Source organism: Miscanthus floridulus, chromosome 7, assembly GCF_019320115.1.
Source record: "Miscanthus floridulus cultivar M001 chromosome 7, ASM1932011v1, whole genome shotgun sequence".
NCBI classification, from domain to species: domain Eukaryota; kingdom Viridiplantae; phylum Streptophyta; class Magnoliopsida; order Poales; family Poaceae; genus Miscanthus; species Miscanthus floridulus.
The window spans coordinates 96,041,750-96,113,526 of record NC_089586.1 but is presented as its reverse complement, the minus strand read 5'-3'; the positions used below and the strand labels follow the sequence as shown (position 1 = coordinate 96,113,526).

The 71,777-nt window shown below is 46.8% G+C and overlaps 3 protein-coding genes and 1 pseudogene across 7 annotated transcripts; 2 read left to right on the top strand and 2 right to left on the bottom strand.

The window, feature by feature from the left end:
* Window positions 1-4,747: 4,747 nt before the first annotated feature.
* LOC136465904 (uncharacterized) lies at window positions 4,748-6,222 on the bottom strand. Its single transcript, XM_066464460.1, has 3 exons — window positions 5,991-6,222; window positions 4,905-5,907; window positions 4,748-4,823 (listed from the first exon to the last, which is right to left on the bottom strand). Exons 1-3 carry the CDS (start codon window positions 6,220-6,222, stop codon window positions 4,748-4,750), a joined length of 1,311 nt encoding a protein of 436 aa, XP_066320557.1.
* A 5,774-nt stretch (window positions 6,223-11,996) lies between these two features.
* On the top strand, window positions 11,997-14,817 carry LOC136467363 (uncharacterized; annotated as a pseudogene).
* Window positions 14,818-43,891: 29,074 nt separating this feature from the next.
* LOC136463882 (filament-like plant protein 7) lies at window positions 43,892-48,097 on the top strand. 5 transcript variants are annotated; one of them, XM_066462856.1, is made up of 5 exons: window positions 43,892-44,137; window positions 45,108-46,100; window positions 46,185-46,977; window positions 47,077-47,137; window positions 47,240-48,097. In XM_066462856.1, exons 2-5 carry the CDS (start codon window positions 45,155-45,157, stop codon window positions 47,738-47,740), a joined length of 2,301 nt encoding a protein of 766 aa, XP_066318953.1. In that variant the 5' UTR covers window positions 43,892-44,137; window positions 45,108-45,154; the 3' UTR covers window positions 47,741-48,097. The 5 variants fall into 5 exon arrangements, with proteins under 5 accessions (XP_066318953.1, XP_066318951.1, XP_066318949.1 ...); XM_066462854.1 differs by having other exon boundaries at window positions 43,893-44,137; window positions 45,122-46,977; XM_066462852.1 differs by having other exon boundaries at window positions 43,893-44,137; window positions 45,108-46,977.
* A 17,586-nt stretch (window positions 48,098-65,683) lies between these two features.
* On the bottom strand, window positions 65,684-66,016 carry LOC136465903 (uncharacterized mitochondrial protein AtMg00810-like). Its single transcript, XM_066464459.1, has one exon. It carries the CDS (start codon window positions 66,014-66,016, stop codon window positions 65,684-65,686), a length of 333 nt encoding a protein of 110 aa, XP_066320556.1.
* Between the last annotated feature and the right edge of the window lie 5,761 nt (window positions 66,017-71,777).

Below are 71,777 nucleotides of genomic sequence, written 5' to 3'. Positions count from 1 at the left end.
AAGCAACACGTCTATATTCTAGCAGTATGATATGTAAAATACTTCTCTCACATCAAACATTTAAGTCAATGCAATTTATTGTTTCCTTAAGGTTGCTGAAGCTGATACAACATGCTACTATAGCACTATTAATTCTTGATCATACTCTTAGATTTCAATGGTAAGTGGAGACTACTAACTACAGATTATTCCTATTCCATAAATAATGACCAATTACTGTAGATAGTATACAACTTCTGGGCCCAAAACTATAACACAAATCTAGTGAATCTAGCACTTTAGAAAGCAAGCCACAGATAACAAGGCATTTCAGCTTCCTGTATAACAAAATACCCCAGTGCACATGCATTTAGCTACAAATTTCTAATGTAAGGGGCCACTTCCCAGTTCCCACGCATCGCCACCCAATTGAAACCCCACGAAATTTCCAAACCTGATAAGATCGGATGCACCAAAAGTTCACAAGTGAAAAAACATAAATGCTGTGAGGTCAGGCTGTAGTGTAGGTGACGCACAGTCGCACACCCAAGATTATGTTAAAAAGGATGTACAAGTACAAGCAAAAAGAATGAGAATGGTAAACTTATATTTATATTCGGGTTTTGAAGGCAGAATCACAACCATGATTAGGTTTTAGGCATCGCAGCCACAACGCCTGACTCAATACTTCTAGATTCTAGGAACCGTGATGTTTAGCGGAATAGGAAGCAACGATATATAACCAATCACATGCAATGGCGCACACACACCATGTTAACACTTAACATTCAACACTAAGTTTTAATAAATCCGCTGCACATTAATCCCATTTATTTATACTTGGAATTTGCTTTTAAGTAAATAAATAACCTTATGCTGCATAATATGTACGAGATCAAAGTACCACTAATCCAAAAAAAGGAAGTTGCCGTTAGCTTGAAAATATGGGGCGACAAGCAGGCATATTCTTAAAGGTTATATTGATGTATCACAACTCAGTGACATAAGACTAGTAAGGAAATCCGAGAGCACTGAAACATACTTCCTCTGACCCACTAATAATATGTACAACTCCAAATCTAGAAAGTACGGAAATCACAGAGAGTACTATGATGTAGATACTAGACCATAAGAATGAATGATCCTCCATCAGAGACACCAGAATTCAGACCACGAGCATAACCAAAGCATATAAGCAAAGGTCTGGCTGCAAAATCCATGAACTAGCAGATAGCAAGCTGTTCAGTGAATGGGATGCAAAGGTGGTAGCCACCTAATTGTCCCCAATTGGCACATAAACTAGATTTGGGTCATCGCTGAATTCTTTGTGCTTCTCATCGAACCTTTGCCACTAACTACAATCAGCCAGGTGTGCAATCTTATCATCATCCACCTTGCGCTCATATCCCACCATATCATGAGTGCGGCTTCTTTAGGGTTTGGGAAGATACGTCTCAAACGGTTGGTCACTGGCAGGTACCACATTACCAAGGTAGGAATTATTCTCTGCTTTGCATCGTTGCCTAATGGAGTGTCCTCTGGGGGCTGAGATTCTTGTACCACCTTTTTTATACCCTTCCTATTCCTCTTTTTCCCCGTGGAGGCTTCATCCCCACCGTAAAGGTCATTGTTCTTGTACGGGCTGGCCCCACACCGGGGACATTTATCCAGTGACTTAAATGTTTCGCCATGAAAAAGTATACAGTGGTTGGGACATGTATGGATTTTTTTCAACCCCCATTGTCAATGGACTTATGGCCTTCTTCGCTTGGTATGTGTTGGCAGGAACTGAGTTTGGTTGTGGTAGCACCCATGACAGGAGATGCAACAGATAATTAAAACTACAGTCTGACCAGCCGTACTTAGCCTTTAGGATGAGTAGCTCAAGCACAAAACGTAGCGATGTCCAATGTATCGGACAGTCCTTTTCAACACCATACACAGTCTCCTTCAATGCTTTTGTCACCCTTTCCAAATTTTCTAGACCTTTCAGGCTATTTAGTAAAATCTCTGGTCCAAGGGCTCGAATCATGTCCTCCAAATCATCTTCATCCCTGACACGTGCTCCACCATCATTATTGGTACCACCTTCGTCATTACCATCCCAACCACCAGCATCACCATCTTGTTCATTGCCAAACTCTGAATCCATTCATGCATCAAGCTCTGCTGAATACTATGATCGGGATTCTAGGGTTTCGTCGTCGTATTCCTCCCCATCCTTGTCATTAACAATAACCGTTTCACCATGATGAATCCACACTGTGTAGTCCTCAACAAATCCTCGCATAATCAAATGTTATCTGATGATAGTCACATCTATCCATGCCATATGGTTCTTGCAATCTTTACAGGGACAAATAATTATATCCTTATTCTCTAGTAATATCGTTGCATGCTTCTTTGCGGCCTCAATAAATTTATCCACCACTTCACAGAAACCTGTCTTGAACCTTAACGAACCATACATCCAAGAGTTCCTGTACTCCATCTTTTACAACAACAAAACAAACATAAAGGACTACTTATTCAGATATATATAAAAATAAATCAAATTAATAATTACTTGAGAATAATTGTATATACTTCATATATATATGAATATAAATCAAATATAATTACATGAAGCATACAAACACACCATGGTAGAGGAAAATTAATTAATGGCCCATTTATCCATAAATAATTAAAATACATATTTGTTGATTACCATAAACAATTTCAAAGACAATAATTAGCAACAATTATATTTTACCCAATATCTTTCATGCAAACCCTAGTCTAATTTCATCAAACATAAATTTACAAAACCGAAATTAATAAAAAAACCAAACCCTAGATCTAGATCTACATGCACATGAAACATCCATAAAACTAACTAAGTTTTCACTAAAATCAAGAAACATGGACCAAATAAGGGTATGATCTTGTCCCCCTCCCTAATTTATCCTAGTACATTCAAAACTTGGGTCTAATTTGCTTCATAAGTAGCTCAAGCACCATAGAAGAGAGAGAAAAACAAAACTCTAATTACTCACTAACCAACCATTAAAACTTCAAAAAAGTGTGGAATAGCATTTTCTTACCGTCTACAACCTCTCCACCAAAGGATTTGAGACCAAAACTTTCCCCCCTTAGTAGAGCAATTTTTTGGAGGTGCCCAAGGCCTCCAAACCTTTCTTTCACAGGTTGGAATGAGTGACCCGAGGAGGAAGAAGGTCCTGCATATTGCTTTATATGTGGATCATTTGTAGGGGTGGCTAGTGATTGAGCCGCCCCTACAAATCACAGCTATTTATACGCGGCATTTGTAGGGGCGGCTCAATCACCAGCCGCCTCTACAAATAGCAATACCGGGGGCGGCTAGTGAGTGAGTCGCCCCTACAAATCTGATCCATTTGTAGGGGCAACTCGTATCACCAGCCACCCCTGCTGTTCCATTTGTAGGGGCGGCTGGTCTCATGGCTCCCAAGCACGCCACTATAGGGGCGGCTCTATCACCAGCTGCCCCTACAAAAAATTTGTTCCATTGCTACAAACCATTTTTCACGTAGTGGGTTTTTCTCTTTATTTTGTGTTCATAGGAGCAGTTTTCTGGCTCCATGCTACAGCCAATGTGAGAGATGGTGGAGTCGGTGGAGCTGAAAAATCTGGCTCCCCCGTAAGTTTTGGTAAACAATGCGCTACAGTTCACCGAAACAGAGCCTAGCTAAACTAGCCTTAGGACTCATTTGTTTTGGGGTAGTTTGACACCAGGATTCATTCCTGCCGATGAAATCTTATACAAATAAACTAACGATTCAGACCGGGAATAATTTCTGGCGGTGATTCAGGGGGAAACGAACGGACCCTTAAGGGTGTTTGGTTTCTCCTCTAAACTTTAGTCACTGTCCTATTGGATGTTTGACACATACATAGAGTATTAAATATAGACTAATTATAAAACTAATTGTACGACTTGTGACTAATTTATGAGATGGATCTTTTAGGGGCTCCTGCGTTTTTACCCTTGTTTTGTATCGAAATTGTGATTTTGCCCCTGTTTTTTTTTTGACTTTGTGCATTTACCCCTATGATTTCAAAATGAAGCACCAGTTTGCCCCTGCTCTGTCATCCACCCCTAACGGTGTTAAACTTTGTACAAAAGGACATGAATGCCCATGCGATTTTGCCTCTGTTTGTTATGCCTAATTGTGATTTTACCCTGATTTGGAATTAGACTTTTTTATTGTATTCTGACAATTGATTAAATTTGGTCAAACAAATTTGGCACAACTTGCAATTATTTGAACTCAGATTTAATAGTGATAAATATTCAAAATTTTGGCAGCACCTTTGCTATATTTTGCTAGCATCATGACAACAATACGAAGCACATATAAACACATAAGAAAAATCATGGAGAACCACAACATTTCAAAGTCTACCATACAACATGTCAACATGTCCACAAAAGTTGTGAAAAAAACATGTCCACAAAAGCTGCAGGTCTACACCATGTCACATGTCCACAAAAGCAACTGCACCATGTCAACATATCCACAAAAGAAACAAGTCTGCACCATGTAAACATGTGCACAAAAGCTACATCCATCTCATTTAAGGACCACCTAGAGACCTAACAAACTAGCTAGCCTTCCTCCTGTTCACCCTCCTCTCCCCCTCCCTCTGAAAAGCATTGAACATGTTGGTTACTAATGATTACATCAACAAATAAGTACACTAATAAAACTATGACTTACATTGGCTCACTACTGCCCTCTCCTGATTATCTTCCTTTTCCCCTTCCCCTTCCCCTTCCTCTTCCTCTTCCCCTTTCCCTTCCCCTCCCAGTAGCACTTGCACTAAAAAGAGAGAAAACATGATTTCAATATTATCAGATTATGCCACGAGTAGAAGTGAACACCAATAGAACCATGACTTACATTGGGTCATTGTTGTCCTCTTGTGATCCATGTTGTGAAGAATTGAACCTTCTCTTTTGACTAGCAGTGAGACCTTCTTGGCAAGTCTTGGCTAAATGCCCTGGTTCATGGCACTTAGAACACAATCTTCTTTTCTTGCTACTGCTAACCTCATCATATGCCTTAAACCTAGACTTTTTAGGTCTCCTAGGTTTCCTTCTCAATTTAGGCTTATGGATTTTGTAGCCTAAGTCAACATGTGGCCAAAGATCTTTGGATGTCATTGGAATGAAAGTACCTGCATATGCCTTTCTCAACCTTTCAATAGAGAAGTATTCATGGACAAAGTCATCCATTTGAACCTCTCTACTAAGCTTTGCAATGAAAGCTAGAGCATGACTGCAAGGCTTTTCAGTCACTTGCCAAGCCCTACAGGTACATGTCTTTAATTCCAAGTTATCTGCATGCCTAAATCTGTTGACTGTCACTTGTGCTTTTCTAGGCCCACAAATTAAGACATCATGGTCCTTAATGGCCTTTGATTTAGCATTCAGATCTTTGATGATATCTGGGATTATTTTTCTAGATATCTTTCTAGCATTCTTTGATCTCAAGACAAATTTCTCAATGATCATTTGTCTTATCTTGTCATGCATTTCCATAATTTGATGTTCCTTTGTTTTTGACACCCAACTATTGAAACTCTCAGAAAGGTTATTGTTGATGTAATCTACCTTGCAATCTTCTAAGAATTTGCTTCTACTCCATATATATGGATGGTTCTCATCCAACCATTCAAGTGCCTTGGGATCCTTCTCTTCTATATTCCTCATGAAGAAGTTGAACTTGTCAGTTGTGAAGCTTTTGGCAGCTGCCCACATATTCTTCCTATAAAGAGTGCCACTATAACTTTTCTTCATGTTCTTCCAAAAATGCCTCATACACTCTCTATGCTCAATTCCTAGATAGACATCTTCAACAACAGCTTCAATTCCCTTGCCTGCATCTGTAATGATGACCAAACCTGTGTGACATAATTGACATATGTTAGGTAACAACAATTTAAACTTGAAGGAAAACAGGCAAATAGCAGTCATATGTACACACCTGGAGGAGTACCAATTGCTTTTTTCAAGTTTTGGATGAACCAAGTCCAACTTTCCTTAGACTCGACCTCAATCACCCCATATGCCACTAGGAATAACTGATTGTGACCATCTACTGCAACAGCTGTTGCTAACTGACCACTTGACCTGCCTATCAAGTGAGTTGCATCCATGGCAATATATGGTCTGCATCCTTGTAAGGATTTAGAGCAACAAAGAATCTCATGAAACATACATGGCTATTATGCTCCTTAGTCTCCATTTCAACCACACTGCCAGGCACTGACCTCAGAAGCTCAGCTTGATAAGTAGGAATCAAGTCATAACAATCTTCCCACTTCCCATATATGATATCAAGTGCTCTCATCTTTCCTCTATAGACTCTATCATATGGAACATCCACTGAGTACTTCTTCTTTAACTCATCTTGCAATTCCTTTGGACCCATTTCAGGGTCTTCCCGCAGTAAGTCCATAACTCTATCACAAACCCATCTATTTGAGGCCATGGATTGACCACACTTGTTGAAAGAACCACAAGTGTGCTTTGGTCCACTTGTCTTCACCTACAACATAATAATCACAATCCAACATTTTGTTAGCAAATTACATCTCAAGTCAATACACTACATTATGGAAAGAGGACCAAATTACATTGCATCCAACATACTTCTTGCTTGTAGACATGAAAAAGTCCACTTACAACCCTTATCAGCTCTCTTGCATATGGCTCTGAATCTTTCTTGATCTTTTTTTACAATCTTAAAAGCATGGTCATGCAAGATAGCATGATGTGTAACTGTAGACTTGCACTGATCAATATCTAGAAACACCACATTTACATCAATGCATGGATCATTAGGATCATATGAAAACATGGGAGCATCATACTCATCTACATCATCAAGTATTTCACCATCAGGATCAAAATCTAGATCAGAGCAACCATCATGAGAGTCGAAAGATGCAGCTAAATCAGTGTCGTAGTTGCTGTCAGAGAATATGCCCTCATCATCATCTCCAACCTCCTCATCTCCTACCCCCAAATCATCATCTCCTACCCCCTCATCATCATCATCATCATCATCATTTGTTGCTCCCTCATTTGTGGTGGCTCCCTCATTTGTGCTCCTCTCAATTAGGTGTATTCTACTCCTCACATTAGGATGACACCTTCGTTTGGTTGGTGAAAACTACCATCGAGTTCATAAACCCGGGGTCCCTCATGGACCTACTTCCCAACAAAGGCTCAACCCAGTAGACAACGTTACGAACAACGCGTAACTCATGGGCCGGCCCAAATACCTAAACGACAGGCCAGAAGGGCAATCCAATCTCTGACCGGAAGGCCTGGCCGAGGAGGAACGACGCCCACTTTTGACTCTAGCCCGCCTCTCCGACCGGAAGGCCTAGCCAAGGAGGAACGACACTCGCTTTCAATTTTGGCTCACCTCCGAACGGCCTCTCTGACCGAAAGGCTTAGCCAAAACACCACTTCTGACTCCGACCCGTGTCTCCAACCAGGGATGCGCCGAACCCCTACTTATAGCTCTTCTCCGACTGGCACAATCAGAGCCGACTAGGGCCAACCGACTGGGGACACCCGCTCGGTGAGGACCAGGAAATGGATGGAGAAAGTAAGACAGGGCACTCAAGTCAACCGCAATCCGAGGACCGTACCCTGTACACCTGTAGGACAGTACCGATAGGGCATGTTAGAAGGGTACCCTGCAACTTTCCTAGCATGTTAGAACCTAAGCAGTGTTATGGGCACCGACATTTGCCCTACAATATTGTGGGCGTCATCAACTCTTATACCAGACAAACACAGTAAGGCTCCCCCACGTGCCTCTAGGCATCAACAATATGGCAGGCACCGACATCTACCATATCAGAAGAAGACAACGCAACCTCCCACATACATCTGACAATAACAGTGTTATGGTCGCCTACCATCATCTTGTACCCGACAACATGGGCAACAAGACTTAATAGCATACGTACTCTCTCTCTTGCTTGTAAGGCCGTCCCCATCATCTATAAAAGGGATGCGCTCTCTCACAACAAGGGAGAATCAATCCACAACAACTCGAACAACACACACCACAGAACCACTAGGTTCAAACCTTGAGCACACGCTCGAACACTTAGCACATAGCGGAGCTCCCGTCACTCTCGGCCCTTTAGACCAGAGTCTGACCAGACGTCTTGTACCCTCCATCTTTCTCCCTTCTGTTTGTAACCCCACAACAAACTTTGAGCACCTGGGCTTAGGAATAAAGTCACCGACTGACTCAAATCAGACATAGGGCATGTTGCCTGAACCAGTATAAACTCTGTGTCATTGAGTGTTAGGCCACATCCGATCACAACGTACTGCAAAACTATAAATATTTACATGTTGGTCACTTTCTACATCGACAACTGCTGTGGCCCTTCAGAATCATTTATCTAGGCATTGATGCAAGCTACCCCCTTGTCTACATTGAGTACAAACCACTCTAAAAGATATTCATCAGTTTTCATCTCAAATGAATTATTTTCCAAATCACGCCATAAGGTTATGTATTGCTTAGACCCCCCCCCCATGAAATGCTCAGCTACGAAATCAATCAACTAGAGCAGCCCAAAGCTATGTATGTCATCAACAACTTTAGTTGGCAAAGTTTTACCCTGCTGCCATGACTTTGGAGCATTGTCTGGCAAGCTGAAAAAGATCGAATTCTAACTACAAGTTGTATACCCCTGTGATTTGGCCTACAAACCATAGAAGTAGTATGCGGTTAGTTTATCCAACTCAAACCATCAACAATGCACTCACTCTGGCAAAAAAAACCAACAGTAGATAATGGTTAGGATTTGCTGAAACCACCTTTGCTCTTCCATGTTGGTCGATTTGACAGACCCCGTGCGTTAAGCTGTCGTCGGCGCCATCCACGTAGCAGAACTGAGCCACGTGGCTATCTCGCACCTTGACGCCCCTCCCGTGCCCAGAAGAACCAGAGGTGGGGGAGAAGAACCAGAGGCGGGTGCCCCGAGCCACGCTAAGAAGAGACCCGCCGGGAGCCGCAGACGGGCGCCGCGGAGACCCGCTGCCAAGCGCCACCGGGAGCCACGGCCAGGCGCCGCTGGGAGCCACGTCCAGGCACCGGAGCCGCCCGCTCCGCCCGCCCCTCCGCCCCGGCCCGCTCTGCGTCCACGTCGCCAAGCGCCATTGACAGCCGCGGCCAGGCACCGCTGCCGCCGCCCTGATGCCGTGACGCCCGCCCCCACATCCTGGGCCGCTCCACGCCCATGTCGCCCCGATGCTGCACCTGCTTCGCCCGCCTTGATGCCGACGCTGCTTCGAGCCGCCGCACCCACGCCACACGCTCCGTCGCCTAGAACCGCGCTGCCCGCTCCCTCCCTCTCCGATGCGGTCGGTGTCTTGGTGGAGTCGAGAAACAGCCAAAAAGGGATAAGGGGCAGTGTGGGCATTTGGACTTTTCTTTTCAGGTTTGGAATTTTTTAATTCATCTATTCAATGGGCATCTGACGGACATCCAAAACAGGGGTAGACGGACAGTTTAGGTCAAAATAACAACGACAAAAACACAGTAAAAAAAATAGGGGCAAAATCACAATTGGAGTACTGGAAGGGCAAGAACACAATTTTCTCGATCTTTTAAGCCTAATTAGTCTATGATTTGACAATGTAGTGCTACAGTAACATGTGCTAATGACGGGTTAATTAGGCTTAATAAATTCGTCTCGTGAAGTACTAACGGATTCTGTAATTTTTTTTTATTAATATCCAAACACCCTATACGATACCCTCATCCTAAATTTTAGATACCGGATCCGAACAACCCTTGGTCCAGCGAGTTCACGTTATGATAGTGGCCGGTACCACACTGATCAAAAGTTACGGTGATAGCGACTTGGTGATGGAGGATTGCAGCTTATTTGCAGCAGCAGTGGCTGTATTTTCTCTCTACTGTTACTGTACAGCTGCTGTTTTTGGCTGCAAAAGAGTTGAAGCGAACAGTTTAGCCGAAGTCTGGTAGCTCCACACAACGATTGTGACCTTTTGTCGTTAGCCTGGAGAGGGAGCCATCACAGGCGAAATATCCGTATATCGTGCAACTGCTAATCGCACTGGTGGCGCAATAGCATCGTCAGACGTGTTAACCGCTGCAAATACTAGGATACTAGGATTATCTGGCACATCATTTATCTAAACATCCAGATACATGAGAAGCGTGACTACGTTCTTATTCTTCTTGGTACACACTGATTAGGCACAAGTTATATATTAACCCGTTAGGTCGCTTGTCACTGTTATTACATTAAATATATATCCAGATGCATGGGAAGCGTGAGTGCATTCTTATATTCTGGAAAATCACGGAGTTAAGTCTTGGTGAAAAGGATGAGAGGTTTGTTATGATGCTTGAGGAACCTCCGTGGATTTTTTTTTTCCAACCATCTGATGTTAGAAGCATAAATTAAGAACAATTAAAGGTAACTAAGGGTAGTTCAATCAATTCAGTGGATATTAAGTTTGACGAACATCTGCTTTCTTTTCCCTCTCGCGCGAATTGAATGCCGGCTATGCCGCACGGATCTCTCGGAAGGTCTCTCGCCGGCGCCGTCACTCTGTAGGGGGCTCACCGGCGCCAGCTGCCTATTTGGGATCACCTCCGTTGAGCTCGCCACCACGCGTATGTAGGGGCCACCACTCGCCTGAATGGGGATCACGGGCGGCCGCCTACAGGAGCTCTCCACGAACTGTCTGCTGGCATCTGTGCTTCGTACATCGCCGCGCTTCATAGTTCTTTGACCTGTCAAATTTGTTTGCGAGACCTTTTCGTTTTCCTTTTCCTTACCACCACTGTATCTTCATGTTTCAACGGGTTACTGCTTTAAAATCGAATGATGTTCCAATAAGGCTCTCTGTGCCATTCGGCTGTTATTATGGATCTAGTTTCTGTCCACTAATTTTTGGTTCAGACCTATAACTTACGTTCCTTTGAAATAGTTCCTCCTATTTTTTTTTTTTGACCATTCGATCCACTCGAACGGAGGGCTCTCAATATTTCCAAGCACCGGCCCCAGGTCACCGTAAAATTTCTCAAAGTATTTGTAACGCCCCAGCCCACCGTAAAATTTCTCAAAGTATTTGTAACGCCCCAGCCTGGGAAGACAGCTAAGATCCACTTTACACGTTGAATGGATTACACGTTGAATGGACCACACCTGCTAATTAACTCTCTTGCGCTTTCGTCCTTGCTTCGCGCAAAAGGTTCAAACCGAAGTTCGTTAGCTTCCTAGGACTCAGGGTTTTAAGTTGGTTTGGCCCCCCCTCCAGGTTGCAATGCGGGACTAAACTCGTGCAGCTACAGCGCCCGTGTGCTACAGTAACCAGAACCCCGAGGTACAGTTCCTCGCATCACCGGCCCTATTTGGCTTACCCCATATTCGGCCCTGTTCGGCTTACCCCATATTCAGCTTGTTTGACTTCTTTTTTTCAGCCGGAATAGTGTTTTCTCTCACAACAATTCAGCCAGAACAGTGTTTCAGCCAAGTTTCAGACCATGTCTACAGCCTCGGTCATTCGGCCCAGCCCACCATCAGACCGGCCCAAGGCCCATTAGTGGGGTCTCACAGTATTAAGCACGTTATTAAAGTCAATTTATTGCCACCAGTGAACTGATGGCTACTCATTCCTTTCAAGTACGATATTTTGACAAAATCTGGTTAAACTTTTGAATCTTTAGCTGTTATAATGGCTTTTACAATATTTAGTTTGAAAATAGCATCTCAAAAGAAAATGCTTTTGTAATCATAGACAGTTACTAGATTGTAAAAATATATTCTAATGTAAAATAGTGGTAAAAATAACAATCTCAAAAGAAAATCAAACGTCATACATTTTTGACAGGAGAGAGTAGCTCTATAAATTAAGCAGTTGGACGAGCACTAGCACAAGCTAAGCGTGCATCTGAAGCTCAGTGAGCTAGCCAATAATGGCTGGCGACAAGTCGGACAAGCCATGGGAGTACACCCTGCGGAAGTACGTGCTGCTGCTGGTCACCGTGGTGGCCACGCTGACTTACTCCTCGGCGTTCAGCCCGCCCGGCGGAGTGTGGCAGGACACCGACGCCGGCCACCTCGCCGGAGACCCATTATCCGGGACACGCACTACCGCCGGTACCTGGTGTTCTTCTACTGCAACACCACCGGGTTCGCCTCGTCGCTGGTGGTCATCATCCTCATCCTCCTCCTGTCCGTCCAGCACGAGGACATAAGCGCGCGAACATCTGGACGTGGCGGCACACCCTCGTGCCCCTGCGGTGGTCATGGCGCTGGACCTGCTCAGCATCTTGGGCGCCTACGCCGCCGCCACCTGCCGGGACGCGGTCACCACCAAGTACAGCACGCTGCTGGTGGTTGGGGTTTTCGCCTACCTCATGGTCCAGGTGGCGCTGTCGTCATCGGTGCGGCACAGGGGCGACCAGCAGATCGCCGCTGGCAGCGGCGACGCCGACGCCGACCGCGAGGTGCTCGGCGAGCGGCCGCGCAAGGTCCTGATGCTGCTCGCGACGTTCGCGGTCAGCGTCACGTACGTGTCCGGGCTGAGCACGCCCGGCGGCTTCTCGGACGGCTCCCAGGCGGGCCACGCCGCTGGTGACGCCGTCCTGCAGGACTACAACCGCGCCCGCCTGGTCACCTTCTTCCTCTGCAACACCACGGCGTTCGTCGCGTCCCTGCTCATCATCCTGTTGCTCCTGGACAAGAAGCTGCGCGCCAACGCCGGCCTGCGCTCCCACGAGCTCTACGGGTGCATCGTCGTCGCGCTGGCCGGCCTCGTCGCCGCGTACGCCGCGGGGAGCTGCCGGGACGCCGAGACCACCGCCTACGTCGTCGTCCTGGTCGCCGTTATTCTGGGATACATGTTGTTCCAGGTCTATTTTGCTGTAAAAGTCGTGGAAGCCACACGGAAGTCCAACTTGTGGCAATGGCTAGCATGCGTCTATGCTGCAGCATCAGGGTGGTTGCGAGCAATAGCAGCAAGTACCTGTTTCAGGCGACAAGCTCCCGAAAGGCATCCTGCTGAAATTGCCAGGTACGACAGCCAAGCTTTGGAATCCACTCTTAATTACTATTTCATTCATGTTAATCAAGCAGCATTTCAATTCTGTTTCTTTGCTTGCAATTATCAGGGAGGAAGTTATCAATGAATCGATGGACAAGGCTCACTCTCTCGTTCTACTGCTCGCCAGTCTCGCAACCAGCGTGACCTACCAAGCAGGGCTGGTCCCACCCGGCGACGTCTGGCCGGCGACCCGATACTCCTAACGACGCACCCTAGGCGGTACAAGACATTCTACTACTGCAACTCGACCGCTTTCATGGCGTCCCTGGCCGCCATCGTCCTGGTCCAGCGGAGGTCCGCGCTCATCAAGCGCCACACGCTGGAGGCCGCCATGATCCTCGACCTCTTCGGCCTCATGGGCGCGTACGCCGCTGGGAGCTGCCGGGACGTGAGCACCTCCAATCTCCATCTACGTCGTGGCCCTGGCCGGCGGCGTCATGGTCTACGTGGTGATCCACGTCATCTTCTTCACGCTCGACCACGGGGAGAGGATCGCCGGGCGGCAGCAGGACGACGACGTCTCGGTCGAGAAGCGAATCACCTACCAGGCCGGGCTGACCCCGCCGAGCGGCTTCTGGCCCAAGGACGACGACCAGGGCCACCGCGCCGGCGAGCCGGTGCTCCTCTCCAACTACCCGCGCCGCTACAAGGCCTTCTTCTACAGCAACTCGCTGAGCTTCATGTCGGCCATCGCCCACATCATACTGCTCGTGAACCCGAACCTGTACCGGCCGGCGATACGGAGCTACGCGCTCTCCGTCTGCACGGCGGTCGGCCTGCTTGGTCTCGTCGGCGCCTACGCCGCCGGGAGCACGCAGCATCTCAAGACGTCGATATATATATTCGTGTTGGCGTTTCTGGTGATCCTGCTCATGGCCGTGCTTTTCGTAGTAGCAGGAAGGAAGAAAGGGAAGAACAAGGGGAAGACCACCAGCAACGTCGCTGACGAGTCGTCCGCCGTTGAAGCGGGCGGTGGCGGCACCGGAGGAGGGAACCCGGTGGCCGGAGACATCGCAGAGTCGGTGGCGCCTAGGGCTGGAGGAGCAGAGGTCGACGAAGTTAGGGCGAAGGAGAGACACGACAAGTGCAAATACCTTATGCTGCTGGGCATCCTGATGGCGAGCGTGACCTACCAAGCGGGGCTCGATCCGCCGGGCGGCGTGTGGCAGAGCGACGGCGACGGGCACGCTGCCGGCGACCCGGTACTCCGCACCAACCGGAGGCTCCGGTACCTCTTCTTCTTCCACTGCAACTCCACCTCCTTCGTGGCGTCCGTCGTCGTCGTCGTCCTGCTGCTGCCCCGGCAGCTGATGGACATCGGCTGGCTCACGGTGACCAACGTGACCATCGTGCTCAATCTCTTCGGCCTCCTCGGCGCGCACGCCGCAGGCTCGAGCAGGGGGTGGGAGACGTCCGGGTACATCGTCGCCATGATCGTCGCCGCGCTGGCCTTCGTCTTCGTGCACGCGCTTACGTCGTGCTTCGGCAGGACGCGAGGACCAAGGAGCTCGAGCCATCTGCCGGCTGGGGACGTGCCTCCTCAGCTCAAGGAACCCGGAAGCATTGGGCGTCGTCAGCCACTTGAAGTTTCGGTGTGACCATGATATGCTCGCTGCCAGAGTGGTCAGTCTATCTCAGAGTGATGTATATAATCGCTACCGGAAACAGAGACTTTGCCGAGTGCAAAATTCTTTGCCGAGTGTCAAAAATCAGGTACTCAGTAAAAATCTTCTTTGCCGAGTGCTGCACTCGGCAAAGAATTGCACTCGGCAAACACGGGCACTTGGCAAAGGAGGCTGCCCGCGAAACGGCGTTCGGTCACGGCCTTCTTTGCCGAGCGCCTGCTGTTAGGCACTCGGCAAAGATTTGATTTTTTTTTTTAAATTTTTTGTCGAGTGCCTCAGATCTGGCACTCGGCAAAGATTTAAATTTTTTTTAAAATTCTTTGCCGAGCATCTCAGATCTGGCGCTCGGTAAAGAATTTTTTTTTTCAAAAAAAAATACTTTGCCGAGTGCCCCTGGCACGACACTCGGCAAAGATTTAATTTTTTTTATAATTTCTTTGCCGAGTGCTCCTGTGGATGCACTCGGCAAAAAGGAATTTTTTTTAAAAAAAAATTAAAACACCCTTTACCGAGTGCCTTATGCCTGGCACCCCGGCACTCGATAAAGTTTTTTTATTTTTTTGTTTTTTGGCCTCCAATTTTTGTGTGCAGCTCTTTTAAAGCACCAGGAACACCTAGTTACAATTTGGGAATTTTTTGTGGTTTTTTGATATATTTAGTTACTTTATTCCATTTACTTGAATTTTTCCGAAAAATAGAAATTTGAACTGCACGTGGTACGAATAATGGAGTTTAATGATTCAAAAATTGATAGTCATGTTAGTGAGTGTTGTGAGAGGCCGTATCCAGGAACAGACCCGAAATTTCAGACATCTTGTTCATGAAACATGTTCGTGAAATTGCGTGTGAAGTATTTTTAAATTCTATAAAAAGCAAACGAAGATATCACATGTAGAGATGTCCTGGTTTGTAAGCATCGTACGTGACAACGTGCACGAAATCTTCTAAAATTTTTATCATAGCCTCCACATATGATATCACGACATCTCAACAAGTTTCATGATTTTTGGACTTCGTTTGCTTTTTATAGAATTTAAAAACACTTCACACGCAATTTCGCGGACATGTTTCGTGAACAAGATGTTCGAAATTTCGGGTCCGTTCCTGGATACGGCCTCTCACAACATTCACTAACATGACTATCAATTTTCAAATCATTAAACTCCATTATTCGTACCAGGTGCAGTTCAAATTTCTATTTTTCGAAAAAATTCAAGTAAACAAAATAAAGTAACTAAATATATCAAAAAGTCACAAAAAATCCCTAAATTGTAACTAGGAGTTCCTGATGCTTTAAAAGGGCTGCACAAAAAAATTGGAGGCCAAAAATGAAAAAACAAAAAAAAATTTGCCGAGTGCCGGGGCATGGCACTCGACAAAGGGTGTCTTTGCTGAGTGCGAGGCATAAGGCACTCGGCAAAGAGTGTTTTAATTTTTTTTTAAAAAAATTCCTCTTTGCTGAGTGCATCCGTAGGAGCACTCGGCAAAGAAATTATAAAAAAAATTAAATCTTTGCCGAGTGTCGTGCCAGGAGCACTCGGCAAAGTATTTTTTTAAAAAAAATTTCTTTGCTGAGCGCCAGATCTAAGACGCTCGGCAAAGAATTTAAAAAAAATAAATCTTTGCCGAGGGCCAGATCTGGGGCACTCGGCAAAGAATTTTTAAAAAAAAATCAAATCTTTGCCGAGTGCCTCCCTGATCCGGCACTCGGCAAAGCCACGGGGACTTAGGCATTTTGGGCCGGCCAGGCAGACAGAGCCAGCCAGCCCCGCGCCCACAGCCTTGCCCGCCTCCCGCGCCGCGCACCGCGCCCACATCGGCCCGCTCGCCCGCAAAGCCACCGGCGGCCCACGATGGACGACGACCGGCCACCCGCGCGACCGTGCCCTCGGCCGGCCCTGTGCCCCCGGTCGGACCTCCCTGTCAGCGCCGCCGCTACCCGCTGAGTTTTCCCTGCCCACCGGCCGCGCAGTTGCCCCTAGTCGGCACTTCCCCGGCAGCGCGGCCCGCTGCCCGCTTGCCCTGCCGCCAAGGGCCGCGCCGTTGCCCCGGCCCCGCCGCCCTGTGCACGGCCGGCCCTGCCGCCCCGGTCGCGCCCTTTATCGGCCGCGCCCTGCCCTCGGCCGGACCCTTGCCCCGGTCGCGCCCGGCCCGGCCGCGGCCCCGTGGACCGCCCGCCCTGACGTCGTCCGTGCCCGACCCCGTCCCTGACTCCGCCTGATCCTGACGCCGCCCGCCCCTACCCCGACGCCCGTCAGGTGTGCCTTCTCACTTATTATTGTTGTGGTAGTGGTAGTTGTAGTAGTATTAGTTGTACTAGTGGTAGTAGTACAACTTGTGGTAGTATTAGTAGTATAATTAATGGTAGTAGTAGTAGAAGTAGTGGTAGTAGTAGTAGTACAACTAATGGTAGTAGTTGTAGCAATAGTGGTAGTAGTAGTAGAACCAATGGTAGTAGTAGTAGCAATAGTGAAAGTAGTAGTACAAGTAGTGGTACTACTTGGATATATTCTTCTGCATGGATTGATATCCAAACTACATGGCTTCTCTTAAGCCATATGTGCTTGTCAGCCATCGTGCCATTGTTTTTTTGCAGGTTTTCGAAACCTCACCGTGCAGGGGAGGTTCTACCGAAATTTTTTGTAAATAATAGTATTTTGTTCCATTTTTGTAGAGAAGAGCCCGTCGGAGTTGAGTCAGAGTTCTCACCACTGTGCCGGTCTGCCTGCACCGCGTCGTCTTGCCACTGCACCGACCCGCCATGGCCCCGCTAGGCTGACTCCGCCGCCACCCTAGGTATAACCCCTCTTTTCGTATCATGGTCGTAGATCGCGTAACCTAGTTAGGCGTCTCCCGTTCGAAAGAGATACGGTTGGAGATATGCAGATCTTTGCATATCTTTGACCGTATCTATTTCGGATTGTCCACGCTTTTTGGACAGCCCGCGGATGCGTAGATGGGTTAGTTCCCATGTTCTGCTCTGGTCCGAGACAGAGTTTCGGCATCACCTCCCTGTTGTTCTCCGGATACACACTCTTCTTTGGCAGGACATGTATCTGGAGAACAGCGGGCAGGTGCTGCCGAAATTCTGTCTCGGATAGGAGTAGAGCATAGAAACTAACTTTATCTACGCATCTGCGGGTGGGATTAGGACCTATCCTCACCTATTAGACAGTAGGAACACCATGTAGATGCAATTGATGGTTACATTACTCGCTGATACATATGTTAGAGGATGGATGACCGTCAGTGGATGTACACGGGCTGGAGAAGTCAGAGTGATTACACCACAGAATGGATGAACAAGACCGATGCTTTCTTGAACAATGCATTTGGCAACGCTGCTAAAGGACATTGCCTAGTTTTGTGTCCCTACAGCAAATGTGGAAACAGGAGAAGGGTAAACAAGGTGGAAATGGGTAAACATCTTATGAAGAATGGATTTACGCCGGACTACACCCAGTGGGTCCACCATGGTGAAGCCCATCATTTGAGAGAGGAGGTGGTGAGACCACGGGTGGAGGCTTTTGATGCTGATGCCGGGGTAGCAGACATGTTAGATGACTTTCACCAAGGATAGTTCGATGAGGGACATGAGGAGGCAGCCGCACAGGCGTTCTACAACATGATGGACTTGGCACAGAAATCCCTTCACGATCGATCAATGGTGTCTCAACTAGATGCCATTGGACGCTTAATGGGGTTGAAGTCCAAGTTAAACTTGAGTCGACCTGGCTTCGATAAGATGTTGGCCGTGATTGGCACCCTGCTTTTGGAGGGCCACATTCTGCCAAAGAGCATGTACGAGTCACAGAAACTCCTTCGAGCACTTAAGATGCCGTATGAGTAGATACATGCTTGTCCGAAAGGGTGCATCCTATTTAGGAAAGAACACGAGCATGCAAAGTTCTGTCCAAAGTGTAAATCCTCTAGGTACCTGGAGGTAGACTCTGATGATGGCCAAAAGAGGCAACTTATGATCCCCATGAAAATCCTACGGTACCTTCCGTTCCTACCGAGGATCCAACGGCTATACATGACCGAGGAATCCATGAAACAGATGACATGGCACAAAAATGGCAAATAGTACAATCCTGACAAGATGGTACATCCATCCGATGGTGAAGCTTGGATCTGCTTTAATGATAAACATCATGACAAAGCAGATGAGGCTCGTAATGTATGTGTTGCGTTGACAACAGATGGGTTCAATCCTTATGGAATGATGGCTGCCCCATACACATGTTGGCCCATCTTTGTTATCCCCCTTAATCTCTCCCCAGTGTCTCCTTTCAATGATATAACATATTCTTGTCGTTGATAATTCCTGGACACCTAGGGAGTAATATGGGTGTGTTCATAGAGCCCGTGTTTGATGAATTGGTCCGTGCTTGGGATGAAGGGGTATGGACATACGATCGAGCTACAAAGACAACCTTCAAAATGCACGTTTGGTACCACTACTCCCTGCATGACTTTCTGGCATATGGGATATTCTACGCCTGGTGTGTTCACGGGAAGTTCCCATGCCCAATATGCAAGGAAGGTGTGAGGTTTATTTAGTTGTAGAAGGGTGGCAAGTATTCGTCGTTAGGTGTGAGGTTTATTTAGTTGTAGAAGGGTGGCAAGTATTCGTCGTTCGATAGACATCGTTAATTCCTACCTCTTGACCATCCATTTAGACAAGACATCAAGAACTTTACGAAAGGTGTCAAAGTGACAAACCCTGCACCATGGATGATGACTGGTGTCGAGGTTCATGCTCAGATAGGTGCTCTCGTGCCCAATGAAGAAGGTGGTTTTGTGGGATATGGTGAGCAGCATATGTGGACTCATATCTCGGGCATGATAAGGCTCCCCTATTTCGATGACCTTCTTCTACCATATAACATTGATGTAATGCACACTGAAAAGAATGTTGCCGAGGCACTTTGGGCAACACTCATGGACACTGAAAAGTCTAAGGACAACCCAAAGGCTAGAGTAGACCTGGCAACGTTGTGCGATAGACCAAATCAAGAGATGCAACCTCCTAGTCGTGGCAAGACCTGGAGAAGGCCTAAGGCTGATTTTGTCTTTAAAAAGGACCAACGGAGGGAAGTACTTAAATGGATCAAGAAGCTAATGTTCCTTGATGGGTATGCAGCGAATCTAAAGAGGGGAGTTAACTTAGGCACTCTACAAGTCAATAGGATGAAGAGTCATGACTACCACATATGGATTGAGCGGCTTCTTCCGGCGATGGTTCAAGGCTATGTCTCAGAGCATGTCTAGCAAGTGCTGGCAGAGTTGAGCTACTTATTCCGCCAGCTTTGTGCCAAAGAGCTCTCTCGGACCGTCATTGATGACTTGGAAAAAGCGGCACCCGTGTTGCTCTATAAGTTGGAGAAGATCTTTCCACCCGCCTGCTTCTTGTCGATGCAGCATTTGATTATGCATCTCCCGTATGAGGCACAGATGGGGGGGGGGCATGCAGAACCGTTGGTGCTGTCTAATCGAGAGATGTCTGAAGACTCTTCGCAAAAAATGTAGAAATAAAGCCAGAATTGAGGCTTCCATTGCAGAGGCATACATTCTAGAGGAGGTGTCGAACTTCACAGAGAAATACTACACTGAGAAACTTCCTAACGTTTATAATCCACCCCCTCGTTACAATGCTGGCAAAAATGAATCGAACCTCAGCCTTTTCCAAGGGCAACTCAGAAGCGCAAGTGCATCGACCACTAAGCAATTGAAAAACGAAGAGTGGCGTAGTATCATGCTATATGTGTTGACCAACCTTGTCGAGGTGCAACCGTTCATTCGGTAAGTTCTGAACGAACTTGTTTCATTTCGCCGTATGTCCTTGTTTCTTCGTCCAACCCCATTGTTTCTCGTTGGTACAGGGAATTTCTTCATCAATCCTGGCATGGATCAAGGCAACCTACCCCACAAGAAAATGATACCCTTCTTTCATGGGGTGCGGGACCACGGAGCACTGATTTCATTTGTTGGTTCAAACAGAAAGCCCAAACTGATGTGCCTATAAGTGATGAGTTGAGACAGGTTGCAAATGGCTGTGACATTAGGGTCAAGTCATTTACTGGTTATGACGTGAATGGATATCGTTTTCACACAGCAAGCTACGAGCAGAGTCGGCCCAATCGACAAACCACAAACAACGGAGTTGTTACGCCCGGCACTGATGGACTCGACTATTATGGAAGAATTGAAGAAATGTACGAACTATCATTTTATGGTTCCAAACCTCTTACTCCTGTTATATTCAAATGCCACTGGTTTCATCCTGGTGTAACGAGACGGACCCCTAAGCTTGGGCTAGTCGAGATTCGATAGGATTCCATCTATCCAGGAAAAGATGTCTACATTGTGGCTTAACAGGCTGTCCAGGTTTATTATATGTCATACGCGTGCAAAGACGCCGAGCATCTTAAGGGTTGGTCTATTGTGCACAAGGTATCGCCACATGGTAAACTACCTGTCCCAAACGATGAAGATTACAACTTCAACCCAAACACATATGATGGAGAGTTCTATCAAGAAGAGGGGCTACAAGGGAGGTTTGACATAGACTTAACCGAAGAGATAGGAATGGAAGTAGACAATGAAAGGGATGATGACGAGGACGCTGGAGACGAGGTGCAAAATCTGAAAGACATACAAATGCTTGAGCGATTACATTTGGGCAATGACAATGAAGACAACATTCATCCTTCGGATAGTGTTGATGAGTTGGACAATGTTGATAGTGATGACGAGACCTATGATCCAGCTAATCTCAATCATGAAGATTATTTCTAATACATGTAATACTATGTTTTTTGTAATTATGTTTTGTTCATTTTTGCATATATTTCTAATACATGTATTACTATGTTTTTTGTAATTATGTTTTGTTCATTTTTACACCTATTTCTAATTACGTTTTGTTTTTCTTTTTTATTGCAGGTGATTGAACAAAGATGGCGGGCGACCATCATAGGTCTGTGAACTCGATTTAAAAGACCACGCTGGCCGTAGGAGGGGGTGGTAGAGGGATCGAACAGGAGGAGGAGGACCGCTAGCTGTAGGAGGGGGCTGTCTCCTCCCACGCCACGTGAGGAGGACCACCAGCCGTAGGAGGAGGTGGCGCCCGTGGACGAGTTAGATGAGTAGCTGGTTTGGCAGACGAAGGAGGAGGAGGAGGAGGGGGGGGGGAGGCGGTAGGCATGGGTTCCGCTTCCTCCAACTCATCTTCGAGTGTCTACTTGCGAGGTCCCGCTGTAACATCCCGCCTCTCCGAGGTTGGGCCCGCTTACATCTGACAGCTTCTCTAGGATATAGACTGCCCTCATAGACCAACACAGGTCTTTTCTGCGCACTTTGTCCTCACTCGTGCGCACCCAGGAAGAACTTTCTGGTCGGTCACCCTTCGCTCCAAGCCAAGTACGCTTAACCTCGGAGTTATTTGCAGATGGGCTTCCAGAAAAGAAGTTGCAACTTATTGGTATGAGTATCCTATTAATCCTGTTAAGCCCTGGGCCAAGATGTTACATCCTCACCCCCTTAAGAGATCGACGTCCTCGTCGATCAATCCCAAGCCAGGAGCGTCCTCTCTTGGCCACGTCCATGTGTCCAGAGCCAGCGCATATGCCATGCTGTGTGACCACGCCGGATCCACACCAACCATGCGCACCATGCCTGCACAACTGCGACACATGTGCCTGTAAAACCGGGTGAGTCAGCTCTGATACCATTCTGTAACGTCCCGCCTCTCCGAGGCCGGGCCCACTTACATCTGACAGCTTCTTTAGGATATAGACTGCCCTCATAGACCAACACAGGTCTTTTCTACGCACTTTGTCCTCACTCGTGTGCACCTAGGAAAAACTTCCCGGTCGGTCACCCATCGCTCCAAGCCAAGCACGCTTAACCTCGGAGTTATTTGCAGATGGGCTTCTAAAAAAGAAGTTGCAACTTATTGGTATGAGTATCCTATTAATCCTGTTAAGCCCTGGGCTAGGATGTTACACCCGCGAGCCTCCCATAGGTTCCGCTTCCTCACCAACGCCCAGTGATTCGCCCTGAAGGACAAAAGTAAGTAACTGTATATGTTATCCCCACTACTTCATATGATATGATGAAAAAAACTAATAATTTTTCTTAATCACTTGTGCAGGAACTAGGTGGTTGTGTTGGGTGGTAGCGCACGGCTAGTCAACGGCATCCTGGGTCTTCTGTGCAGGCAACACTTCCCAGCATTGTCACGTACGCATCGAAGACGGAGCCGGCCTACTCGTTTGACCACTATGTCGTCGCCTCCGATGCGGAGTACCCCAACAAGGCGGCGTGGGTGAAGGCAGAGTTTTGGGTAAGTCTCCCTCGCACAACATTACTCAATATGTCGCATTCATTGGACTTTTCTTAAAATAATGAATGGATACATCGCTTTTGTATGCAGACTTATTACAGATGCGAGGAGGGATTTGAGGCCAGGGTGGAGCAGGCGACTACCAAAGCCTGTAAAAAACTCATCACCGACATGCATCACGAGGTGCGAATCCAGGCCATCGTAACCTACTACGGGTCGAAGCTTGGAGAGAGGAAAACCAAGAAAGACGCAAGAGAGATGCAGCTAACCCAGGAGCAGTACCTTGAGGTAAATGAAGAACATCAATATTGATTCGTTTTGAGATTAAGTTGGTTTAATTTGATCTTCTTATATGTCCAATACTTGATGATGTGTAGATGATTCCCTGGTGGTGCCAAGCGTATCCCGAGTGCTGGGCGATGATGGTGGATAGGTGGTTTACGGAGGAGTACCTCAAGATGCACAGGGATGCCCAAGACCATCGTTTGCTGATGCAAGGTCCAGCACACCATCAAGACAGCCGCAACCTTGCCGGATACAAACAAGCATGGGTACGCGAATTGATTTATCTATTGTCACGCTCAGTTCTGCCTGATTTCTAATCATCGTGCTGTCTTTCTCGTAGTCGGCGTCACATAGTGGCCAGGCTTGCTCGGACTTCCAGGCATGGTGTATGGCCCACAAGGGCAAGGCGACGTTCGAAGTATCCTTCAACCTGGAGGACCCGCCCGAGGCATACATGAACCCAAGCGTCCACTCCCACATCAATGAGTACACTAAGGTGGCAAGGTCGCTCCATGGGTCAGACCATGATCTGAGCACCCAGAACTTCGATGGAGAGGCCGTCATGAGGGCAGGGCAAGGCAAGAAGCATGGGCGGTTCTGGCTTGGCGACGGCATCATCGACACGGCCTCTACTCCCTCTCTCTCCCAGATCCAAGCACGGAGCACGAGCGAGAGCCCGGCCATTCGCACATGGCCGACCGCTGCACAGCACCGGGTCAACGCACTCGAGGTTATTCCTATTTTACTCGTCATACATTGATCTTTACACACCTTAATTAGCTTTGCATTACTGAAACATTGGAGTGAAATATTGTAGGCCCGGCTGGAACAAAAAATGAAGGAACGTCAGGAGCTGGGGGCCCAGCTGGAGGCCGAGTGGGCCGAGCGGCAGGCCTAGGCACAGAGGCTGATGGACATTACGGATTTCCTACAAGGGCTTGGGCAACGCATGGGCTTGTCTCTGTCACCTGGGCTGTTGGTTCCACCTCCGCCTCCACGTCCTACAGCTGCAGCTACTCCTGTGAGTATCAAAGTTTTTTTTACTTTTGCTTGTGCTTTGCTTGTATGGCCTCTATCGTCCTAGATTAGCTATCAAAATAATCTTGTCTTACATGCAATCTTTTCTCCTTTGTGCAGTCTCCATCTGACGGTGGTTCGAATAATCCACCTCATGCACCTCCGAATGATGCATCTGGGCCTTCACCACAGTCGTAGTGGCCGAGATGAGTGCATGTTGTATTTTTTACATTTGTTGTTCACTTGGTGATGGACTTGTGATATACTTGTGATGCACTTGTGGACTTTGATGGACTTGTGGACTTGTTTGGATGGACTTGAGCACTTATTATTATATATTGTGATAGATGTGATTTGGGCGGATGGATGTGTTGATGGATGAGATATATATGTGATGGATGGGATATATATGTGATATATGTTTGTATGAATGTATTTGTCATGATGGAATGCAATTTTTTTTTGTTTTGGGTCACTTTGCCGAGTGTTGCACTCGGCAAAGGACCCCTTTGTCGAGTGCAATGGTCACAGCACTCGACAAAGCTAAAAAAATGGGCGATCAGAAAACAGATTTTCTAGCTTTGCCGAGTGATGTGACCATAACACCCGGCAAAGAAATTTAAAAAAAAATAAACTTTGCCGAGTGCCGACCATAGCGCACTCGGCAAAGAATTTTTTTAAAAAAATTCAAAACTTTGCCGAGTGCCATCCATAGGGTACTCGGCAAAGAATTTTTTTAAAAAAAATAAAAAATCTTTGCCGAGTGCCTTCCGGGTTAACACTCGGCAAAGAATTTTTTTTAAAAAAAATGAAAAACGTTTGCCGAGTGCCCGATGGCTGGCACTCGGCAAAGATTTTTTTTTTAAAAAAATAAAAACACTTTGCCGAGTGCCTGTAGGGTTGGCACTCGGCAAAGAAAATTTTCAAAAAAATTAAAGCTCTTTGCCGAGTGCCTTCCGGGTTGGCACTCGGCCAAGAATTTTTTTAAAAAAATTAAAAAATATTTGCCGAGTGCCTGATGGTAGGTACTCGGCAAAGAAAATTTTCAAAAAAAAAAGCTCTTTGCCGAGTGCCTCACGGGTTGGCACTCGGCAAAGAAATTTTTTAAAAAAAATTAAAAAAATCTTTGCCGAGTGCCTGCAGGGTTGGCACTTGGTAAAGTGACCGTCAACGGGACCGACGCCATGACGGTCGCTTTTCTTTGCCAAGTGTCCCCGGGGTTGCCGAGTGCCTGATAAAAGACACTCGACAAAGAAAACTTTGCCGATCAATTTTTTGCCGTGTGTTCTTTGCCGAGTGCCGCACTCAGCAAAGGCTTTGTCGAGTGCAATTTAGCCTTTGCCAAGTGCCTCGGGCACTCGACAAAGAACCTAAATCCAGTTGTGAATTTGGATGGATTTCCAGCGGCGCGCAGTGTATCTATATTTGCTTTTGCCTAGTCTTTTCGAAGCTCTGTTTCCTGCTTATCTGTATAATTTTTAATTTATGTACCTAGTATTCTTATTGTATTTGGATTGCAACCAATATTTTAATACTAGTATTTTGGATTGCACTTTAATTTGCGGTGTCATGCGATGGACGGACATCGGAAAGATATTTTTGTCTTTCTCCCACGATAAATCAGTGAATAGTATTTTTAACCATGACTTTTCAGCCAAGCGAACGAGACCATAAACATGCGTCTCCGCTAGTAAAAAGACCGTCCAACCTCCCCCACGTGTCCCCTCGGCTTGCATCTGCTCAGGTTCTTTGTTAGAGAACCCCCTATACTTTTGTGCGTATAAAGAACCTTTTCAGCATATAAAACAGCTCCTCCCCTTCTTAATCTTTTGCATTATTTAGACCCTGTCCATATAGGATAATTACGAATTCCTGCACATGTATCTGCTATCTTTTTTTTTCATGTTATTACTCTGGTCTGTTTCTGTGTGGAAATCGAGCCGGTTATGTTTATGAATCAATATTATGTATACAAAATGTATTGAATCACCAAGACACATGAAGCAAAGACCTACTTGCCATGTATGATATGCGATTCGGCTGCACTAGCGCCTATACGTCTGGAGGCCTGCATCCGTTCGGACGCACGTGGCTGCTCCGCCCCCTCGGATTCACGCATTGCCCGCGCCAGCTCCTTTTCCTGCACTAGCATCTGAACCGTCCGCTTTAGATCTGTTGCCCACGCTGCTCGAATGACTCGCCCTCCGCCTCTTCCACAATAGCACCACACGGCCTCTGCCTCCTCCCCACACCGTCGCCAGCGGCCTACGCCTCTTCCACGCATCGATGGTCGTGGCTTCGCCCTGCCCGCCCTCATGGACACCAATGTCGGCGGTTTGCACTTGTAACATGAAACACTTGAATGCAACATACATTTGAAACATATGAGACATTTGGGATATACGCTTGCAACATGTGTGTGAAACATATGCAACATTCAGATAAAAAACTCGCAACATGAAAAAACACTTACTACAACATAAGATTGAAACATCTAAAATATTTGGAACATACTGTTGCAACATATGTGTGAAAACATATACAACATCTAGACAAAAAAATAATTACAACATACGTCTAGAAACAGATGAAATATTTTGAACAAACGCTTGCAACATGCTTCTAAAATACTTGCAACATGTGTAACATCCCTCGATCTACTTTTACAACATCCATAAGAAACAACTGCAACATACCTTTGAAACGACTGAAACACCTGAAACATATATTTGCAATATAGGGGAGGGGAAGTGTAACACCTCTGGTGTTACACACTTGTTTCGCACCGAGATTTAGGCCTAAGAAAAATTTCCGGAACGAGTTTCTCAGATTTTAAAAATTTGGAATATTTGAGCTTATGTTTACAATGCCATTTTTGACAAACTATATTGAGCAAAGTAATTAAATAGTGCTTAAATATTTTGTTTCTATGGGTTACTACGGAGTATGAACTTTTTCGTGAAATAATTATTGGTGGAAGTTAATTGGGTTAAAACTTAAAATAAAATAAATAGGAATGAGAGTGATCTGTGGAGGAAATATTTTTGTACGTGAGGTGGGGCCCACTTATTGGCTTTTTGCTCGGCACATGAACGCCCGGCAGCCCACGCCCTGCTACTGTCCTTGCCTCACTGTCTTCTGGCCGCTTAAATACGGTGGTGCGCCCCCCTGCTCTGAATCCATCAGTCATCCAATTTATTTGCGTCGCGCCGTGTTGTCGAGTCGTTGTTTGCTCTTTCTTTTTCTCTTGCCTGCGTCGGCTTGTCTCTTCTCTGTGTACTGGACGAGTGTAGCAGCTTCATTTACTTTTTCTGGTGCGGCGTGCAGCGTACTCGCATGGCATTGCTATTGATCACTGTCTCATTCTTGTCGTGGCTATGCATTTCTCTGCATTGCAAAGCCTTCCCCATCCACTGCGCCGTGCGTCTGAAATTGGAGAACGTGGTTCTGCCCCTGCCCTCGCCATGTCCTTTAACGTTCTATGTGCACGCAGGCGCGCAGCTGACGGTCATGCTGTGCCATCCTTCCCTGTCCCCGCGTCCGTGCTCTAGCATGCGTGCTGCTTCCTCATTCCTTCCTTTTTCTGCTCTCGTGCTGGATGCGCCAAAGCATGTCCTCACACTCCGTTGTTGCTCCCGTTCATCCGCGTAGCACCGGCGCCACTCCACCTGCATGCTCGGCCACCGTGCTATCATGCACCGTAGCATCCCCATCATCATTGTGCCATGCCAGCACCCACCATGGCGAGCACCCATAGCGCCCGGCCACCGCGTGCGCGCGCGCCCTCGTCCCCGCGCTGGACCATAGCTTTCAGCGCCGCTCCCCCGTGCCCACACGTCGGCGCCCCTGCCGTCGCCACGGCGTACCACAAGCATGCGCAAGCACACAGCGCTGCCTCTCTGCTCCTCCGTAGCTCCACAGCGTGCCCATCATCGCCTTCCCCTGTGAGCAGCCACCGTCGATGTTCCGCTGCTTGCATCAACCTCGCAACAAGCCAGTATCTGCACCAGCCGCCATTTTGCCCCTTGCCTCTGCGCGTCTCTTTGCCGGGCCTACCGTGGTTAGAGCCTCGCCACGCTCTCCTGCCGGTGCAGCCCTAGCCGGGCGTCACCGACGTCGCCATGGCCATCGCCTGGCCATGGACACCACCGTCCTGGCCCGCGCCCTCCTCCCCATGTGCCCGCAGCACCTTGCCACCCCTCTCACGCCGTCTGCGTCGGAGCCGCCGATGCCCCACGCCGTTCCGCCGTCTTCGCCTCCATGGCACCGCCCTGGTCGACTACGTGCCTTGTCCGCCGATGCTGAGGGGCCCGCCTCGCCAGCCGGTTCGTCGGTGCCGTGGCCGCGCACCTCCCCGCGCCCTCACCACGATAGCACTGGCCGGCAGAGGACCTTCCCTGCCTGTGCTCTATTTTGAGGAAGGAGAAAAGGGTGAGATGGTGAGAATAGAATCTTTTCAGGGTTCTCGATGCGAAATCAGTGACTCGCATGAATAGTGACTAACGTACTACGGGTTGATTTAAGGAAAGTACAGGGGCCTCATCGCTTAAATACCACCGCCGGCTTGCTGGGCTGCTTGCGTATGCGCGTTGGGCTGGCCGATCGCCGTCGTCCGCACGCTAGGCCGGCTTGTGCCGCCCGCCTGGGCCGCATGGCCCGCCTAGGCCTTTGGCCGGTCTGCTCTCACGGGCTGGACTCCCCCGCCTAGGCCGCCGTGTCCTTTACCATGCCCATGGGCCACGCCTGGCTAGCAGGCCGCTCATGCGGCTGCTGGGCCAGTTTAGTTACCGCCTGTCCTTTCAGTTATGTAAATGCTTTTCTAATATAGGTTCCTTGTTTAACTTGTAAAATCAATATAAAATTATATAGTTGTCCAAAAATAGTGAAATCAGTTTTGTTGAGTTTCTAAAACCATGATCTATCTAATAGTGTATTTTGTTCCCATAGGTTCGGTATTTTTTTATGGTTGCTCTAATTATTTTAACATGCTTAATATTGTTGAAAGGTGAACTTGTAGGAACTTCCGTGATAAATCAGTGACAATGTTGACTTTGAGAATTTTACAGTAAATTACTAATATTATTAGCTACTCACTGTAATTTTTGTAGCTCCAGAATAATTAGCTTGCTAGATAGATAATGATGCTCTATTTTGAATAATGATTAAATTGATAGAATGAAATAAAGAAACAACTTGGGTTTATATAATTAAAATAATTGTTGGAAAATAACGTCTCATTCGACAACATGGATACGTAGCCTAAGTACAATTGTCGTTGGAACTAGCTCGTTAACTTAAGAGGCGTAAATCGTATTTTACGAGTCATAGTTGTAGTTGATTAATTATGTCTTTGCATTGCATCACATTGCATATCATAATAGGGACGTCGATGGATCGCAGAGTCATCAGGAGTTGCTAGAGAAATGGTGCTTTTGGAGATCATGTCGCCATGATAGAAAGCTAACTTCTGATTATATTTTACCCAGGCAAGCCCCGGTGCATAACCCTTACTTTTCTGCACTTTAAATTATACTTGTGCATTAAGTCTTAAGGAGTTGAATGAAACCCACTTGCATATATATATATATATATATATATATATATATATATATATATATATTTATCCTATAAGTCTTACTAGTATTACAGGATCGTGTAGATTGCTATGCTATAGGACTCCGATAGAAGTCGAGTGATTACCTATCACTCGCGAGAGATAGGAAATATGTTACTGTATTATTATTACTTGGAAAATATAAATGGTGGAAATGACAAATGGTGACCGGGCAGGGATATGGTTTGGGTATTAGTGGGTGTAAAAGGTTGTGTCCTGTGGCCAACGGGGCATAGCTTGGTTACACTATTTTCCCTATTTGTGTCGGTTAAGAATCGTCTATTGCATTGGACGCTAGGCAAGTCACAGACTTATTATCCCGAGCACATACTTGGGTATGGATGCTTGGAAGACTTGTTACTCTCTTGTCATGGGTTCTGGCTCTTTCTAGACCGAATGTCATGGTGGTTTTTGGGTTAGGAGGTCCTTGCACCACACTGAGTCCGGGACTCAGGGGCGGAGGCTTGGAGTCCCAGTTTGGACAGGGACCTGGACCCCACGACAGGAGGGTAGTGGTTTGGTCCCGCTTGTGCCTGGGGTACAAGCGGGGCGTGTGTTTTTGGGGTACCTAGCTAGGGACATTGATTCGCGAATTGCCGCCATGTCGGTACGACTTGTCTAAACTCTAGCACTATAGTAAGAACTAGAAGATAAAAGATGGAAAAAGGAAATCTAATTGCTTGCCACCTGCTTGAAAGTAGCACAAGTGCTTACATAGAATGGTTAGTTAATGAACTAATGCATTGCTAATAAAAATTGAATATAAGGACGCAATTTTAGTAATGCTCCTGCAGATGCAATAAACCCACAAGTCAGAAAGTCATGCATATCCTTGGAGTCTTTTCTTTCCTCCTGTCGGGTAAGTCTTGCTGAGTACAATTGAGTATTCAGGGTTTTATTTCTCCCTGTTGCAGGTGACAGGTGGATGCTAGAGCTGACTCTTGTGTGTGGATTCCTCCTGGTGGGCTTAGAGAGGATTTTCTTTACGCTGTGATCATAGTTTTTATTTATAACTCTCACCAAATGTTTTTATAAATAGAAGTTCTATAATCTGTTGTCATAGTTTATTTATCAATGCTTCATGCCATGAATAGCTATTTATTTCCGCTGTAATTCTGATTACATGTTTATATTCCGTTGTTATAATAATAAATATTATACTCTGATATTGTATTAAAAGTGATGTAAGAAATGGTTAATAAGCACGTAAGCTTTATTCTCTCGTTTGTGATCCTGATGAAAAAATGTGGATTTTCGGGTTCTCCCTTGGGGTGGGCCCGATGGGACCGCGTGATTTGGTGTCCTCCCTTGAGTGCTTAGTGTCTAATAGAAGATGAGCACTCCTAGGAGCCATTGTTTTAGGTGGTTCTACCACAGATGGTATCAGAGCATAAATGAGGAAATAAAGCTTCGAAAACCTTTTTTAAAATAAAATTTGGCAACAAATTCTTTTCAAAAGAATAGGACATCTTTGTGCGAGGTGATATAAGTTGCCCTATTACTATGGTTATGTATCTAGGATAGATGGCACTCTGCTGACTTATGTAGACTTAATCAAGTTTTCTGTAGGTACACTGACCCCGAGCATAGTCCGATAGTATCGACTAGCTACAAAAAGAGAACGATGTGCCAAAAATCTGAGAATGGTTGCCCTATATGTTGGCAACAGTGGAAGGACGTATAGGATGTGCATTCATGCATATCTTTTTTATGCATTGTAGCACTCGTATTACTTGCAGATACGCCATCCATAGATGTCACGCGTGTCGTATTATGCACGACTGACTCGTCCTGTTCTAGAGTTACCGCTGAACTGTGGCTTCATGTTCCGCGTTCGCCTGTGGTTCACATCGGTTGTGACCCACATCTCCCCGTACCCCTTTTCTGCACTCTTGTCGGACCCTTGTCCTACAGTCGTACTAGTCAGTATTGGCCTCAGACAACGCTCGCCTCGCACGCGTGGAATTTTGGTTGATTCATTCATAGTGATCCTGTGCAGGAACCCTGGTGGACCGCGTCAAGACCACTGAACGCTCCGCCTTTATAAGTAGAGCCTGGCTTAGCCATTGGTACCACCACTCGGTGCACTTTAGCTCGCTTAGCTTTTCCTTTTGAGCAAGCTTTTCGCTCAATCTTTCCTCACCACCATCACCAGAGATGGCAGGAGCCTGGGTTAGTAGTTACTGCCTAAATATTGAGGGTTTTCCTAGAATCTTGCATGCCACGCTGCAAAAGCTCGGAGTTAAAGATCATCCTGAGTATGAGGGCCGTGAGTATGAAAAGCATGGCACTGAGCGGTGTGAGGTTACCATCTACATTGGGAAGAGTGAAGAGTTCCCTAACCTCACTGAAGCCTGGAATGTGATCGCAACCGGGTTTCGCTTCGTGGAAACCTACCAGGTTGTGGCCCGCAAAGCCTTGCGGTACCTTTGTCAGATCTATGAAGAGCCCATTGCTTGTACCCCCATGAGGTTCTTTCTACCTTTGGACAAGAATAGGTGGGCATGGAGGGCTCACATGGAGGCTTTGCAAGGGCAAGATGCGCAAGAAGATAGTCCTACCATAGTGCACTTGACCACGTACCTGCTTGCTCTAGATGAGCAGTATGATCGGTAAGCCTTGGAGCTGAGGACGTGCCTCCGTCGAGCCAAGGAAGCCAAGATCTTCTCTAGGATGCTCCAGATGCAGCTTGTCGAGGCGCATGCTAGTGCGGCAACTGCAGAGAGCCGGGAGGCTGCCATGTCAAAAACCATAAAGAAGGCTAAAGATCGGTATGTCCATTAGCTGGGTGAGGCCTATCTTGTCACCAGAGCCAAGCGAAGGACGCTGGTTGCGGAACGGCATGATTCCTCGATCTTGGAGGGGATCCCTATCCACTCGCCTAAAAGAAGGAGAACCGGTGTTGTAGTGACGCTAGCACCTCCACCCTAGGAAGTGTCAGAAGTAGAGCCCTTAGTTCCTCTCACTCAGCCATTGCCAAGAGAAGAGGTAGATCCATAGCCAGGGCAGTGGAAGAATCTACCGAGCCGGGAATGAAGATGCGTGGTCCTAAGTAGATTAGTTGCCTTGGGATGCTGTACCTGTAGTAGTAGTGCTTTTCGTCGCTGTCCTTCGGTATTGTACTCTAGCCATTGTTCTTTGTCCGTAGTTGTTGAGATCGTCCACCAGTAGGGAAGGTGAATGATGTGCCGTGAATGGGAGACTGAATGCCTATACGTTGTACTCGTATAAGACCGTTCGGAATATGCATTTTGTTTATTTCATTATGTTTATTGCGTCCATCTACTTTAAGTCCTGTTAGACGTGCTTAGGGTTTTCAAGGGTGATGTTAAGTGGGTTACAAGAGAAGTTACCATTCAGATACCAGTAGACCAGTCATGATTGGATAACATAGAACATTGTATCGACTAATTGTGAATGTCCCAGCAGAATACTTGAATCTCTTTAAATCAAATCCATCATTGGATTTGAATTCCTTGTCCCTTGTTGTGAAGGGAACCCTTGTTGTTTGAATCTTCTCTTGCAATACTCCTCTTACTCTATGGACTATGACCTCACCGCCTTCATGGCGTGTAAGTTGGTAATAATTGCCTAGTTAGTAGCTTATGGTGCCGCGACAAAACCGAGGGCCCCTTGTGGAACAGCTGCCATAGGGTGACGCTGCTCAGCACGTGCTGGTATCGAGGTTGTTGACCAAGTACCTTTACCAAGTTACACTGTCATACCGCTTTTGCTACAAAATATTCTCCTTGGAAATATTCAGGTGTTCAAACGGGAAATCCACAACGGGTTGATGAAAATAGTGTTCTCTCAAAGTAAACAAGAGGAGGTGGTTTTGGAGGAAGAACGTATGACATTGTCTTAGTTTCCATGAAAGACGGATGTGGTCAAGGAAGGGAAAGAAAAAGAAGAGTAGCAAGGAAAGTTTGTCGTGGATAGTCAGGAGTAATTGTAAAAGCCGGCGTGGACGCCATGTCCCAAGCCCTGTGTTTAGTTGAGCATGCTACGCATGCTGGGGTATATTGCTGTGTGTCCTGCGGACGCCGTCTGTGTCGGGTCCATTAGCACCCTATTTTCACGTGGCCATGGCATCGTGCCGTACTCTCCGTCCTTGTGTACTGTGCGCTTTTCCTTTTCCCTAGCATCTGGTCGGCTCTCAACCCCCACACTCTCGTCCCCATACCGGACCCCCCCTTTCCCCTCCCTTCTCTCTTCTTTTGGAAACATGGCCGCCCGCACGCCTGCCTCATCGAGCAGACCCCCTCTCCATTCCTCCCCTTATCCTCTGACCGCTTGCGCAGGGAGCGCACCATGGTCAAGTTTATCTCCATAGCAAGACTCATCGGTGTATCCCATTCATGTCGCCTCCACTTCTAGTGTGTTGCACCCCACCTCCGTTTGCCACTATAAGATACCCTTGGTCTTTGCTCTTCTTGTTCATCCCCATTCCCCTCGCATTCGGAGTAGAGCTACGAGATCCAGTCATCATTCATGGAGCTAGGCTCGTCAGTCTGAGGTGATGGTAATCTAAGAAGAAGAAAGGATCTAGTTTTTGAAGAAGTTCAAGTCTACCGTTGGTTAGTTCGGTCTTAGGGTTCATGATGTTTGAGTTCTCATACTCATGTTTCTAGATCTGTTGGTCATACGCTATGTTTTGGATAATCATTATCTTATTGTTTCTCCATTGCCCTCGTCTATCTTAACTTCTGGATTAAGTCTCGGTTGTACCAGGTTGCTCTTAACCATGTATCCCTAGATCCCCATGTGGTTTAGTATTCGAAGTCATAAAATATTTCGTGTAATTCCTGATCTACGAAATATAATCGCGTTTCCCTCTTTTGGTTCTTGCTTCAAATCTTGGGATGAGATTTTTTTTAAGGGAGCATTGGTTGTAACACCTCTAGTGTTACAAACTCGTTTAGCACCGAGATTTAGGCCTAAGAAAAATTTCCGAAACGAGTTTCTCGGGTTTTAAAATTTTGAAATATTTGAGCTTATGTTTAAAATGCCATTTTTGACAAACTATATTGAGCAAAGTAATTAAATAGTGCTTAAATATTTTGTTTCTATGGGTTAGTGCAGAGTATGAACTTTTGCGTGAAATAATTATTGGTGAAAGTTAATCGGGTTAAAACTTAAAATAAAATAAATACGAATGAGAGTGATATGTGGAGGAAATATTTTTGTACGTGAGGTGGGGCCCGCTTATTGGCTTTTTGCTTGGCACAGGAACGCCCAGCAGCTGTCCTTACCTCATTGTCTTCTGGCTGCTTGAATACGGTGGTCTGCCCCCTGCTCTGAATCCGTCAGTAATCCAATTTATTTGCATCGCGCCGCGTTATCGAGTTGTTGTTTGCTCTTTCTTTTTCTCTTGCCTATGTCGGCTTGTCTCTTCTCTATGTACTGGACGAGCGTAGCAGCTTCATTTACTTTTCCTGGCGCGGCGTGCAGCGTACTCGCCTGGCATTGCTATTGATCATTGTCTCATTCTCATCGTGGCTCTGCATTTCTCTGCATTGCAAAGCCTTCCCCATCCACCCGCATCCGAACTGGTCCACTACGTCGGGCGTCTGAAATTGGAGCATGTGGTTCTGCCCCTGCCCTCGCCATGTCCTTTCACGTTCTGTGCGCACGTAGGCACGCAACTAATGGTCACGTTGTGCTGTCCTTCCCTGTCCCCGCGTCCATGCTCTGGCGTGCGTGCTGCTTCCTCATTCCTTCCTTTTTCTGCTCTCGTGCTGGATGCGCCAAAGTACCTCCTCGCACTCCACTGCTGCTTCCGTTCCTTCGCGTAGCACCGGAGCCGCTCCACCTCCGTGCTTGGCCACCGTGCTACCGTTTACCGCAGCATCCCCGCCGTCATCGTGCCATGCCAACACCCACCATGGCGACCACCAACAGCACCCGACCACCATGCGCACGCGTGCCCTCGGCCCCACGCTGGATCGTAGCTTTTAGCGCCGCTCCCCCCGTGCTTGCGCGCCGGTGCCCCTGTCGCCGCCACGGCATACCACGAGCGTGCGCAAGCCCACAGCGCTGCCTCTCTACTCCTCCATAGCTCCACAGCGCGCTAGTCATCGCCTTCCCCTACGAGCAGCCACCGCCGATGTTCCACTGCTCGCATCCACCTCACGACGGGCCAGTATCTCCACCAGCTGCCGTTTTCCCCCTCACCTCTGCACGTCTCTTCGCTGGGCCTACCATGGCCGGAGCCCCGCCACGCTCTCCCATCGGCGCAGCCCTGGCCGGGCATCACCGACGTCGCCGTGGCCATCGCCTGGCCATGGACGCCATCGTCCCGGCCCGCGCCCTCCTCCCCGTGTGCCCGCAGCACCTTGCCGCCCCTCCCACGCCGTCTGCGTTGGAGCCATCGATGCCTCGTGCCATTCCGCCGTCTCTGCCTCCACGGCACCACCCCGGCCAGGTGCGTGCCTTGTCCGCCGGTGCCAAGGGGCCCGCCTCGCCTGCCGGTTCGTCCGTGCCATGGCCAGGCGAGCTCGGTCGTGGCCGCGCACCTCCCCGTGCCCCCACCGCGATAGCACCAGCCGACAGAGGACCTTCCCTGCCCGTGCTCTGTTTTGAGGAAGGAGAAAAAGGTGAGATGGTGAGAATAGAATCTTTCTAGGGTTTTCGATGTGAAATTAGTGACTCGCATAAATAGTGACTAACGTACTGCGGGTTGATTTAAGGAAAGTATAGGGGCCTCATCGCTTAAATACCATCGTCGACTTGCTGGGCTGCTTGCGTCCACGCGTTGGGCCGACTGGTCACCGTCGTCCGCGCGCTAGGCTGGCTTGTGCCGCCCGCCTAGGCCGCTGGTCGCGCGGCCTGCCTAGGCCTCTAACCGGTATGCTCTCACGGCCTGGACTCACCCCGCCTGGGCCACCGCGTCCTTTACCGTGCCGCTGGGCCACGCCTGGCTAGCAGGCCATGCGCGCGGCTGCTAGGCCAGTTTAGTTACCGCCGGTCCTTTCAGTTATCTAAATGCTTTTCTAATATAGGTTTCTAGTTTAACTTATAAAATCAATATAAAATTGTGTAGTTGTCCAAAAATGGTGAAACCAGTTTTATTGAGTTCCTAAAATAATGATCTATCTAATAGTGAATTTTGTTCCCATAGGTTTGGTATGTTTTTAGGGTTGCTCTAATTATTTTAACATGCTTAATATTGTTAAAAGGTGAACTTGTATGAATTTCCGTGATAAATCAGTGATAGTGTTGACTTTGAGAATTTTATAGTAAATTACTAATATTATTAGCTGCTCACTGTAATTTTTGTAGCTCTAGAATAATTAGCTTGCTAGATAGATAATGATGCTCTATTTCGAATAATGATTAAATTGATAGAATGAAATAAAGAAATAACTTGGGTTTATATAACTAAAATAATTGTTGGTAAATAACGTCTTATTCGACAACATGGATACGTAGCCTAAGTACGGTCGTTGTTGGAACTAGCTTGTTAACTTGAGAGGCGTAAATCGTATTTTATGAGTCACGGTTGCAGTCGATTAATTATGTCTTTACATTGCATCACATTGCATATCATAATAGGGACGCCGATGAATCACAGAGTCATCGGGAGTTGCTGGAGAAATGATGCTTTTGGAGATCGTGTCGGCATGATGGAAAGCTAACTTCTGATTATATTTTACCTAGGCAAGCCTCGGTGCATAACCCCTAATTTTCTACACTTTAAATTATACTTGTGCATTAAGTTTTAAAGAGTTGAATGAAACCCACTTGCATATATATATATATATATATATATATATATATATATATATATATATATATATCCTATGAGTCTTACTAGTATTACAGGATCGTGTAGATTGCTATGCTACAGGACTCCGATAGAAGTCAAGTGATTGTCTGTCACTCGCGAGAGATAGGAAATATATTACTTTTTTATTATCACTTGAAAAATATAAATGGTGGAAATGATAAATGATGACCGGGCAGGGATATGGTTTGGGTATTGGTGGGTGTAAGAGGTTGTGTTCTGCGGCCAACGGGGCATATCTTGGTTACACTGTTTTTCCTGTCTGTGTCGGTTAAGGACCGGCCATTGCATTGGACGCTAGGCAAGTCACAGACTTATTATCCCGAGTACATACTTGGGTATGGATGCTTGGAAGACTTGTTACTCTCTTGTCACGGGTTTCGGCTCTTTTCGGACCGACGGTCATGGTGGTTTTTGGGCTATGAGGTCCTTGCACCGCACTGAGTCCGGGACTCAGGAGCGGGGGCTTGGAGTCCCAGTTTGGACGGGGACCTGGACCACGTGACAGGAGGGTAGTGAGTTGGTCCTGCTTGTGCCCGGGGTACAAGCGAGGCGTATGTTTTCGGGGTACCCAGCTGGGGATATTGATTCACGAATCGCCGACGTGTCGGTACGACTTGTCTAAACTCTAGCACCGTAGTAAGCACTGGAAGATGAAAGATGGAAAAAGGAAATCTGATTGCTTACCACCTGCTTGAAAGTAGCACAGATGCTTACATAGAATGGTTAGTTAATGAACTAATGCACTGCTAATAAAAATCAAATATAAGGACACAATTTTAGTAATGCTCCTTCAGATGCAATAAACCCACAAGCCATAAAGTCTTGCGTATCCTTGGAGTCTTTTCTTTCCTCCTGTCGGGTAAGTCTTGTTGAGTACAATTGAGTACTCAAGGTTTTATTTTCCCCTGTTGCAGGTGACAGGTGGATGCTAGAGCTGACTCTTGTGTGTGGATTCCTCCTGGTGGGCTCAGAGAGGATTTCCTTTATGCTGCGATCATAGTTTTTATTTATAACTCTCACCAAATGTTTTTATAAACAGAAGTTCTATAATCTGTTGTCATAGTTTATTTATCAATGCTTCATCATGCCATGAATAGCTATTTATTTCTGCTGTAATTCTGATTACATGTTTATATTCCGCTGTTATAACAATAAATATTATACTCTGACGTTGTATTAAAAGTGATGTAAGAAATGGTTAATAAGGACGTAAGCTTTATTCTCTCGTTTGTGATCCTGATGGAAAAATATGGATTTTCGAGTTCCCCTTGGGGTGTGCCCGACGGGACCGTGTGATTTGGTGTCCTCCCTTGAGTGTTTATTGTCTAATGGAACACGAGCACTCCTGAGAGACATTGGATTAAGCGGTTCTGCCACAGGAAGCCTGGGCCAGTCGATTCCAGCCGGCGGCGATCGGTGGCGCACGAGCACCACCAGCATCCCCTGTGCTCGTGGGTGCCCTTGGCTCGGCCGAGGAAGACCTGAGGCACCACGACACATGCGCCCCAATGGGCATGGCGGGGTCAGCGGCGTGCACGATGGCAATGGGAGATGGACGGACAGAGACGAGGGAGCGAGTGACACAAGTGTCTGGGATGGACGCGCGGGTTGGCCGGTGGTAGGGCATGGTGCGGCAACCGACGAGTGCGCGGTGAGGGAAGGGCCGCGGACAACGAGCGGCCACACTACTTCAGGGCCGGGCGGATAAGCATAAAGGAGTGGGGGTGTGGAGCGGGCAGATAAGCACGAGGGAGTGGGAGATTTTTTTTGTTGGGGCCCGCTCCTCAGGAGCCGCGTCCAGACGGGAGTCACGGACGAACGCCTGAGTTGGATCATTGTTGTATGCGATTGCTAATAAATTTCTATTTTATGGCTAATATTTTTGTTTTATTGCTAATATTTTTCCCCACAGCAGCACATGGGCACCCATCTAGTTGAATGATAAAGCAAACATACAGTAGGCGCTGGAACTCTTTCTTATAAGCGTCACCAAACACTTCCTATATATGTACTGCTAACAAATAAGCATTGCTTAACACCTACGCGTAAATGGCGGACCCAGGGTTTACACAATGAGTATTCAAACACTGAGCCTAATAAAATTTATGAAAATTGGCTACGTATCACTGTATTTAGATGAGCTTTGCAAACAATATCGTCGGACTCTCACTCCTCCAAAATACAATACTATGTCTCACGTCTTACTTCACGAGTCATTCATTACTTGCTTATGAGCTACTTCTCCTTCCCTTTGGCTGAAGCTACCATCACCTCATGTGCTCCAGACCATGTTTATTGTTGTTGTTTTGTGTTGGTCTAGATGGTCCACAAAACAGGAGAAAGGAAGAGAGATAATAGAAGAATATGACAGAAAACCTAATAGAAGTAGTTGGTTGGAATTTTATTTAATGTTGAACTATGTGGCAATTGAGTGTTGTGTTGATGAGGATGGATGTTTGGGCCGCGAGATATTAGAGTGTTGAACTAGGCAAGTTATTTATTTTAGGCCATGATTCATGATTATTATATGCAGTTTGATTCAATGTCATAATATATGTACGTAGCATACATACTATATTATTGTAGTTTTTTCCATGAACTGCATGGGGCCCGCCCCTGCTACGCATGGTAGTCATCCAACATTATTATTACCACTAACACGTTACTTGTTTGTTTTGCTTCCTTTTCTGCAAGAATGGTCCAGTCATCTCATAGGGGCCGGGCTCTCTCAAACATCTGCCAAATTGTTCAGTCTCCTCAAGCATATGGGCAAAGCTAGGAAGGGTAACACAATGCTAGCTTTATAGAAAAACTGGCATATATACTTTTTTTTGAGGGAAACTGGCATACGTACATAACTCAGGCTCTATCCCTCCTCACATCTCTTTTCTGAGTTGTCAACGCTGTTTGAACCTTATTGCTGAGCTTAATTCCTCTCTGTGTCATCTAAACAGACTCTTGTATAGTAGGAGGCTTGTAGAACTTCTCAATAGGGCCACCACCTGTCGTACATCTAGAGCTACTAGATCCTTTGATTGGCTTTGGCTTTGGCTCCACTACAAGAACCTCATTCCCATAATCAGAAAATTCTTCACTACCACTTTCACCATCGAGTGATCTAGGTCAATTTCTCCCCTCTCTCCCTTTCCTTTTCCTCGGCTTTCTGTCCCCTTTCACCGGCCTTCTTTGTATAAGCAAAGCAAACATCTCTTTTTTCACTGTAGGTGGAACTTTCCTGCACTTTGTCACATTAAACCCTTTAATGCCAGCAAGATATGGTACTTTATTCTTGTAACCCCAGAGGTGCAGGGCTTGCCACAATACTTGCACATAGGCAATGCTTCTTGGTTGTGTTTGTGCAAAAACAATGAGCCCATGCAGGGTTATCGAGTTGATAGCAGCTTGTGATGATAGTGCATTTATTACTGAGGCAGAGGCGGAGTTTGACGGGTTACCTATGCAAAGGGCAAACACAAAATGCAACACAACTAATATGACAACCAACTGTGAGCAGCAAGAAATTGCATCCATTAGCAATTAACAGTTCATAATAGTTGCATAACATTATGCACAATCAGAGAAAATAATCTCCGATAGGGCTAATTGCACAAACATATCCCGTGCTGCGTGCGGTTAAAAGGAACGCAGGAGTTACTTCATTTTTGTGATTCCCGAGCCGTGTGGCGGTCAAAAGAATTATCGTGGCTGCAGGGCGTCTGGCGCGATTGTTTGATTGTTTCCACCGTCACCGCCGAATACGCGGTCCCAAACATGCCCAAACTACTCATGGTCTCAGAAGAGTTGTGTCACAACTCACAAGGTGGAAACAATCACGATCCAGCGAGAGGCGAGACGGGAACCTCAACAGATGAACGATGATTTGCTAACCATGACAAATCATTTCCCGTGGAGAAACGCAACATGATCTGGTATCCCTGACAGCCTTCATTCATCCCTTGGCTAGTCACTCCATTTCTGTTGCAAGCAAAGCACGGAACGCCAACCGATCGACGGGAACAAGTGCTGGCCCAATCCTTTTCACCACCTCACTTGCAGAGCACCCCGCACCTCATCTCAGTGTCAGTGGGATGTCGCCGTGCAACCAACCGGTTGACCGCTCATCAGCCGGCCAATGGCCCGTGAGTCCGTGACCGTGACCGTGACCGTGACCGAGCGAGAACGAAGTGCTCGCTGAAAACCCACTGCAAAACGCCGCTAGTGGTTCGGTGCCGAGCTCATCTCACGCGCCTGCCCCACGGCACCGGCAGCCGGGCGACGCGGACGTGTCTCTGCCTGCGCTAGTGACAACAAGTGCGTCCTGTTCCTGTCCTGGTATTCCATTCCTATCCGTCGTCGGAGCCGGAGACGTTGCTACGCACTCCCCAACCGCTGCAATTCTAGCACTAGCTGATGACAAGTGCAGAGGAGCTGCCGCTTGCGCTTGGCCTGTTGGCTCGGAGGAATTCTAGAGGAATTTAGATAGTTTGGAGAAATGCTAAAGGAATTTGTGTGAGAAAAACACTGTTTCGAATGAAAAAAGAAATGAATAAGCTGGGTCTAAGGACACGCGAACAGGGCTAAGGATCTTGTACGTTAGTGTCCAAATCCAAGTATGCAATAAGATACTGTACGAATAAATCTTACTGTTCATCCGGTCAGTCCTTCCAAAAAACGCAATGTGATTGTAAAGTCATGTCTCACAGTTGCTTCAAAAATTAATTGCTTCAAAAAAAAAGTCATGTCTCACAGATTGGTGCACTGGATGATGGCTTTGATTCAGCACCAAAAGTGACGACCTTTTTCTTTCACTTGAGTTGAGTAAGATTCACACATGTGCTGCCGATCGACCTAATTCGTGGAGAGCATGCCCGATATCGTGCTCCACATTTCTCCTGTGTCCGGACGACGATTTCACGAGTTTCTCCTGTGACCAGACTGGTGGCATGGACGGGCAAGTGATTTTTTTGGTCTTATAAACCTCAAAAGCTGACGGCGCCATTTTACTGACCTGTCTTCGTCACCCCAACGTCCACAAGGTGCAGTGCCACATCGATCGCTTGCAGAAAAAGTTAGTCAGTAACCTATCTGGATAGGTAACTCAGACTGTCGGCCACAAGAAATGCAAAATATTTTTTCCTGAGAAGAAAACATGCACACTATATAGGAGGTGTTTGGTTGTCCTTTCTAAATTTTAGTCATTGTCTCATCGGATGTTTAGACACATGCATGAAGTATTAAATATAGATTAATTACGAAACTAATTACATAATTTGTGACTAATTTGCGAGATGAATCTTTTGAACCTAATTAGTCCATGATCTGACAATAGTTTGTTACAGTAAACATGTGCTAATGACGGATTAATTAGGCTTAAAAAACTCGTCTCGTGGAGTACTGACGGATTATGTAATTTGTTTTTTTATTAGTATCCGAACACCCCATGTAATATCCTCCCGACACACCTCCTAAATTTTAGTAGCCGGATCAAACACCCCCATACATCAAATCGATTATACTAACATTTTCTAGAGAAAAAAAAATGAAATTGATAACAAATTCTACTCGTCGCGTGCAAACTGGTTACCCTGATCCGCCAGCAGAGCAGGCGAGCAGCCATGTCACATGTCCCGGGGGGGTGGCGGGTGTGTGTGTGTAAGCCACGGCTGGTCGTAACGATGTACTACGTAGTACCCAGGGCGTTTGGTATGGCTCTAGGCTGCTCCGGCTCCGGCTGACAACCTGACACGAAACACTGTAGCAACACTGTAGCACGAAGCTGTTTTTCTCTCACCACCTTTCCCGCCAAACTACAGTGCATGAACAGTGAAGCTCGAATTTCTGGCTCCTTCGGCTCCTTTCATGGCTCCTTTCTCTCACCACCTTTCATGGAGCCGGTGAAGCTCGAATTTCTGGCTTCTTCGGCTCCGGTTCCGACACGCTAGCTAGCAGTACCAAACGGCAGCCCAACTGCTCCAGCTTCCAGTCCTTCTGACAGCATGCCCGAACCACCAGGCTTCCGCGTCTTCCCTAACTCCTCCGTCCGCTTCCCGCCAAGCGAAAGCGCCACCCGCGCTGCCCCCCTTGACGCCTTCCTCATCAACAGGCTCCACTCCTGCAACTGCAACTGCAACCCCTCCAAGGCACGGAACACCGACCAAACTGCCAGTACCGCTTGCACCTTAGCAGCCAAGTTGCCTACTGAGCGAGTGAGGTTTCCACTCGCCAGTCGCCAGTTCAGTTCTTGCTTCCTGCTCCGGTCGTGGTACCTTGACTGAGAAGCTAGCTATGCATCCCTGCGGTGGCTGACGAATTGCATAGCCTGATCAACCAGGTACTGGACTCTTATCGCTTAATTTGGTTCTGTTGCTTTTCAACGCAAAAATGTCCTGCACTGCGTTGCTCTTTCTGTTTCGAGTTGTTCGAATGCTGAGCTTCAGTTTTGCAACTAGATTACTACATCATGTGTTCGTCAAATTCAGTTGATACACTTTATCAGGTTTCCAGTTTGTTTCTTCATCGTTACATTTTCGTTACTTCAGTCTTTAGCTAATGTAATCTTACAGTTTTGTGGTGAACTCAAACAAATAGGCAGTTGTTAGAACATCAGCAGTTTCATTGGTCTTAAATTGGACAGTCAATATCAAATTATGGACCATGGGTTTAGATGATCATCGTACTTTTGAATATAAACGACAGACAGGGTTCAGTACGACCCAACAGTACAAAAGCATACTTTCTCTAGTTCTGTTACAACTTTGGTTTGGTGATCATAATTTGAGAGGAACTAATGTTCAACGCTCGTGACGACAAAGAGTTCAGTTAACAGCAAGTTTTTTTTTCTTGGGAATGAGACACATCAACTAGTAGCGGTTGCTTCTGAACACACACATTTCTATTTCTCCTTTACAAAAAGCTTTGGTGGATGGAATGAAGAACTGTTCAGTTCTAGGGGCCCTGTTCGGCTGGTACATTTTTCGGCCGGTTTCGGCTGGTTCAATTGTGTTTTGTGAGGGAGAATAAGCTGAAATAAGCTGAAACAGGCTGAAAAGTAGCTCTAAGCGTTATCTTTAGCAGCTGGTTGGCAAAACGTGAGAACCAAACTAGTGCAGTTGTTGGGGGTTCATACATAAGCAAAGAGCATCATGCAAACCTAATTGGCTTGGCCAACAACACATAGTTCTGACAGAAGTTGCTAACGTAAATTTTTTGTTTACTTCCCACAGATTCTTGGTTTCTGCAGAAACTTTTAGCTGAATATCCTTGTTGCTCAGGTTGAGCTAACAATGCTTACTACTACTCAGTGATTATTTTCAAGGGATAATCTGGAGAAGCAAGCATCAAGGTAACAATGGCTGAAATGGGAGAAGCTCTGAGATCCTGCATGGAGCGGCTGGTCATTGCAAGGGAAGAGCCGGAGCAGATCATCGTGGAGGCGGCCAACGAGATATCCTCCGAGAAGAAGAAAGTGCGCGAGCTCCAGCAGAAGCTGGAGGACGCGAACAAGAAGGTCGCGAAGCTCGCCGCTGAGAACAACCACCTCTCCAAGGCCGCTGACTCCAAGGACGCGCTGATCGGGGAGCTGAGGGAGTCCGCGGCGGCCATTGGGGGCAAGCTCGCCGACGCGACGGCGAGGCTAGAGTCGGCGCAGAAGCAAGCCGGGTCGTGGCAGTACGAGGTGCGCATGCTCCAGAAGGAGCTGGAGGTCCGGGGCCAGGAGCGGGAGTACGACCTCAAGTCCGTCGACGCCGCGCGCCGGCAGCAGGCAGAGCACCTGAAGCGGATTGCGGAGCTGGAGGCCGAGTGCCAGCGGCTGCGCGCCATGGTCCGCAAGCGCCTCCCCGGGCCGGCGGCGATCGCCAAGATGAGGGACGAGGTCGATCAGCAGCCGACGCAGACCCCCACATCAGGCAGCCCGAGGCGGCCGCGTCCCTCTACGCTCTCCTCGCCGCGGTCGGTCGTCGCGCCGTTCTCGCCGCGGATCACGTCGCCGTTCTCGCCGCGGACCACGTCGCCGCGGCGCTCCATCTCGGACGCCGACGGCTACGCGTTCAAGCTCCGCGCCGTAGAGGACGAGAACAGGGCGCTGAAGCAGGCGTTCGCCAAGAGGGAGAGCGAGCTGCAGTTCGTGCAGATGAAGTACGCCGACGAGGCCTGCAAGCTGACGGTGGCTCAGAGGCAGCTTAAGGAGCTGTCGGAGGAGAACAGGCAGCTGAGTGACGTCAACAGGCAGTCTGAATCCTGGGCTTCTGCTCTGATTTCTGAATTGGACAAGTTCAGGTCAGGCAACCAGAACGGTGCGTCCATCATGGCATCATCTTCATCTGAGATGATCTTGCTCGATGATTTCGCTGAGATTGAGAAGCTGGAGATGGCGTCAGGTGATCAAAAGCGCAATGCGCAACGTGCATCTCCGAAGAAGGCGGATACAGGACTGGTAATGCAAGAACAGAATGGCAATGGTCCTGTCCTGGATGGTAGAATGTCCAACGGCCATCCTGAAAAGGTTAAGAATATCTGGGAACTAGTTGTGCACAAGCATGAAGCAAGTGGGGAAAGTGTTGAAACTATTATTGAACAGATAAGTCAAGCATTGGATCAGACAGCTATTTCTGCCAAGACAGATGATTCAGATGTACTGAATGACCGGTCTGAAATAGAGAAGGCGGTGAGAAACATGGTTGAGGAAATCACTTCCATGATCCGCACATATGCAGAAGACAACGTTGCAAGATCAAGAGTTCTGTTGAACAACAAGTCTGAACTATTTCGATGCTTTGAGCACCTGGTTCAGGTCTGTCATGACCTACTAGAAGGGAAATGTAACCTTGGAAAGTTCATAGATGAGGTTTGCCTCATCCTAAAGTTTATAGTGACCCAATACTTCTCAGATCAAGATGAGACTGACAGTTTGAACACTAATGCAGAGAATTTTGATGGAGTTAAGCCATCGAGTACAGTTACCGCAAATGGTACACATAACACTGAAAGTGCTAAACCAGCAGCAACTTCAGCTATTCAGACAGAGGCAGGGGAAGTACCAGTTCAGTCAGTTGAAAGCCAGATTATGGTCAATCATCTACAGAAGCCTGATACAGAACCGATACATGTTATACAAGCCCAGGATGATAGTATCCTTCCAGGAAGAAAATCTGCATTCTGTGAGATACAAAGGTAATTTATATGTCGCTACGTTGACTACTCATGTTTTTTTAAAAAAAAAAAGCTATTTCCAACACTTTAAAAACTCAACGTACATTCTTCATCATGCAGCCCTGCTGCTGAGGCAGGTGTGGAACATAGGGCAGCTCAAGAGGAAAGTCATTTAGCAACAGTAAGTTATGGTGTCCTTGCTATACATTCTTACAGGAAAATAGTATAGTAGTAGTAACAATATTCAGTATATCATCATCAGGAACTGAACTCACAACATCAGCATTCACTGCAGAACTCAGAGATCCTCGCAGCAGCTGACAAGCTCGCCGAGTGCCAGGAGACGATCACGATTCTGAGCAAGCAGCTGCAAGCTCTAAAGATGCCAAAAACTTCAGGTCCTGTAGACAGCTCCATCTGCAACCCCAGGCCAAGCTCCGCGGCGTCCGACTACAATCCGCAGTCGCTCGCGAGCATCCTCGCCGAGAAGTTCGCCGACGCCGAGGTCTCCATGTCTCCCACCACACCCAAGCAACAAGCGCTGTCCAAGAAAGACGAAGGTGAGGTCTGTGCCACGCCGAGGAGGAGCGCAGCGCAGCAACAGCAGGAGGACAACACCGGCGCTGACGACAAGGATTCGATGCAGATCGTCGTCCATCCTGTGTTCGCCGCCGCGCCGCCGCGGCAGGAGGATGTTTCCGCTGACCCGAAGAGGAAGAAGAAGCGCAGTACGAGCCTGCTGGGCAGGATCATGTTCAGGAAGAGAGTGGAAGGCGGCTCCTAGACCGACTGCGCTGAACTGCATCGACATGGTGGATGCATTCTGCAACCTGCAGCCTGCAGCTGCAGCTGCAGGTGAGGTGTGACATGGATCCGGCCAGTGTGCTGCTACGTTATGATATTGATCAGTGATTTCTTAGCGTGTTCTGTTTATGCGTTTCCTGCTCCCAGTGAGCGATCTTTTTGGCCGTACATTACTACATTCTGTTCCAGAGCCTTGTGGCTGATGGCAACTGGTTCTGGCACATGGTGTGTGCTACGTATCTGCATTTTGTTCTTGACGTACATGGACACAATTTTCTGTGTGTATCTATGAACATCACGGTTGTGGAAATGTTAATTTATTGAAGGAGAATAGGTTCTTTTATCCTTACAGTACTAGAACAACATTGTGTTCTCTGAGCTATTCTTGCACTTGCTTATTGCTGGACTAGTGAACTATTTATGGCGAGGGGATTTGATCATCAGGCGGTGGAAACTCAAAAAGACTACGGACAAAATCAGTGCAGCAAATTTCTCCTTCTAACTACGAGTGAAATTTTACGGTGCTCGGAAAAAAGAAGAGCCATTCATTTAGATAGATCTTAAAAGAAGAGAAACTTAGGTTATGAACCTGAACCAAAAATACGTGGACGGTTTCTAATTAAATTTTTGAAGGGTACGACAGTATTTTTACGCCTCATGAACCTCCTTCTCGAGGCGCCGGCGGAGCGGCAGCCCCCTTGCGGGCGCACTCGCCATGGGCGGGCTCTGGCGTGGTAGCTCCCTGGCAAGCGCGGACTCCGATGGACAGGACCTGCAGCTCTCAAACTCTCCTAGCGCCGGCGGCGCGGCGCCGCCCTGGCGGGCAACTCTCCATGCGCGGGCTCTGGCTCAGGTGCACTGTTGAAAATATGTGTCTAAAATGCATTTTATATTTTATTTGGAGGAAAACCCCATAAATAAATAATGATGCAAGTATATAAAACATGTAAACAGGCAACATACTAACTAGAACAGAATTGTGCAAGGAAATTACTCAATGATCCCGCGTAAAACGTAGTCGAACGTGTTGAAGTAGATGTTGCAGATCACCAAGCGGTCGCGTGTAGACGCTGATCAAAAACCTGATTGCCGCCCCGTGCAGGAGTCTCGTGGCAGTAGTTTCGGAGATCCCGCTATCTTTAAGTCCGGTGCACGCCGAACTCAAAGGTCAACAAGACGCAGCAGCGAGAAACTCAGCACAGCGAGTGGGGAGATAGGCGTGTGATTGCGTACCCTTCAACCAGGACGTCTCCTGGTTTTATAGGTCTTCATAGTGCATCAATTCCCTTCATCAAGCAGTAGAAACTGCCCATTTAAATGACAGAAAATATCAATGAAATAGCAGAAACTGACACACCTTATTACTGTTTAAAACGATAGTTTCAATCACTTTAAAGCGCCATTATGCTCAGCATAAAAAATAGAAACTGCACAAATAATAGCTTGCTGTACACGTACGCATTTTTCACTCGAAAAATGCGCGCGAGTTGCGCGTGCGTGTAGCAACAGTCTCATTCTCTCTCAATTGCACCTATTTTGCATAGAGAGAAGACTCACATATTTAAGCAAGACAACCTCTCCTTGAATTAGCAATATGGGACTAAAGATTGTGCATGCTTTGAAATTTTTCGGATTAGGTCAAACATGGGCCTAAATCCAACAATCCCCCACCAATTCCAACGCTGTTGTACTGAACATTCTTTATATATACCAGATTTTCAGTATAAGTCCCGTACGGGTTGAACTTACACCTAGATCAATAAGGTTCATCTTCCATCAGCTTGTGAATGGACTAGGACTAAGCCTTGAATTTATAGCTTTTTGTTATCGCAAGAACGCCAAGTCCAAACGGAGCTTTTAAAAGTTTTGCTCCTCGATCTTCTCATGAGCTTTTCAAAGAGTACCCCACTTTTATAAACTACGACCTAACAATTTAGCTCACATAGGTGTATTCATTTTAGGTATCCTGTAGGACGATACCTTCTCCCTCGGTGGACACTAAATACATTAAGGCATAATAGCCAGCCTTCCATACAGAAAAGAGTATATTTTATGGAACATGGGTAATTTTTAAACAGTCTATACTCCCTGTTACAACAATAGCTTGTTTTTCTCGTTTTCCAAATCAGAAATCTCCTATCAAAGGAAATGAGTTGCCATTACTTTGCAACTAAATAGGTCTCAACCCCATGTCCATGTTTGCAACAGAAATCACTGTCCATGCAAGCCCTTTTGTAAAGAGATCTTCTAGATTTTTCTCACTACGAATATAATTCACAACAATTACTCCAGAGTTTTTTAGGTTTCTAACAGATTTAAGCCTCCGCTTCACATGTCTCGAGGACTTTAAATTATCCTTAGTACTCATAACTTTGATCAATACCGTTTGGTTGTCACAATACATAAGGATTGTCGAAACTGCTTTCTCTACCAGTGGTAAGTCCATGAGTAGCTCTCTTAGCCACTCAGCCTCAACAGTAGCCGTCACTAGTAGAGAAACGAGCTATACTCCTGGTTCTCAACCCCTTCAGTCCCAGTTTTAGAACCGGGAGCACGAATCCGGAACTAAAGGGTCCCTCCTTTAGTCCTGGTTTCGCGCCCGGGACTAAATATCCACCTTTAGTCCCGGTTGGTAATACCAACCAGGACTAAAGAGGCCTCCTGACCTGACCACGTGGGTCGTCCCTTTAGTCCCGGTTGGTATTACCAACCGGGACTAAAGGTTTTATTTTTTTTTCTTTTTTTGTTTATATTTTCAATTGATGATTCGTTTTGGTTTTCGAATACGCATTCTACGCTGCTAATAATATACGTATTCTACACGTTTATAATGTTTGAACATTTTATACAAACTAAAGTATGAAACTAACATATATATTACATGCATATATATATATTGTACGTAATTTTATGTACATATAATATGTATGTGTGTGTGTGTGTGTGTATATATATATATATATTACAAATAAAGATTGCATTGTATATTCTATCATATCCTTGGGATAACAAATTCATTCCATCTGGTTTGGCTTTCATGTTTCGTTGACGTCATTGTAGAACTCGCCGGCGGGGTTGAGGACCTGGTCATTAAGAAATCCTGCTATGGTCTCTTGAATTGCTTTCAGTTGGTCACGTCGTATGACTTTTTCCTTCAACCATAGAGTCTTCAATAAAAGTTAAAGGAAAAGTATTAATATATATATATATATATATATATATATGTGTGTTGGTCACGTGATTACTTATATATATGAGCAATAAAAGAAATTGTAAATATATGAATATATTTATATAACGTACTTTGAGGTTCTCTTCAGGAGTTTTTTTAGTATGCCATGATGAACTCGCAAACATAGTATCCGTAGTAGTTGTTCTCCTGTTTTTGCCTCAGAACCCACTTTTACGAGAAAAAAGATCCGGTGAATTGAAAGCATGCATGGTGTTAATTGAATTATATATATATAAATGTAGCTGGTACTTACTTTGTGTGTGATTATATCCAGTGGCGCTTTGCAATGTTTCATGTGGTGTTCCTTAATGAAACTTTTCCAAACAATGCGCCCAATAAAATAAAAAATTAATTTGGCCTTTAATAATTGTTGCAGTTACGAGATCGGGGTATATATAGTTGCTAGAGAGACCAAATTACCCTTGGATAATATCCATCATGTCTTGGTACTCTGTTTGCTCTTTTCTTAACAAGTCTAAGATGCGCAACCGATTATTGGCCATATCGATGATCATCAATATCTAGTGATTGCTGCATATATTTTTATACACAAATATGATCGACATTAACTAGCGTCAACATATATATGTGGGAGATATCTTAGCTAGTAAGCAAATAATTGAACAAATGTCCATATGATCGACATTAATTATTTAACACTCACTTGAAGTTGTAGGGGAATAGTATGTCCTTGTTTTGTTGGTTCACTAATAACCTCATGAGATTTTTCTCGAGTCTAGCTTTCCATCTAGGCGGCGGGGGATCAGGGTGTTTGAATACGACATTTGGATCAACGAAACCAACATCGTTATTCTGTCTCTTTCTGAGTTCTATCATCTCATATCTGCATATATAAAAATATAGTGTGAGGATATATAATTTATATATATACATGTAGCTTTATATATATACACTTTAATAGTAGAAAATAATCACACTTACAGACAATAGCAGCTAATGAGACTTTTGTCGAGAGAGTCCAGGTGGCACAGTTGGTGTAATTCTCCAAACTCGACATATATAACGTCATCGCCACGGAAGTAATGTTGGTTTCTAATTTTGACAGAAACAAAGTTCTCTCCCCGTTTACACGTCGTCATGTAACACTTGTTTAGCAGGTACATTTGCGTACCCAGTTCACCTAAGGCCTCAGGGTTGTATAGACTCTTTCCATGTTCAAATTTCTTTCAAGGATCCACTTTCGGAGTAGATGATCCTTCAGCGAGCACTTGGGCATGGTCCAAACCTGTATCCTCGTAAAACCGAACCAATTCCTCAAAATCGACATCCGGTAAGTCTAAGTTTGAACCATATTCATTACGAATGACAAGAGGGGGGACTGATCGTTGCGATTGTTGTCCGAGTTGTGCAACACCCTTTCCTGCTCTAGTCTTTTTCTGCGCCGCCTCAAATGACTTGGTGAGAGAGCGGTCTTTGTCCGATTTTGGCCGGGTCTTTTGAGATTCCCGCTTTTTCTAGTCCACCTTCTTTCTTAGAAGATGTGGAGCTAGGTAGAAGTATGGTTCCTTCGGGTTCTTCTTCGCTTGTCATTGCTTTCTTATATTTTTGAAGAAACTTTTCACATCTTTTTGTACTTCAGCCTTTAATTCCTTTTCACTTTTCTTGTAAGATAGTTTTCGAGAAATAACTGGATTAGAGGAGGCTTTCTTCTTTGCCGGTTGGTGGGCCAACGGCTTCGTTTGCGGGGCGGACCTCTTAGGAGCTGGAGACAACCTCCTTGGAGGCGTTGGAGACCTCCTCGGAGGTGGCGGCGGTGGAGACCTCCTTGGAGGCGTTGGAGACCTCCTTGGAGGTGGCGGTGGTGGCGGCGTTGCATAATCATTGCTCGGAGCACTATGATGATTTGGAGATTGAATAATTGGACTTAGGTTGGCGGAGGCCCTGCTGTGTGATTACAAAAAAGAATAATTATATAAGAAATTGTTATTATTAATCATGTATGTCAATAGAAAATTTGTAAAAAAATTATTTCGTTCACTTTTATCCGCACCTATTGTCTGGCAGTTGAGGAGGCGGCGGTGGACTAGAGACCCTAGGAATAATGATATAGCGCTTGCGCCATAGTATGAATGTCTTCTCTGCTTCTCCTAGAGTCTTCTCCCCATCACCTCCTGGAATGTCAAGAGACAAATCACTAAAACCTTTGTTAAGTCTATCCACTGAGACGCTAACATATCCAGGTGGTATTATTGCCCCATGGATTCTTGGTGTCTTGGTAGGATCTGGAGGAGAAAAAACACCGAGAGCCACCATGATTATGGCATTCTCTTTTAGAATATGTAGCTCACATGATGTAAATGGTGCAGTGATGTCATCCACAGGGAAATGTAGCATTGTGTCATCTTGATTTGGCAACTCCGTGGAAGCGCAGCTGCTTTTCAACTAATCAGGGGGGCTAATAATGTTGATTCATGGATCTGATGCCTACCTTTGGGCACTCATTGCTATTTGCACTTGCTTTCTAATTTCGTCATGCATTCTAGTTTGCATGTCTTTTTTGCGCTCCTGTGCTTGAAGCAACGCCTCCCGTGACTCATGAACCAATTCCTCCAACCTGCTGATTCGCGCTGCATCCTCATCCTTCCTTCTCTGCCGGCTTCTGTAGGTATCTCTGTCATCTAGGAAACCATGCTCCCAAGAAATGTTCCATCCTAAACCTCTCATTCGGTCACTGTGTTCAGCGGTCCCGAAGGCATACGTCAGTTCATCCTTCTCTCTATTGGGCCTGAACGCACCAATAGCTTTAGCTTGTAGAGCATAAGACAATCTTTGTGTTGCTCTTTTGAGTTTTGTGCCATGAACCAGCTTCCCGGTCTCTAGGTCCAGTCTTCCCCCATGAGCAAAAAACCAATTCTTCGTGCGTTTGGGCCAATTGAGTGATTCTAGTGTGATACCCTTGGCAAGAATGTCCGCTTCCATTTTCTCCCACTTAGGAATGGCAGTCGCGTAGCCACCTGATCCCATGCCATGGTGGTATACCTTCTGTCGGGCATTCTCTTGGTTCCTTCTCACCCGTTTCTCACCCTCTTCCGATGTCTTGTACTGTACAAAATCATTCTAGTAGGGCCTCAACTTCGTGAGCGGGCCGCTAGTATTGAAATTGGGCGTTAGGTTCTTCTTGACGTATTTCGTGTATAGGGATTTCTTCCAAGTCTAGAATTGTGTGGCCATCTTCTTCATAGCCCACTTTCGAACTAGTTCCTTCAATTCATCATCGTTGATAGCATCATAATCATCCTCTTGCAACGTGAAATGTTGAAGGATATCATCCCAAATTAAATTCTTATCAAGATTAGAGACAAAACTAACATGAGGCTCGTTGATCTTTTGCTTCCATTCACGGGCACTGATCGGAAGTTTGTCCCTTACAAGGCACCCATAGTGTTGCATGAATTTCCTTGTGTGTAGACCAAGTGGTTCGCCTGTCTCAATATTGAATTCCGATATTATGTAGCGCCCCTCCAATGGCTTTTTTGGGCCTCGAATTTTTTTGCTTTTCGCCGTTGTGGTCGTCGATCTAGAGGGCTACGTATAATAGATGATATATATTCAAATATATATATATAATATTCAAATATATATATAAATATATATACATCGCCTGTATTTTCTTGCACAATATTTTCTTGGTTATCTTCAAGAGCTAGGTATTGACTCCCGTCATCTACATCCTGCTGGTCACCATCGGCAAATTAAGTTCTGGTGTTGATAATATCCATCATTTCTTCATCCATGTTGTCTCTCGGGGCAGCCATATAACTTTTACTCCACTAGATATATCTACAAAAAATAAAAACTATATCTATAAAATGGACTCCTGCAGGACATGCCACCTCGAGGATAGTAACATTTGTAGATGACATTTATAGGTCTGAAGTTATCAAATATCCATCAAATTCTAGCTCAAAAACATGTTTAAATAAGTAACCATCCGTACTAGTTGACCTTGCTTACGTGCTCATCTCGGCAAGCATTTCTCCACCGGACGGCACCGTACTTGGCCACGGAAGAGCTCTGTTTCTATGAGGAAGAGAACATGGTCTTCCACGACCATTGTCGCTCTCCCTCATAGAATCAAAGCTCCTCCTTGACGTCTGTTACTACTCGGCAGAGAACATGCTAGCCGAGATGAACACGGTCCGTAAGTTCAACTAGTTCATCAATCCATGTTTCCGCACGGCCTAAAATCTTAGGACATCAATCCATCTTTAGTATGGATTATTTGAACCCACCTCTTACTAATAGGTGGTTGGATAATTGGCTTATGTATGAGCTATTAGGACCTATTAGTATCTCTTCACCAACTTCTCTGCTCTGGTAGAAGACCTCCAACCAAAGCCCCCAAATCCTTTTAATAGACATTGACAATTGAGGTCCACCTATCATCCCTACCAACTTATCTATGCAGGAGAGCATCGCAGCCGCTTGCGGGAAAGAAATAGCATCACGGGGAAGAGGTCTTCACAGCCCATAGCGCCGTGGGAAGAGTGCGTCGTGGCCGTAGAGAAGCAGGGCATCGTAGCTGCTTGCAAGGAAGAAGTAGCGTCGTGGGGACGCGCTCGTCGTGGCCACGGGGAAGAAGTAGCGCCATAGGGAAAAGGGCGTTCTGGCCACGTGGGGAATGAGCGTGTCACGGCCATCGCGCCCATCGGCCCGCCCCTTGCTCTGTTGTGTCAGATCGGAGGAGGGGATCCGGATGCACGATGAGAGAGGGCCACGACAAGATCCACGTCGGGGCAGGCCACTGGATCTAGGGCGAAGGAGGTGGCATTGCGATAGGAGGTGTTTGGCGGCCTCTTCCTCACTGGATCTAGGTGAGGCTCGATGGAAACGTTATGGATTGAAGGGCGCAGAGAGGGAAGAGAGCAGGCGTGGGATCTAGAACAACGGTGAACTGCTGGATGGGGGCTAGGGTGGACGCCTGTAGGATTGAGGGCTGAGGGGGCTGGTTTGCTGTGAAACATGCCCTAACGATTTTGTGCTCGCTATGCTACTGGCATACTCTAAGTTTGAAGGCTCTCGATTGTTATCTTCTACACTTGACCTGTTTGAATACTAAGAGCACACCAAACCGGGCATATTGCAAATTGGAACTTTCGTTCGACGGGCCCGAGCGCCAAGTCTCAAAAATCGCTGCTCTACGTCGTGCGCGGCAAGACACGAGGGCACGGTGTGGGCGTGCGGCAAGGTGAAGGCATGAACCAAACATGCCCGAAGTCCTCCAGAGCTATACTCCATGGCCGCCCCGTTCCCCTGCTCCCTCGCCGTCGGTCCGAGCACACACATACACAAATAAAATCTACAAATAACCATACACACATACACACACTGTTGCTGACGAGGATGACGAGGGTGGAGGACAACGAGGATGGCCGGAGGTGATCTCTCGACGACGAGGATGCGGCGGGGACGACAACGAGCGCTCTGACAAAGGGGACGACGACGAGCGCTCCGGTGAAGGGGACGATGAGCGCACGGCGATGCGTGCGAACGTGTGGAACCGGGGAGAGGCGTGAGCCGGGCCACTGGCGGAGATGGCGCATGGAGGTGGCTGGAGGCTATGGGGAGCGGTGGTGGCGCGGTGGCTCTCGGGCGAAGAATGAAGACGATGGATGGGAGAAGAAGACGAGGCAATATATTAGGCCGATCTTTAGTCCCGGGTGAAGCCACGGCCCGGGACGAAAGGACCTTTAGTCTCGGGTTATGGTAAGAACCGGGACTAAAGCTCTGACCTTTTAGTCTCGAGTGCATCCATGACCCGGGACTAAAGGTATTTTTTGGCGAGCCGCGAAAACATAGCCCACCTTTAGTCCCAGGTGGTTGATCGACCCAGGAGTAAAGGTGGGCTGCAGTTGTCTTCCTGCCGGTTCCAGAAGTTTTTCCTTTTTTATATATTTCTTTTATATAAATATGCAGATAGTTATTAATTGCCTAATAAATAAAATATCATCCAAAAAATTATAATAAATATTCCTAGACTTGGTTTTGCATTATTATACACAACAAAAATTTGTAACATATACTCTTTTGTTTTACTGTATAAATATTTAACATAGTGTAAATAATAATTACAATTTGCACCATGCAAAAATATACTACTTGATTAAAATCATTAAAACTATTACTTTTCGACAAGAAATAAGTTTTCACATCTTATTAACGTTGATTATTTGGTTTTTCATCACACATTCTCCACAGGAAATCTACCGTCAAGCAGAAAATTCATTTAAACCGTAGAAAATACGAAAACACGACAAAAAAATCTGAAGTCACAATTATTAGATAATAGGTCTAATACATCACTATATATATCAAGCGGGCACAGTAGTGAACTTCTTCTTAACGTATATCCCTTGGTTATGATCGAGCCGTAACCATGGAGTGTCCTCATCATTTAGCTGGATGCTTGGGTCTTTGTTCACTATGAAGGGTGAAATTCGGTTATCCTTTTCATAATCTTCTGATATGTCTGACTTGTCTTCAATTCCAACGATGTTTCTTTTCCCTAAAAGAACTATGTGGCGCTTTGGCTCAATGATTGGGTCGTTGTTGTTTTTCCCTCTCTTCGGTTTTGTAGACATGTCCTTGACATAGAACATCTGATTCACATCCTTGGCAAGGACGAATGGTTCGTCTTTGTACCCAATATTATTGAGGTCCATGGTTGTCATTCCATACTGGTTGTCGACTGCTACCCCGCCTCTAGCCGCATTTACCCATTGGCACTTGAACAAAGGTACCTTAAAAGTAGGTGCATAGTTTAGTTCCCATATCTCCTCTATGCGGCCATAATATGTTTGCTTATTTCTATTAGGGTCAGTGGCATCTATGCGGACACCACTGTTTTGGTTGGTGCTCCTTTTATCTTAGGCTACTATGTAAAATGTATTCCCATTTATCTCGTACCCTTTGTATGTGAGGATATGACACGATGGCTGCCTAGCCAACAAATACAGTTGCTCATCAATACTCTCATCACCCTGACATTTTTTTCGCAACCAGTCACTGAAAGTTTCCATGTGCTGACGCGTAATCCAAGCTTCAGACTTTCCTAAAAACTCGGATCGGAGCAACTCTTTATGTGTCTCGATATACGGATCCACCAAGGAGGAGTTTTGCAGAACTGTGTAGTGTGCTTTATTAAAATAATTGTCCTGCGTACCAATATATGTTTTCTTCCCTAGTGTCCCCTTTCCACTTAGTCTCCCCTCATGTTGCGATTCAGGAACACCAATTGGGTCAAGGTCAGGAATAAAGTCAACACAAAACTCAATGACCTCCTCTGTTCCATAGCCCTTGGTGATGCTTCCTTCTGGCCGAGCACGGTTGTGAACATATTTCTTTAGGACTCCCATGAACCTCTCAAAGGGGAACATGTTGTGCAGGAACATAGGACCAAGAATGCTAATCTCCTTGACTAGGTAAACTAGGAGGTGTGTCATGATATTAAAGAAGGAAGGAGGGAACACCAACTCAAAGCTGACAAGACATTGAACCACATCATTCTGTAGTTTAGCTAGATCCATTGGATCGATTGCCTTCTGAGAAATTGCATTAAGGAATGAACATAGCTTCCGGTGGCTAGACGTACATTTGGAGGTAGAATTCCTCTTAATGCAACTAGAAGCAATTACGTCGTGAGCACGTGGCAGTCATGGGACTTTAAGTTTAGAAATTTCTTCTCTGGCACATTTATTATACCCTTTACATTCAAGGAGAATCCAGATGGTACCTTGATGCTTCCTAGGCATTTAAACATGCTTTCCTTCTCTTCTTTGTAAAGAGTGTAGCTGGCAGGACTTAAGTAATGGCGTCCATCATCTATCTTCTCTGGATATAGGTTGTCTCGTTCTTTCAAACACCGTAGGTCCTGTCGTGCTTCAAGTGTGTCCTTAGGCCTCCCATACACACCCATGAAGCCTAGCAGGTTCACACAAAGATTCTTCGTCAGGTGCATCATGTCAATCACGCTACGGACCTCTAGGACTTGCCAATAGGGTAGCTCCCAAAATATGGACTTCTTCTTCCACATGGGTGCATGACCGTCGGCGTCATTCGGAACAGGTTCACTGCCATATGCCTTTCCAAATACTACTTTGACATCCTTGACCATATTGAGTACATCCTCACCATTTTGGTTGCCCGGCTTGGTCTGGTGGTCTGCCTTACCTTTAAAATGCTTGCCTTTCTTTCTTAGAAGGGTAATTCATAGGAAGAAATCGACGATGGCCAAGGTACATGACCTTTCAACATTTTTTCAAGAATATATCTTTAATGTCATCGAAACAGTGTGTGCTTGCATTATATCCCTTGTTTGATTGTCCTGAAAGATTACTTAGAGCAGGCCAACTATTGATTGTTACGAACAACAATGCTCGCAGGTCAAAGTGCTCTTGTTTGTGCTCATCCCACACACGTACACCTGGTCTGTTCCACAAAAGTAGAAGTTCTTCAACTAGTGGCCTCAAGTACACATCGATATCGTTGCCAGGTTGCCTTGGGCCTTGGATGAGCACTGGCATCATAATAAACTTACGCTTCATGCATAACCAGGGAGGAAGGTTGTAGATACATAGAGTAACAGGCCAAGTGCTATGACTACTGCTCTGCTCTCCGAAAGGATTCATACCATCCGTACTTAAAGCAAACCTTAAGTTTTTCTTGCGTCATTTGCAAACTTTAGGAATTCTCTATCAATTGTTCTCCACTGGGACCCATCAGCAGGGTGTCTCAACATATTGTCTACCTTACGGTCTTCTTTATGCCATCGCAACAAATTTGCATGGTCTTTGTTTCTGAACAGACGTTTCAAGCGTGGTATTATAGGAGCATACCACATAATCTTGGTAGGGATTTTCTTCGTAGGACGTTCGCCCTCAACATCACCAGGGTCATCTCGCCTGATCTTATACCGCGATACATGACATACCGGGCATGCATCTAACTTCTCGTACTCCTCACCACGGTAGAGGATGCAGTCATTAGGACAGGCATCTTCTTTTAAATTTTTAGTAACTCCCTAAATCCCTTGTCAGATACACCATTCTTTACCTTCCATTGCAGCAATTCTAGTGTGGTACCCAACTTTTTCTGTCCCGCATCACAAGTTGGGTATAGCAATTTCTTGTGATCCTCTAGCATGCGCTCGAACTTGATCTTCTCCTTTTCACTTTCGCATTCTCTTTGTGCGTCACGAATAGCCTGACCAAGATCATCAGCGGGCTCATCTTCTGCCACTACCTCTTCTTCAGCTTCCCCCATTGCAGTATCATTGAAGGCACCATATTCAGCAATAATGTCATCATCGTCCTATTGTTCTTCTTCACCTTCTTCTATTACAACCCCGGTTTCTCCGTGCTTCGTCCAACAAATATAGTTTGGCATAAAACTCGACTTCAACAAGTGTGAATGAAGACTCCTTGAGCTAGCATATTCCTTAAATTCTTACATATGGCACATGGGCAGCACATGAAACCATCGCGTTTGTTTGCCTCGGCCACACGTAAGAAAGAATGCACGCCCTCAATGAACTCTTGAGAGCGGCGATCAGCATTGTACATCTAATACCGGCTCATCTGCATTACATAACATACATACTATATTAAAATCTAGAATATAATTAGTTAATTATACGACATGCATGTCACCACACAAGGTATTAATTTATGAAAGTCTCGCTACAATGTAGACAATCCCAACTACCAGTAAAAAACTAAAGCTAAAATGCACTTCAGCAGCATAAGGATTTCGCGACCAATCCCAACTAAAACAGACAGATCATGCGTTTGTTCAACATCTATGGGTTTCTTCCGCAGGATCACTGCCTCATCAGCCACCGTAGCCGCCTATGCAAGAGAGTTTTGCACGTGTTTAACATACTCTTCCTCCCAGTATCAGCCTAAACATCCAGCGCCATCCCACTGAAATTAAAACAAAAAATTAGAACTTTAATCACAATCATTATGAAAATAAGTATAAATTAACCATAATCATCAAATGCGACAAAATAACTCATATTGCGATCCGGACACTTGTAGAAGATACGACCCTTATTGGGACACTCCTTCCTCACCTGGTACTCAATCATAATCTTCTTCTCACACTTGCCACATGCAATGAGATGGAGGTCCGACCTCAGTCGCTTTTGAACCCGATGAGAGGCCGAGGACCCGGAAGCAGTTGCCATCTACCCTCTATACTCATTTTTAATATAATATAAATTTCTCATTTTATAAACAAATAAAATTAAAAAAACTCTAAAATTCTCTATATCTCTAAACCATAAAGTTTGCTATGCATGCTAGAAATGAAAGCTGAATACTAGTTTTGAATAACTACTTTAACCTTCTTTCATCCAAATATGCAAACTTTAAAGTGATTTTGAGCTTAAATGGCTTACAAATAAAAAATTTCCATCATAAAAAACCACATATATCTAGTCCACAAAATGAGATATGCTACTGATGAAACATGAGAGTACAAAGTTGGTAACCTATATAACCGAAGAATCGATAGAGGAATCGAAGAAAATCTTGTGATTATCGGCGATGAGGAAGAAGAGAGGCCGGTGATGAAGCAAGAAAACACTGAGCTCGAAGTGGCTCAGGCTCAGAGAGGAAGAAGGGTTATATAGAAGGGGAACTGTAGTCCCGGTTGAAGACAGAAACCGGGACTAAAGGTTCCTTTCTAGTCCCGGACGGAGCCTCTAGTCGGGAGTAGACTTTTACTCCCGGTTGGAGGGACGGACCGGGAGTAAAAGTTAACCTTTAGTCTCGGTTGGTAGCTCCAACCAGGACTAAAGGTCCCCTACAGCAAAAGCCTGCCACAGTAGCCGTTGGGCAAGGACCTTTAGTCCCGGTTGAAGCTACAAACTGGGACTAAAAGTCTGTCTACTCCCGGGTGCGAAAAATATCGGGACTAAAGCTAAATTTCAAGGTGGGATCAAAGGTTGTTTCTCTACTAGTGCGTGTCAAGTGCTACAAGCTCAGCTTCCATGGTCGACCGCGTCAAAATGGTCTGTTTACATGACCTCTATGTAACTGCAGCACCTGCTAGTGTAACTGCTAGTGTAAACACATAGCCACTCGTGGCTTTAATTGCATCTGCGTCAGTATGTGAAGAGGAAGGCATTAAAATAAGAGATGACGATCATACATGCTGTAGAAAAAATTCCTAACTTATAATTGTTGTATCATTACGACTACCAGTATGAGTGCAAATGTAACTAAACGTTCATTGAGTTGGATGTTTAAATTTCTTTTCTTGAAGCCAAGAACTGAGCACTCTATTAAAGAATTTGCTCAACTATATGATCCAATAGTTCAGAACCACTCAGTAGTAAACAAGACAACAGGAGATTTTGTGCAAAATTAATCCATAATTATGCGCAAGTGTCACACCAGGTTTATAATTCAACAGAGAATCAGGTTCAAATTGCAACACACTACTCAGTATAGTGAAACAGCAGGCGACAAGCAGACAGATCACAGTTCTTGGCATCAAGCACTTCCTCTTGAGTCCATAAACATAAGTATAAAAACGATTTCAAGTTTGTGCATTCCCTTTTAGATAACATACTACCAGGATGGCAAAGCTTTTGTTAACTGTACTTTTAACCATACTCAGCTTGGGTCTCCCCTTGCTCCCTCGATAGTTTGGACCAGTTGCAGCAGCTACTGCAACCGCAGCAGATCTCAATTCCATAAAAAAGATATCTGAGTTTTATCCAAAAAAGAACTTCTGCAATAATAGATGGACATGTTATGGATCACACACATGAAGCTTAGATATGAGAAGAATAAGGCATAAGTCACCTATGAGGAAGGTAGGCATACCTTCAAATCACTTACCATTTCTGCTACTTCCGCCTGATCTGCATATAGTCTGGTCATTTCCTGCTGTAATACCATCACTTGCAAATCTAGTGACACAGTGTCCCTCTGCAATCGTCCGATCTTACGACAATGATAAGATCGTTTCATCCAGTCATCTGATAGTTTCCTTTTGTCAAGGCGTTCAGCCGGGGAACTTGTTTCACTGACTGATGTAGCCCATGGCTCCTACAAGAAGAAATAATCACCATCTGAATTCACAGCCAGAAAACATAAAAATGAGGACAAAGCCATGCTTGGAAGAGACATACGATTCCGCCCTCCATAGCATCTACCGTGGCGATTGGGGACTCGTACGACCAGTCCTTTGTCGAGTCTTTGTCTGTCGTCAAGTATCTATCATCTGACCGTCCTCTGTCAAGTCTTTGTCAGTCACCAAGTATCCATCGTCGCTCATACAACTGAAATGAGTGGTGTAAACAATTAAACAAATCAAGAACGATCAGAAAACAATTAAACAAGATATGAATGGTTTCTACTTACTGCCAGGTCGCCTTGCTGAGCTAGCCTAGTGTTTGGACAGAAAAATACCATATTTCTCAGCTACAAAGGAAAATAAATGTGTGGGCGTGCCAGTGTACTATAAAGTACACAAAGGAAACAAAGAGACGGGAACACATACTTTATTCATATTTATCAAAATACAAATATATGTTCCCATACAAATGTGCGCTCCAAAGCCTGCTAGCGACAATCTAACTTGGACGATGTGGTCTTCATGGTTCCTGGGGTCTCGGAAAACTCCCGGTTAATTACCCCTGCGAGTAAGCTCACAGAGTACCTCCGATTAAGCTGCGTTGATCGTCGTCTTCAATCTTCGCTTCACGTCTCCATGCATGGTGTCGGTGTGGATGTATGTAGCGTCAGCATGATGGTGCAGCGGAGCTGGGGAAATCAGCTACGCCCGCCTGCGTCGTTCGCTTCGTCGGTGTCGACCGGCGCGCGGTGTTGTTGTGGTCGCATTTGCATGGTTGGTGTAGCTTGGACAGCTTGAGACTTCTTCGGTAGCATCGGTCGTGGTAGGCCGTGGAACTTGGTCGGCGGGTTTGAACATGTAGTAGTTGATGAAGACTTGCATCTGGCCTTGCTTGCTTGCATCTTCCTTGCATGGATATCCACGTGTGCCTGCTAAACAAACAAAGACAAGATAAGAGGTTAGCTGCCACGGTGATCGGCGCGCCTGCCCATCTCCTTGCTTGCTCGTCTTCAGCCTACGTGAAGCCATCTGGGAGGATGGCGTGACAACGCAGAGTCACGGCCTCGATGGAGCGTCCTAGCCGGCCCACAGGCTCCTCAGTCATTGTAGATGGTCGCGAGCCAGCAGTTTGACGCGTGGCGAGAAAAGGCTCCCGCTGCTCCCGGAAGAGGCTAGCTTGGCCTCGCTATGCCGTTCCCGACGTCTTCCCGGATGAACTCCGGTGCCCTGCTGTTGCTGCGTCGGTGCTGATCAACTTCCCGGCGACCGGCACTGCGTGGAGCCGTCTTGAGGCAACCTCCTCCTGGGCTGCAGACGTGCGGCTTCTTCCGGAGGAGCGCGTAACTGGATGGTGTCTCGCGGCTGTTTGCTTGGACGTCACGAAGCCGATACACAGCGACCGGCCTCCACAGCAGGGTCGTGTCGACAACGTCGATCGATCTCCTCCGGCTCGGCGTGTCCGTTCGACGTCGAGTCGTTTCCTCCGTCTCGACGGGGCGCCGTCAACGGAGCGTCTCCTTTGTGTCCTTGTGTGGCTGCCTCCTTATTTGCTTGGCGCAGCAGATGCACTCCGGCGGCGCAAGTGATGAACTTGGTGGCCTTGTTAATTTGATTGCGTCGTGATGACGAGGGCCATCGCTCCCAGCGATGGCCAGCGCCCCCGGCGAGTGTTGGCCCCTGGATCTTTCACACGGATAGGAAGACCATTCATCTGCGTTGCCGACCACACACTAGAACTAGAGGTATAAGAAAGAGGAAAAACAGAGCGCATACACACAGCACAAGCATCAGCATTGACCGGAGCTCTGTAGAGGAGATGACAAAACTGAACTCGCTCGGCTGCCATACTATGAAAAACTATATATACAACTCTACTAATCTAATCCTAGTGCACAGACATGCCAGTCTGCCATGCTGCTACAATAACTAGATGTGACAGCAGAGCTAACTTTGACGCCAGTCCCTGCTGTGGCTACAGTACAACAGGTGAGCCTTTCGGTGCCTGCCCCTGCAGCGGCTACAGTGCAGCAGCAGGGAAGCCCTTTCGACCCTGCCCCTACCGCACGTACAGAGGAGAGCAGCATATTACTTAATAATTCTTCCCCTAATCCTGCTGCTAACCCTAGAACCTCTACCATACCGATCATCTTCTTTAGCTCCGTGAACCGAAGACGGTGGAGCGGCTTGGTGAGGACGTTCGTGAACTGCCGACCAATTTCGACGAACTCGATGACGATCTGCTCTCCATCAACATAGTCCATGAGAAAGTGAAACTTGACGTCGATGTGCTTACTTCGGTCATGGAGAACTGGATTCTTCGCGAGGACGATGGTGGGCAAGTTGTCCACCATCAGTGCTGGTGGGTGAGCTTTCACACCGGTTAGCTCGCCCAGCAGCCGGCGCAGCCACACATCTTGGCACGCCACTGTGGCCGCCGCCACATACTCTACCTCGCACGTGGACAATGCCACCACCTTCTGTTTCAGCAACAGCCATGACATTGGAGCCGACCCGAGGAAGACGAGCACGCCAGAGGTGCTCCACCGACTCGAGGAAGACGAGCACGTCAGAGGTGCTCTATCATCAGTCGATGTCCCCCGCTATATCTGCATCGCTGAACATAGTGAGTTGCAGCCCACTTTCGTCGGTCTTGGGGAAGACGATCCCCTGATCCACCGTCCCCTTGATGTAGCGCAGCAACCGCTTCACCGCGGTCCAGTGATCTTCTCGGGGATCCTCCATAAAGCGGCTAACGTAGCCTGCGACAAACGTAATGTCCGACCTCGTGTGAACTAGGTTGCGTAGACCGCCGACGATGCTCCGGTAGAATGTTGCATCTACCTTCGCCGCGGCACTGACCTTCATTAGCTTCAGCCGCTCCTCCATCAGAGTCACGCACGGCTTGCACTCAGCCATGCTGCTCAGCTACAACAGCTTCGAGGCGTCCGTGATCTGACCGAGCGTGAGCACCTCCTTCCCCTGTCTCACCTCGATGCCGAGGTAGTAGGAGAGCGTGCCAAGATCACTCATTTAAAAACAAGCCGTCATCTCACGCTTGAAGCTGTCGATGTCCTTCCCCCATCGCCGCGTATAGAGCACATGCTCGGTTGCGCACTGCTTGAACCCAAGCTCGCCCAGCGTGACGTCAAGCTTGATGTTCCATGCTCGCGGAGCCTGCCACAGCCCGTAGAGCGCCTTACGTAGTCAGAGCACCCTGTGCTCCGCTCCCTTGACGGCGAAACCTAGAGGTTGCCTAACGTAGACCGTCTCTGCCAGCTCGCCATTGAGTATGGTTGATTTTATGTCCAGGTGATGGACGTGCCTGTCCTTCACTGCTGCCAAAGCCAACAGCAGTCGGATAGACTCTATGCGCGCTACCGGCGCAAAGACTTCCTCGAAGTCAATGCCCTCGCGTTGGAAAAAGCCTCGGGCGACGAGGCGTGCCTTGTGCTTGACAATGGCGCTATGCTTGTCCCACTTGACCTTGTACACCGACTTCAGGCTGATCGAACGGCATCTTAGAGCTAGATCGATGAGCTCCCAAGTCTCGTTTTCCTCGATCGTCTTCATCTCCTCCAGCGTCGCCCGTCGCCAATTTGCATTGCGCTCGACCAGCATGAACGTAGTGTGGTTCCTTTGCACTGACAAGAAGTAGCTCTATGTCATTGAGCAGCCAACCCGCCAGGCCTAAGGACCATGTGCCACCAACACTGTCATCCAGCCTGTGGAACCACACCTCCTCACCGTCGTGGAAAGCATCCACGAACTCTGTGATGTCGCTTGGAGGTGAGGCGAACTCGATCGGCATCGATGGAGTCCCCTATTCCACCAGAGTGGTCGGCACATCACCGGGAGTGCTCGGCACCCCGGCTATAGTGCTCGGCACTACTCCTAGGCCGCTCGTCACCACTCCTGGAGTGGTTGGCACACTGCAGAAGTGCTCGGCACCAGTCTTAGAGTGGTCGACACCACTACAAGACCTCTCGGCTCCCGCTACAGGAGCATTCGACACCCATCTTGGAGTGGTCGGCACCACTGCAAGACCGCTCGGCACCACTCTAGGAGTGCTCGGCTCTATTGCTAAAGTGGTCAGCACCTGCTCTCTAGCGTCTCCACCACCATGGATGACCAAGTGCTCGACGATGAAGGTGCTAGTGAAGTCACCAGCTTCCCCCATGCCTAGACTGTTCTAGTCCCAGGCTGCCTTCTCGTCAAACACAACGTCACGCGAGACAACCACCTTGGCTCCGCGTGGGTCGTAGAGCTGGTATGCCTTGGTACCTTCCTCATAGCCTAGGAGCACCATCAGTGTGCTCCTATCCTCCAGCTTGGTGAGGACCGGCTTCGTCTTCCTGACGTGGCCGATGCAGCCGAATGTCCGGAGGAAGGACACACTCGGCTTGTGCCCATACCAAGCTTCGAACAACGTCTTGCCCTTTAGGGCCTGTGTGGGCATGCGGTTGAGGATGAACAATGCCGTGGTCACCACCTCACCCCAAAATCTTATTGGCATGCTCTTGGCCTTCATCATGGATCGAGCCATGCCGACCATCGTGTGGTTCCACCGCTCCACCATGCTATTCTGCCATGGTGAGTATGGCATGATGTGGTGTCATACCACACTCTGATCCGCGCACTACGCAGGGAACTCCACCAAAGTGAATTCGCCGCCGCGATCAGTCCGTAGCATGCGTAGCTTCTTGCCGCTCTCCATCTTCGCGCGCACCTTGAACTTCTTGATCACCGTCATCGCCTCGTCCTTGCTCTTTAGGAGTTGTAGCCACATATAGTGACTGCAATCATCCACGAGCAGGAAGAAGTACCACCGACCACTGTTTGTGGCTAGCGTGATTGGCCTGTAGAGATCGCCGTGGATGAGCTCGAGAGCGTCCGTCGTGCGATACTTTTTTGCCTTTGGGAATGGTAGCCTCCTCTGCTTCTCGACCATGCAACTATCACATAGCTCGCCTCCGTGCTTGATGTGCGGCAGCCCTCGGACCATCTTCTCCAGTCGACCGAGCGTGTCGATGCTAAGATGGCCGAACCAAGCATGCCACAACCATAGCTCCTTGATGTGCCATGCTGCCAGGCACTCCAGCTACTCCACCTTCAAGTCGAGCAGGTACAATCAATAACGTGAGCATTTTACCTTCGTAAGAAGATGCTGCTCCTAATCCTAAATCCTCAGGATCCCGTTCTCGATCAGTACCTCGCATCCGCGCTCATCCAGCTGGCCAATGCTGATGATGCTTGAACATCACTGCGGGATGTAATATACATCCGTCAGTGCACGGTGCTCGCCATTCTAGCACCTGAAGATGATGGTGTCGCGCCCTCGGATCGCCACCCATGAGCCGTCATCGAACTTCACCATGTCAGTCATGTTGCCATCGAGCTCAGAGAAGGATGCCTTAGAGATCGTTATGTGGTTGTTGGCACTAGAGTCTAGGTACCACTGCTACTCCTGTTCACCACCCACATGTCCAAGGTGGACATGGGCACGTGGTTTGTCGAGGTGGATAGCCTTTAGAGCCTTGCTGTGCCCTTTTACCGCCATCACCTCTCCCTTCTTCTTGGCCTTAACATCGTGTAGTGCACAGAACATCACCATCATGAGAGTGGCCTCATCATCCTCATCAACCTACACTAAATGAGCCTCAGCCTTCTTCTATTGCTTATGATTTGGGCACTCCTTTGCCCAATGGTCTATCTTCCCATAGCGCTGAAAGTTCTAGTTTGATTTTGGTGGATTGATGAAACCCTAAGTGCTAATCTAGTTTATCAAAGTGATTATGAGATAGGTAGCACATTCCAAGTGTTGAAGCAAATGAAGATCATGACATGATGATGGTGATGCCATGGTGATGATCAAGTGCTTGGACTTAAAAAGAAAGAGAAAAATAAAAGGCTCAAGGCAAAGGTATAAGTGATAGGAGCCATTTGTTTTGGTGATCAAGACACTTAGCAAGTGTGATCACATTTAGGTTTGATAGCCGCACTATTAAGAGGGGTGAAACTCGTATCAAAATGCGGTTATCAAAGTGCCACTAGATGCTCTAACTCATTGCATATGCATTTAGGATCTAGTGGAGTGCTAACACCCTTGAAAACATTTATGAAAATATGCTAACACATGTGCACAAGGTGATACACTTGGTGGTTGGCATATTTGAAGAAGGGTTAGAAACTTCACCAGCGGAGTGCCCGCCCGTACAGAAAAGACAGGGTTTCACATAGTGGACCAGACAGTGCCACCGGCGCCCTATACAGAAAAGATAGGGTTTCATAGAGTGGACCGGACGCTGGTCTTGACTAGACCAGAGCATCCGGTCAGTAGAAGCAGTGAAGATACTAGCATCGGTCTTCGATCAGACGTTGGATGAGTCTGGTCGGGCATGACCGGACGCGTCCGGTCAAGAGTGGAAGCTTACTAGAAGTGATCGGACGCTGGGGTCCTGTGTCCGGTCATGATCAAACTAACACGTCTGGTCGTAGCTAGAACCTTACTGGAAGTGACCGGACGCTAGGGTCCTGTGTCCGGTCGTGACACTGTGCTGCGTCCGGTCATCACTTGACCGTTGGGATCGGGCGCTTAGTATTTGAAAAGAGGGATAATGTGGCATCCATCCGTTGACCGGACGCTGGTAGGGTGCATCCGGTCGATATGATCGGAGCATCCGGTCACCCCGAGCAGTGCCTAGTGAAGAGGTACAACGGCTCTATTTCATAGGGGCTTCTATTTAAGCCCCATGGCTGGCTCAAGCTCACACTCTTGGCCATTTGCATTGATATAGCAACCTTGTAAGCTTAGCCAAAGCCCTCCTACTCATCTCCATCATAGATTCATCATCTTTGTGAGATTGGGAGTTAATCCAAATGTATTGCTTGAGTGTTTGCATCTAGAGACACTTGGTGTTCATGTTTCGCTACGGGATTCACTTGTTACTCTTGGTGGTTGCCACCACCTAGATGGCTTAGAGCAGCGAGGATCATCGAGCAGAGGTTGGTGATTGTCTCCAGCTCTGATCGTGGTGATTGTGAGGGGTTCTTGACCTTTCCCCTACGGAGAGCCAAAAGGTACTCTAGTGAATTGCTCGTGGCTTGTGTGATCCTCATCTTGTGTTGGTTGTGCGGCACCCTATTGAGGGTTTGGCATGTGATGCCAATTAGCGCATGAACCTCCAAGTAAGTGAATTGCCACAATGAGAACTAGCTTGCCAGCAAGCAAGTGAACCTCGGTAAAAATCATTGTGTCATCATTTGACTCCAAGGTGATTGGTCTTCATTGGTTTTTATTCTTATGATTGATTGGTTCATTCCTCGACACGGCGATATAACTATCTTGCTCTCTCTCTTTATATTGCTGCAAACTAGTTATCAAGCTCTTTAGTGTAGCTAGTTGTGAGAGCTTGTTAGTTTGGTTAGTATGGCTTTTTAGTTAGCCTTTGAAAGCACACTAACTTAATGTAGTGCCATAGTCATTATGTGGTTAGAAACAATAGAAACTAGAATTATGGTAGGTGGCTTGCATTTTTAGTTAGCTAGCGCAATACTTGCTTCGCCTCATAATTGTCTAACCGTTTTGTTAAGTGTTGTTATAGAATTTTTTAATAGACTATTCACCCCTCCTCTAGCCATTAGGACCTTTCAAGCGCTGGCAGGCATTGGGGTCGACCTTCTTCTTCTTCTCCAAAGAAGCCTTATCGCGTCGCTTGCCATCACCACCGCGGCTGAAGGAGGCTTCCCCGGACTTCTTCTTCTGGGCAGCCCACTCCTCCTCTATCAGCAGTAGCTTGCCGCTGTCCGTCGTTGATGTGGCCTACTCCATGCGCTCATCCACTACCCGCAGACGGCGTGTCACATTCTCAATGGTGAGGGTAGACAAGTCCAGCATCATCTCTATGGAGAGAGTGATCTAGATGTACTTTACCGGTATGGAGTGGAGGTACTTGGAGACCACCTCTTCTTCATCGATGGTGACGTCATGGCTCCTCAGCTTGCTGATGAGCAACTGCAGGTGGAGGGAGAAGTCCTCCACTGATTCACCATCCTTGAGCTTGAGGTTGGCGTACTCCTGCTTTAGCAGCTAGGCCATCGCCTTCTTTGTGTGGTCGAAGCCAACGCGCATCACTGCAATGGCCTCCTATGCCTCCTTAGTAGAGTTATTCGCCCCCAACGGCTCTTTGTACTCTGCTAGCACAGCAGCGAGGATAGTCTCCAATGCTGACATGTTGTCTTGTTTGTTGCTGATGCCCTTGTTAATAGCATTGCAGAGCCGACGGGCTCTGAGCTTGATCTTCATGGTCATCGCCCACTCGTCATAGTTGGTGTGAGTCAGCGTCGACCAACTGGTGCCATTGACCTCCCGCACCATACACACAACGACCTCCTATCGTGGCTGGGCAGCCACAGCAGCGCCACTGTTGTCGCCCATCTCTAAACCGTCTATCATCGCCAGCAGTTAGTTTGTCAATGGCGCTTGTACGACTTTGATACCAGTTGTTGGCCCCTGGATCTTCCACACGGGTGAGCTGACCACTCATCGGCGTTGCCGACCACACACTATGGCTAGAGGTAGAAGAAGAGAGGAAGAACAGAGCTCACACATACAGTAGAAGCACCAGCGTTGGCCGAAGCTCTATAGAGGAGATGTCAAAACTAAACTCACTCACTTTAC

Excerpts from the sequence above, each read along its gene's own strand:
- LOC136465903 (XM_066464459.1), bottom strand. The coding sequence starts at position 66,016 with ATGGCTGAGTGCAAGCCGTGCGTGACTCTGATGGAGGAGCGGCTGAAG.
- LOC136465904 (XM_066464460.1), bottom strand. The coding sequence starts at position 6,222 with ATGTTTCATGAGATTCTTTGTTGCTCTAAATCCTTACAAGGATGCAGA. Across the intron at positions 5,908-5,990 it reads AGCAATTGGTACTCCTCCAG|GTTTGGTCATCATTACAGAT; the intron begins GTGTGTACATAT and ends TATGTCACACAG. Across the intron at positions 4,824-4,904 it reads GAGGACAACAATGACCCAAT|TGCAAGTGCTACTGGGAGGG; the intron begins GTAAGTCATGGT and ends CTCTCTTTTTAG.
- LOC136463882 (XM_066462854.1), top strand. The coding sequence starts at position 45,155 with ATGGCTGAAATGGGAGAAGCTCTGAGATCCTGCATGGAGCGGCTGGTC. Across the intron at positions 46,978-47,076 it reads GCATTCTGTGAGATACAAAG|CCCTGCTGCTGAGGCAGGTG; the intron begins GTAATTTATATG and ends TTCATCATGCAG. Across the intron at positions 47,138-47,239 it reads AGGAAAGTCATTTAGCAACA|CATTCACTGCAGAACTCAGA; the intron begins GTAAGTTATGGT and ends TCACAACATCAG.